Source organism: Nerophis lumbriciformis, linkage group LG01 (assembly GCF_033978685.3).
Source record: "Nerophis lumbriciformis linkage group LG01, RoL_Nlum_v2.1, whole genome shotgun sequence".
Taxonomy (NCBI): domain Eukaryota; kingdom Metazoa; phylum Chordata; class Actinopteri; order Syngnathiformes; family Syngnathidae; genus Nerophis; species Nerophis lumbriciformis.
The window spans coordinates 69,133,853-69,194,800 of record NC_084548.2 but is presented as its reverse complement, the minus strand read 5'-3'; the positions used below and the strand labels follow the sequence as shown (position 1 = coordinate 69,194,800).

The following is a 60,948-nucleotide window of genomic DNA, read 5'->3' as shown; positions in this document are numbered from 1 at the left end:
TCTGACCCTGTAGACCAATGGCAAGAACGTGCTGATCATTACCAAGTACTAGTTTACATTTTGTTAAAAAAAAAAAAAAAAAATTACTCCTGATTGTATTTTGGCAGAGGTTCTAGTTTTTTAAAGACGTTTGCTTCCTGGTGGCAGAAGGCGTGTTGACGCCTATTTAACATTCCAGCTGGCTTCAAAACAAAAGCAGTCGTGGCCGTCAGCCTCGGGGAAAGGTAACAAACTTTGCATCTTTTCTTACTGGCACGTCAAGTTTGTTTGTTTTAGTACTCTTTCATGCAGTCAGGATTGAGGCTCAATGTGATTTTAGGAAGTTCGGGGAGGTTCATGCCAGGTGAGGCAATGAAGCAATTAGTTTGTTTTACTTTAAATTCATATGTGCTAAAAAACAAAAACAAACAGAACGTCCAAAAAAATAACTCATCACCCTCATTTGGGCAAAAATCTTCATTAGTGACTTTTTGTATGAATTATGTCATTATTCTAACTCATCTTTCTTTTTTTGTTACATGCTAACTGAATACGTGTACTTTTGTGCTTATGTCCTCATATTTCTGCACAACTAAGATATGGTAACACTGGTGAGCAGTAGAAAATATATTTTGCTTTAGTCATAATTGACATTTCTTATGTTGTATATTTCTTATGAGATTTCTAGTTCAATTTCTCATCTATTATTACACCCAAAAAGTTGGTTTATTTTACTCTTTTCAAAGTCTGTTTAAGACTTGAACGCAACACCCGATATACGTCTAATAACTCCAGATCGGTGGTTCTCAATTATTTTCTGTCACGCCCCCCCTCTCGGAGACAACAAAAAAAAACCGTTCAAACAACCAGACAATATTTCCTCATTCATTTCCTCATTACCTGTAAACCTGTAGGGTTATGTACGAATATTTGGTCATATTTCCTGGTTGAGCCTGTTGGTTCATTTAGGAAGTACTGCCACCTAGAGAGAGTCTTGTGTATTGTTCAAGAATGAAAAAAAAAAGAATAATATTGGACGTCCCTCACCTCTTTAAACTCACTACAACTTCTCAGGGTTCTGCCTCGTATACAACCAACAGGCCTCCAATTTTAACTTTTTAAGGTCAAGGCAAGTGTTGCCTTAAAGGAGGCCTCATATAATAGGGCACCAAAGCATATATATATATATATATATATATATATATATATATATATATATATATACTAGGGATGTCCGATAATGGCTTTTTGTCGATATCCAATATTCCGGTATTGTCCAACTCTTTAATTACCGATACCGATATCAACCGATATATACAGTCGTGGAATTAATACATTATTATGCCTAATTTGGACAACCAGGTATGGTGAAGATAAGGTACGTTTAAAAAAAAAAATCTAATAAAATATAAATAATAATATATATAAATAAATTAAAAACATTTTCTTGAATAAAAAAGAAAGTAAAACAATATAAAAACAGTTACATAGAAACTAGTAATTAATGAAAATGAGTAAAATGAAGTGTTAAAGGTTAGTACTATTAGTGGACCAGCAGCACGCACAATCATGTGTGCTTACGGACTGTATCCCTTGCAGACTGTATTGATATATATTGATATATAATGTAGGAACCTACCACAATATTAATAACAGAAACAAACAACCCTTTTGTGTGAATGAGTGTAAATGGGGGAGGGAGGTTTTTTGGGTTGGTGCACTAAATTGTAAGTGTATCTTGTGTTTTCATGTTGTTTAATTAAAAAAAAGAAAAAAAAGAAAAAAAGAAACGATACCGATAAAAAAACAAAAACGATACCGATAATTTCCGATATTACATTTTAACGCATTTATCGGCCGATAATATCGGCAGGCCGATATTATCGGACATCTCTAATAAATAAATATATATATATATATATATATATATATATAGTGTTTGCATATATATATATATATATATATATATATATATATATATATATATATATATATATATATATATATATATATATATATATATATATATACATATATATATATAAATACATATATATATAAAAATACATGTGTATATATATATATATATATATATATATATATATATATATATATATATATATATATATATATATATATATATATATATATATATATATATATACATATATATATATAAATACATATATATATAAAAATACATGTGTATATATATATATATATATATATATATATATATATATATATATATATATATATATATATATATATATATATATATATATATATATATATATATATAAGTGTATTGTAAGTGTATTTTGTGTTTTTTATGTTGATTTATTTAAAAAAATAAAATAAAAAAACGATACCGATAATAAAATAAAACGATACCGATAATTTCCGATATTACATTTTAACGCATTTATCGGCCAATAATATTGGCAGGCCGATATTATCGGACATCTCTAATAAATAAATAAATATATATATATATATATATATATATATATATATATATATATATATATATATACTCCTCTCTGAGCTGCCACCTTAACGTGGTAGAGGAGTTTGCGTGTCCCAATGATCCTAGGAGCTATGTTGTCCGGGGGCTTCCATGCCCCCTGGTAGGGTCTCTCAAGACAAACAGGTCCTACGTGAGGGATCAGACAAAGAGCAGCTCGAAGACTTCTATGGAAATGCAAGAACCGAGACTCAGATTTCCCTCGCCCGGACGCGGGTCACCGGGGCCCCCCTCCGGAGCCAGGCCCGGAGTTGGGGCACGATGGCGAGCGCCTGGTGGCCGGGCCTGTCCCCATGGGGCCCGGCCGGGCACAGCCCGAAGAGGCAATGTGGGTCCCCCCTCCAATGGGCTCACCACCCATAGCAGGGGCCATAGAGGTCGGGTGCAATGTGAGCTGGGCGGTAGCCGAAGGCAGGGCACTTGGCGGTCCGATCCTCGGCTACAGAAGCTAGCTCTTGGGACGTGGAACGTCACCTCGCTGGGGGGGAAGGAGCCTGAGCTAGTGCGCGAGGTAGAGAAGTTCCGGTTGGATATAGTCGGACTCACCTCGACGCACAGCAAGGGCTCTGGAACCAGTTCTCTCGAGAGGGGCTGGACTCTCTTCCACTCTGGCGTTGCCGGCAGTGAGAGGCGACGGGCTGGGGTGGCAATTCTTGTTGCCCCTCGGCTCAGAGCCTGCATGTTGGAGTTCAACCCGGTGGACGAGAGGGTAGCTTCCCTGCGTCTTCGGGTGGGGGCACGGGTCCTGACTGTTGTTTGCGCTTACGCGCCAAGCGGCAGCTCAGAGTACCCACCCTTTTTGGATTCACTCGAGGGAGTACTGGAGAGTGCTCCCCCGGGTGATTCCCTCGTTCTACTGGGGGACTTCAACGCTCATATTGGCAACGACAGTGAAACCTGGAGAGGCGTGATTGGGAAGAATGGCCGCCCGGATCTGAACCCAAGTGGTGTTTTGTTATTTGACTTTTGTGCCCGTCACGGATTGTCCATAACGAACACCATGTTCAAGCATAAGGGTGTCCATATGTGCACTTGGCACCAGGACACCCTAGGCCGCAGTTCTATGATCGACTTTGTAGTTGTGTCATCGGATTTGCGGCCTCATGTTTTGGACACTCGGGTGAAGAGAGGGGCGGAGCTTTCTACCGATCACCACCTGGTGGTGAGTTAGCTGCGATGGTGGGGGAGGATGCCGGACAGACCTGGCAAGCCCAAACGCATTGTGAGGGTTTGCTGGGAACGCCTGGCAGAGTCTCCTGTCAGAGAGAGTTTCAATTCCCACCTCCGGAAGAACTTTGAACATGTCACGAGGGAGGTGCTGGACATTGAGTCCGAATGGACCATGTTCCGCGCCTCTATTGTCGAGGCGGCTGATTGGAGCTGTGGCCGCAAGGTAGTTGGTGCCTGTCGTGGCGGTAATCCTAGAACCCGTTGGTGGACACCGGCGGTGAGGGATGCCGTCAAGCTGAAGAAGGAGTCCTATCGGGTTCTTTTGGCTCATGGGACTCCTGAGGCAGCGGACAGGTAACGACGGGCCAAGCGGTGTGCGGCTTCAGCGGTCGCGGAGGCAAAAACTCGGACATGGGAGGAGTTCGGGGAAGCCATGGAAAACGACTTCCGGACGGCTTCGAAGCGATTCTGGACCACCATCCGCCGCCTCAGGAAGGGGAAGCAGTGCACTACCAACACCGTGTATGGTGCGGATGGTGTTCTGCTGACCTCGACTGCGGAAGTGGTGGATCGGTGGAGGGAATACTTCGAAGACCTCCTCAATCCCACCAACACGTCTTCCTATGAGGAAGCAGTGCCTGGGGAATCTGTGGTGGGCTCTCCTATTTCTGGGGCTGAGGTTGCTGAGGTAGTTAAAAAGCTCCTCGGTGGCAAGGCCCCGGGGGTGGATATATATATATATATATATATATATATATATATATATATATATATATATATATATATATATATATATATATATATATATATATATATACGTATATAAATATATATATATATATATATTGTGTTTGTATATATATATATATATACATATATATATATATATAAAAATACATGTATATATATATATATGTATATATATGTATGTATATATATATGTATATATATACATATATATACTTGTATTTTTATATATATATGTATTTATATATATGTATATATATGTATATATATATATATATATATATACATACATATATATAAATACATATATATATATATATATACAAATACATGTATATATATGTGTATATATATATATATATATATTTATGAATATATATATATATATATATATATATATATACATACATATATATACATATATATATATATATATATATATATATATATATATATATATATATATATATATATATATACATATATATATATATATATATATATATATATATATATATATATATATATATATATATATATATATATATATATATATATATATATATATATATATATATATACATATACATACATATATATATATATATATATATATATATATATACATATACATACATATATATATATATATATGTATGTGTGGGGGAAAAAAATCACAAGACTATTTCATCTCTACAGGCCTGTTTCATGAGGGGGGTACCCTCAATCGTCAGGAGATTTGCGCTCTACTACGGTATCGAGCACTATTTTTTGGATAACCTTATTAAGACATATATATATATATATATATATATATATACATATATATATATATATATATATATATATATATATATATATATATATATATATATATATATATATATATATATATATATATATATTTATATAAATATATATATATATATACATACATATATATACCCATATACTATATATACATATGAACTTTTTTTTATTCATTATTAATATCAACTTGTCAGCTTTTTGTCATTACATGATGCCTTTATCGCTATTTTTTCATTTTGACAGAGGGAGTTTAAAAAAAATAAATAAAATGTATTGATTTTTTTTAGGTAATGTCCATTTATGACATTAAACCAAGCGCTCGGCTCCGTTTCCTCTGAGAGGGAATCTCTGCAGCAAAGTCCGTGTAGTTAGTCCGCCATGATAATCAAGCCAAACGACGCTAGTGGGCATTCGCCTGACTTCGTGTTGCCTAAAATGCATTAATTAATGACGGGTTTCCGGTATTTTAAAAATTAGACTGCATTACTAACCGTCGGGAATTTTATCGCAAATAATCATTATACCGTTTATCGCTACGTCCCTCGTCCATTAACAAGTAAAAAGCCAAGGGCGGTCACGGCATGTTCTTGCCGCCGAATTTTTTAGGGCATTACGGCAAGTCACAAGGACGGAGTGTCGTGCACTTAAGACTGAAAAACTGATCTCAGATCTCGGACTTGATTTGATCAGGAAAAATGCAACTTTAGCCATCCTTACTGAGCAATATGGTAAACGGCACAGAAATGACATGCACAACACAGCTTAACGGACAAATATTAATACTTGTCGTTTTATTTTTGATGTTCTGCTTCACTTGCCTCACCTGACCGCACGCTCATTTGCAAATCCAAAATACAGCAAATAATACGTAACTACTTGTCTTTCATTGCACAGATGGCATTGGAGCTTTGTGTGTTGTCCCTCCTTTGTGGGATCAGTGGACTGTTTACTGGAGCAGCAAGTCAATCTACAGCGGTACAGGTATATTTACTAATCTTATACATATACAGCACAGGTATATTTACTAATCTTATACATATACAGCACAGGTATATTTACTAATCTAATACATATACAGCACAGGTATATTTACTGATATTATACAGCAGAGGGGTCAAAGTGGTTTCCATTGAGGGCTGTATCGCAGTTGTAGCTGCCCTTAACCCTTGGATGCACACGCATGTTAAAAAATGACGCCACATGTTATTCTTTCAAATGAAAAGTTGTATTATATTCGTATTCCAGGTAGTAATGTTTATTTCATCATTTATTTGAAGAAATTGCAGTTTTAGTATCGCGACCCCACTCTTCCACAAGTGGGGTCAAAAATGACCCCAGCAGTCCCTGTGGAATCTTCTATGAACTTTTAATTGTTAGCAACGCTGACTGTACCACTTACACATGTGATGTCATCTCGCACATCTAATGCAACTTTGACTGTCAATACTGTCCCACTTACACATGTGATGTCATCTCTCACATCTGATGCAACTTTGACTGTCAATACTGTCCCACTTACACATGTGATGTCATCTCTCACATCTGATGCAACTTTGACTGTCAATACTGTCCCACTTACACATCTGATGTCATCTCTCATATCTAATGCAACTTTGACTGTCAATACTGTCCCACTTACAAATGTGATGTCATCTCTCACATCTGATGCAACTTTGACTGTCAATACTGTCCCACTTACACATCTGATGTCATCTCGCACATCTGATGCAACTTTGACAGTCAATACTGTCCCACTTACACATCTGATGTCATCTCTCATATCTAATGCAACTTTGACTGTCAATACTGTCCCACTTACACATCTGATGTCATCTCTCACATCTGATGCAACTTTGACTGTCAATACTGTCCCACTTACACATCTGATGTCATGTCGCACATCTGGTGCAACTTTGACTGTCAATACCGTCAATACTCACACACCTGAAGTCATCCTGCACATCTGATGCAACTTTGACTGTCAATACTGTCCCACTTACACATCTGATGTCATCTCGCACATCTGGTGCAACTTTGACTGTCAATACCGTCAATACTCACACACCTGAAGTCATCCTGCACATCTGATGCAACTTTGACTGTCAATACTGTCCCACTTACACATCTGATGCAACTTTGACCGTCAATACTGTCCCACTTACACATCTGATGTCATCTCTCATATCTAATGCAACTTTGACTGTCAATACTGTCCCACTTACACATCTGATGTCATCTCTCACATCTGATGCAACTTTGACTGTCAATACTGTCCCACTTACACATCTGATGTCATCTCGCACATCTGGTGCAACTTTGACTGTCAATACCGTCAATGCTCACACACCTGAAGTCATCCTGCACATCTGATGCAACTTTGACTGTCAATACTGTCCCACTTACACATCTGATGTCATCTCGCACATCTGGTGCAACTTTGACTGTCAATACCGTCAATACTCACACACCTGAAGTCATCCTGCACATCTGATGCAACTTTGACTGTCAATACTGTCCCACTTACACATCTGATGCAACTTTGACTGTCAACACTGTCCCACTTACACAATTGGATGTCATCTCGCACATCTGATGCAACTTTGACTGTCAATACTGTCCCACTCACACAGCCGATGTCATCTCTCATATCTGATGCAATTTTGACTGTCAATACTGTCCCACTTGAACATCTGATGTCATCTCGCACATCTGGTGCAACTTTGACTGTCAATACTCACACATCTGATGTCATCCTGCACATCTGATGCAACTTTGACTGTCAATACTGTCCCACTTACACATCTGATGCAACTTTGACTGTCAATACTGTCCCACTTACACAATCAATGTCATCTCTCACATCTGATGCAACTTTGACTGTCAATATTGTCCCACTTGCACATCTGATGTCATCTCGCACATCCGATGCAACTTTGACTGTCAATACTGTCCCACTTACACATCTGATGTCATCTCGCACATCTGATGCAACTTTGACTGTCAGTACTGTCCCACTTACACATCTGATGTCATCTCGCACATCTGATGCAACTTTGACAGTCAATACTGTCCCACTTACACATCTGATGTCATCTCTCATATCTAATGCAACTTTGACTGTCAATACTGTCCCACTTACACATCTGATGTCATCTCTCACATCTGATTCAACTTTGACTGTCAATATTGTCCCACTTGCACATCTGATGTCATCTCGCACATCTGATGCAACGTTGACTGTCAATACTGTCCCACTTACACATCTGTCATCTAATGCAACTTTGACTGTCAATACTTTCCCACTCACACATCTGTCATCTCTCACATCTGATGCAACTTTGACCGTCAATACTTTCCCACTCACACATCTGTCATCTCTCACATCTGATGCAACTTTGACCGTCAATACTGTCCCACTTACACAGCTGTAATCTCTCACATCTGATGCAACTTTGACTGTCAATACTTTCCCACTTACACATCTGTCAAATCTCACATCTGATGCAACTTTGACTGTCAATACTGTCCCACTTACACATCTGATGTCATGTCGCACATCTGATGCAACTTTGACTGTCAGTACTGTCCCACTTACACATCTGATGTCATCTTGCACATCTGATGCAACTTTGACTGTCAATACTGTCCCACTTACACAATCGATGTCATCTCGCACATCTGATGCAACTTTGACTGTCAATACTGTCCCACTTACACAATTGGATGTCATCTCGCACATCTGATGCAACTTTGACTGTCAATACTGTCCCACTCACACAGCCGATGTCATCTCTCATATCTGATGCAATTTTGACTGTCAATACTGTCCCACTTGAACATCTGATGTCATCTCGCACATCTGGTGCAACTTTGACTGTCAATACTCACACATCTGATGTCATCCTGCACATCTGATGCAACTTTGACTGTCAATACTGTCCCACTTACACATCTGATGCAACTTTGACTGTCAATACTGTCCCACTTACACAATCAATGTCATCTCTCACATCTGATGCAACTTTGACTGTCAATATTGTCCCACTTGCACATCTGATGTCATCTCGCACATCCGATGCAACTTTGACTGTCAATACTGTCCCACTTACACATCTGATGTTATCTCGCACATCTGATGCAACGTTGACTGTCAATACTGTCCCACTTACACATCTGATGCAACTTTCACTGTCAATACTGTCCTACTTACACATCTGATGTCATCTCTCACATCTGATGCAACTTTGACTGTCAATACTGTCCCACTTACACATCTGATGTCATCTCGCACATCTGATTCAACTTTGAATGTCAATATTGTTCCACTTACACATCTGTCATCTCTCACATCTAATAAAACTTTGACTGTCAATACTGTCCCACTTACACATCTGTCATCTCTCACATCTGATGCAACTTTGACTGTCAATACTGTCCCACTTATACATCTGATGTCATCTCTCACATCTGATGCAACTTTGATCGTCAATACAGTTCCACTTATACATCTGTCATCTTTCACATTTGATGCAACTTTGACTGTCAATACTTTCCCACTCACACATCTGTCATCTCTCACATCTGATGCAACTTTGACTGTCAATAATGTACCACTTACACATCCGTCATCTAATGCAACTTTGACTGTCAATACTTTCCCACTCACACATCTGTCATCTCTCACATCTGATGCAACTTTGACTGTCAATACAGTTCCACTTATACATCTGTCATCTTTCACATTTGATGCAACTTTGACTGTCAATACTGTCCCACTTACACATCTGTCATCTAATGCAACTTTGACTGTCAATACTTTCCCACTCACACATCTGTCATCTCTCACATCTGATGCAACTTTGACTGTCAATACTGTACCACTTACACATCCGTCATCTAATGCAACTTTGACTGTCAATACTGTCCCACTTACACAACTGTCATCTAATGCAACTTTGACTGACAATACTTTCCCACTCACACATCTGTCATCTCTCACATCTGATGCAACTTTGACCGTCAATACTGCACCACTTACACATGTGATGTCATCTCTCACATCTGATGCAACTTTGACCGTCAATACAGTTCCACTTATACATCTGTCATCTTTCACATTTGATGCAACTTTGACTGTCAATACTGTCCCACTTACACATCCGTCATCTAATGCAACTTTGACTGTCAATACTTTCCCACTTACACATCTGTCATCTCTCACATTTGATGCAACTTTGACTGTCAATACTGTCCCACTTACACATCCGTCATCTAATGCAACTTTGACTGTCTATACTTTCCCACTTACACATCTGTCATCTCTCACATTTGATGCAACTTTGACTGTCAATACTGTCCCACTTACACATCCGTCATCTAATGCAACTTTGACTGCCAATACTGTCCCACTTACACATCTGTAATCTCTCACATCTGATGCAACTTTGACTGTCAATACTGTCCCCCTTACACATCTGTCAAATCTCACAGCTGATGCAACTTTGACTGTCAATAAGGTCCCACTTACACATCTGTCATCCAATGTAACTTTGACTGTCAATACTGTCCCACTTACACATCTGTCATCTCTCACACTTGATGCAACTTTGACTGTCAATACTGTCCTACTTACACAATCGGATGTCATCTCGCACATCTGATGCAACTTTGTGATTGCCTTGTCTCTGCTTTGTCTTATCTTTGTTGAGGTCCTTGTAGTTCTTGGCTGTTAACGGGCTAAAACAAAGATAACATCTGGAGCAGCATCTCCTCATCCGTGGCTCACTAGTGCAACAACAAGGCCGGAAATGTGTCCCGTGAAAAAACGTCCGACCGGAACTCTCTAATTACTAAAGTTCCTTGGGTGAATTATACAAACTCACTACACCGGTCATTTTTAGCGCTTCCATAGCGATATACACGTTAGAACGCTTGTTGACTACAATGGCGGATGGGCGCACATTTTCAAGACTTATGCAGATCCCGAATACACATCAGCAGGCACCAGAAGGTAAGAATAGTTGGTTTTGCATAATACTGCAAAACAAAACACCAGATAGTCTGCTAATGGGTGCCTGTGGAGGGGGCGTGGCCTGCGGGCCTGCAGCCAAGCAGGGTGTGCCAGGACCGGCTTCGAAATCAGCGACAGGTGCGTTGATGACCCACCTGGGCCTGGTTATCTAATCACCTGTCGCTCCGTTAAAAGGCAGCAGCCGGGAGGAGAGAGGTGTTGGAGTTGGAGTAAGAGTGAGAGCGAGCCTGAGACGGACACAAAAACAATTGCTGGAAAGCAAGAGACAGACTTTATTGAAAAATTAAACCGTATTGTGAACCTGAACCGGGCTGTCATGTCAGTGCTTGGTGGTCCGAAGAACCCCCTGGAGGGCAACTTCCACAGTGCCATTTTGCGGTCCTTATACACACACCATAATAATACTCGTATGTTGACAATCCATCAAGCGGTGCGGCTTCATAGCTTACCAAAGTCGTACCAAAACCTTTTGACGGATTTTTGAGCGCCGTGTGTAATGTTCTACATTCTCAATGGAACATTTAAAGTCGTGGTGTTGTTTACTGGCGTCATCCTGCAGTCTACACGTAGCTCTTATGTGTGACTGCCATTTACTGGTCACATTTATCATTTCACCATTTACCAAATAAAATGGCTTCGAGGTCGGTAAGCACGACCAGAATTATGCCGTACATTAGGCGCGCCGAGTTATAAGGCGCAATGTCGATTTTTGAGAAAATTAAAGGCTTTTAAGTGTGCCTTATATCCATCCATCCATCCATCTTCTTCCGCTTATCCGAGGTCGGGTCGCGGGGGCAGCAGCCTAAGCAGGGAAGCCCAGACTTCCCTCTCCCCAGCCACTTCGTCCAGCTCTTCCTGTGGGACCCCGAGGCGTTCCCAGGCCAGCCGGGAGACATAGTCTTCCCAACGTGTCCTGGGTCTTCCCCGCGGCCTCCTACCGGTCGGACGTGCCCTAAACACCTCCCTAGGGAGGCGTTCGGGTGGCATCCTGACCAGATGCCCGAACCACCTCATCTGGCTCCTCTCGATGTGGAGGAGCAGCGGCTTTACTTTGAGCTCCCCCCGGATGGCAGAGCTTCTCACCCTATCTCTAAGGGAGAGCCCCGCCACCCGGCGGAGGAAACTCATTTCGGCCGCTTGTACCCGTGATCTTGTCTTTTCGGTCATAACCCAAAGCTCATGACCATAGGTGAGGATGGGAACGTAGATCGACCGGTAAATTGAGAGCTTTGCCTTCCGGCTCAGCTCCTTCTTCACCACAACGGATCGATACAGCGTCCGCATTACTGAAGACGCCGCACCGATCCGCCTGTCGATCTCACGATCCACTCTTCAATCACTCGTGAACAAGACTCCGAGGTACTTGAACTCCTCCACTTGGGGCAAGATCTCCTTATAGTGCCTTGTTTTTGTTACAAGTCTCCACTTGATGTCATTCCTCTCCGACTGAAGCTTTACATAAAGAAACATGACAAGCACAACATGGCGCCATGGACACAAACACGAGATGCATTCACAGACATCGGATCTGTCCACAGACCAAATCCCCCGACCCACTGAAATCTGGTCCACGATCCACTTTTGGGTCGCAACTAACCAGTTGAGAATCCCCGTTTTAGGCCCCCTGCTCTGCTTCCTAACTGCAAAAAAAAGGGATTCAAGAATATTGTAACTCTCCGATTGTGTTACGGTTTTGGTAAATGGAGCAAGTTTGAATGCAATTCAAGAACTATTGCAAAGACGATTGAATTCTTCTGAAAGTCTGACTTTTCGTGACAAATTCGTGTTTTCTTCTTCTTCTTCTTCTTCACAGTCGTCTGAAGACGCTGGAGCCTCTATGAGAAGTAGGTGCCTACCCATTCCAAAAAAGAAAGTTGTTTAATGCCTGCTTCTTTTTCTACATCTCGACTCCTTGCTAACATAACATCCCTGATGCAGATAATCAGTGTCCTGGAGGCTGGACTCGGTTGGACAATCGTTGTTTCATCCTCATGAGGCAACAAATCAATTTTACTGCAGCAGAGGTATGTTCTTACCATTCCGATCACTTGGACTTTTGTATATTTTTCTGCCTAAACATCACCCCTTCATTCTTTTTGGGTGTCCTGACACAAAGTTTTCCTTTCTGATACAATACCGATATTCTAGCCTTACGTACTGGCCGGTACCAATATCAATCTGATATGTTAGCACAATACATACCTCCTTGTATTATTTATTTTGTAGTCAAAAACTCAGCAGGTTTCAATCCTCAGCCTTCCCGGTAAGGTCTATTCAGGTGTACTGGAGAGGAGGCTACGCCGGATAGTCGAACCTCGGATTCAGGAGGAACAGTGTGGTTTTCGTCCTGGTCGTGGAACTGTGGACCAGCTCTATACTCCCGGTAGGGTCCTTGAGGGTGCATGGGAGTTTGCTCCAACCAGTCTACATGTGCTTTGTGGACTTGGAGAAGGCATTCCACCGGAAGTCCTGTGGGGAGTGCTCAGAGAGTATGGGGTAACAGACTGATTGTGGCGGTCCGCTCCCTGTAGGATCAGTGTCAGAGCTTGGTCCGCATTGCCGGCAGTAAGTCGGACCCGTTTCCAGTGAGGGTTGGACTCCACCAAGGCTGCCCTTTGTCACCGATTATGTTCATAAATTTTATGGACAGAATTTCTAGGCGCAGTCAGGGAGTTGAGGGGATCTGGTTTGGTGGCTGCAGGATTAGGTCTCTGCTTTTTGCAGATGATGTGGTCCTGATGGCTTCATCTGGCCAAGATCTTCGGCTCTCACTGGATCGGTTCGCAGCAGAGTGTGAAGCGACTGGGATGGGAATCAGCACCTCCAAGTCCGAGTCCATGGTTCTCGCCCGGAAAAGGGTGGAGTGCCATCTCCGGGTTGGGGAGGAGATTTTGCCCCAAGTGGAGGAGTTCAAGTACCTCAGAGTCTTGTTCACGAGTGAGGGAAGAGTGGATCGTGAGATCGACAGGCGGATCGGTGCGGCGTCTTCAGTAATGCGGACGCTGTATCGTTTCGTTGTGGTGAAGAAGGAGCTGAGCCGGAAGGCAAAGCTCTCAATTTACCGGTCAATCTAAGTTCCCATCCTCACCTATGGTCATGAGCTTTGGGTTATGACCAAAAGGACAAGATCACGGGTACAAGCGGCCAAAATGAGCTTCCTCCGCCGGGTGGCGTGGCTCTCCCTTAGAGATAGGGTCAGAAGCTCTGTCATCCGGGAGGAGCTCAAAGTAAAGCCGCTGCTCCTCCACATCGAGAGGAGCCAGATGAGGTGGTTCGGGAATCTGGTCAGGATGCCACCCGAACGCCTCCCTAGGGAGGTGTTTTGGGCACGTCCGACCGGTAGGAGGCCACGGGGAAGACCCAGGACACGTTGGGAAACTATCTCTCTTGGTTGGCCTGGGAACGCCTCGGGACCCCCGGAAAGAGCTGGACGAAGTGTCTGGGGAGAGGAAAGTCTGGGCTTCCCTGTTTAGGCTGCTGCCCCCGCGACCCAACCTCGGATAAGCGGAAGAAGATTGATGGATGGATGGATGGTTTCAATCCAAGGAGGGCCAATATACTGTATTATAGATTACATTAGATTTAGATTTAGATTTATTGGCCCCCGTGGGGAAATTCGTTTTTTCAACAGTGGGGAATTCCTGGGGGAGATAGAAGGGATGGAGGGACAGGGTCAACAACTCCAGGTTGGGTGTGCACATTTTACGGTACACTTTGATGTTGTTACACCACCACCTGTTTTGCTGCCAATGGAACTGGTGCTTCACAGAGAGTAAATGGGACAATGAAAATGGAGGATTACCTCCAAATTCTTCAGGACAAGCTAAAATCATCAGCCCGGAGGTTGGGTCTTGGGTCTAGTTGGGTGTTCCAACAGGACAATGACCCCAAACACATGTCAAAAGTGGTAAAGGAATGGCTAAATCAGGCTAGAATGAAGGTTTTAGAATGGTCTTCCCAAAGTTCTGACTTAAACGTGTGGACAATGGAGGAGTTGTATAGTCTAATGGTGTGTGGGACAAAGGAGTTTTTTGGTCTATTAGTCCTGCACTTGGGATGAAGTAGTCTGGCCCTGAACAGGCTCCTCTGGCTACTGATAACGAACGGTATGTAGAGGATGACTGGCATCATCCATGATGCTTACTAGTTTTTCCACAGTCCTCTTCTCTGCCACCGCCACCAGTGAGTCCAGTTTTATTCCGATCGCCTGATCAGTTTCTCCGGTCTGGAGCTGTCCTTCTTAGATGTACTGTCCCCCCAGCACACTACGATGTAGTACAGAACACTGGCAACCACAGACTGGTAGTACATCCACAAGAGTTTCTTACAGGTGTTGAAGGAGCGCAGCCTCCTCAGTAAGTACAGCCTGCTCTGTCCTTTCCTGTACAAGTGGTCCGTGTTAACAGTCCAGTCCAGCTTATTGTCCACCCACCCACACCCCGAGGTACTTGAATGAGTCCACAGTCTGTACCTCAACTCCCTCGATCACAATAGGTTGTGGCCTTGGACTCGACCTCCCAAAGTCAATGACCAGCTCCTTGGTCTTTGACGGATTGAGCTGCAAGAGGTTCCTGTGGCACCAGACAGCAAAGTCCCTCACCATGCTGCGAAACTCCTCCTCTCTGCCCTACTGTGGCCTATCGGTGAGGCAATTTGAAATCCAGGCCACCAAGCAGGGGTCCACTTGTATTCTGTCCAGCTTGTCCTGGAGAAGGTGGGGCTGGACAGTATTAAAGGCACAATACCAGACAAACTGATCATCTCCGTCCTATCTTTGGCCGTATCACACTTAGCCAGTTTTCCATTAATTACAGAGCTTCGCTTTTACTTTGGTTATGACTTTTTGTTGTTGTTGTTGAAGCTTTAGCCAAAACCAAATCCCAGAATGCTCAGTGGTTAAAAAGTCACTTGTGCCTTTTGGAGACCTTGAATTCATTAATTTTACTCTCTTATCACGACTAGGCGACCTGCAACCTGTTTGGTGGGAATTTGGCATCCATCCACAACCAAGTGGAAGCATCAGTCATTAGTGGGTTCTTCATCAATCTAGAAATTTTGTCACCGTGGATTGGACTTCGAAATGAGGTGAAACAAAGTTGTCTTGTTCTCATAAGTATTTGTTGGTACTGTGTATAGAACATGAAAGATCCATCTTCTCATCCGCATACAAGGAAGGATGTGTGAGAAATGAGTGTTGCTACAGTGCACACCTACTTTATAAACACAGTGCAGGCCAAAAGTTTGGACACACCTTCTCATTCAATGAGCTTTCTTTATTTTATGACTATTGCCAGTGAAGGCATCACAACTATGAATGAACACATGCGGAGTTATGTGCTTAACAATAAAAGGTGAAATAACTGAAAACATGTTTTATATTCTACTTTCTTCAAAATAGCCACCCTTTGCTCTGATTACAGTTTTGCACACTCTTGGCATTCTCTCGATGGGCTTCGAGCGGTAGTCCCCTGAAATGGTTTTCACTTCACAGGCGTCATAGTTTTGATGCCTTTCAGTGACAATCTACAATGTAAATAGTCATGAAATTAAAGAAAACACATTGAAATGAGAAGGTGTGTCCAAACGTTTGGCCTGCACTGTATATTTTAAAACGGCTATCTCACAAGGGGGTCCTCACAAGTACAGAAAAACATACATCACTAAAGCTAAAGTTAGAGTTAAAGTTAAAGAACCAATGATTGTCACACACACATTAGGTGTGGTGAAATGTGTCCTCCGTATTGGACCCATCCTCTTGATCCCTCCTGGGAGGTGAGGGGAGCAGTGGGCAGCAGCGGTGCCACGCCCGGGAATTATTTTTGGTGATTAAACCCCCAATTCCAACCCTTGATGCTGAGTGCCAAGCAGGGAGGTAATGGCTCCCATTTTTATAGTCTTTGAACTCACGACCTACCAATCTCAGGGCGGAAACTCTAACCACAAGGCCACTGAGTAGGTATTATATATTAATATATCAATGCCATATTGCTAAAAATGAAAAGAACCATTAAACTATCACAGGATATCGCTCCATAATCCATCAAGTCAGTTATTTTACCCAGCCCGAGTCGCACCGCATCAACCAGCTCCAGCTCTAACAACGCTCCCCTTCTCCCTTCAACCACCATTGCTGCCCCGGGACGGGAAGCTAACAATCTTGACAGTAAACATTTTAAAAATGATGTGTTTTTTTGTGCTGTTCCTTGCAGAGTGGGGAGTCCGATTTGTTTTGGACTGACCAATCAGAAGTTGACTTTATTTTACGGTCGTTCAGCAATCGTGAAGGATGTGGAACACAGATTATTGACGGTATGAGTTACATTTCTTCATCTTGTATTGGGCTGCGCAGTATAGACAATATACAATATAAATGGCATACATTTGGCCGACGGTAGAGCTTTTAATACTATCGTTATATTGTAATAATGCAAAACCCAAAGCCAGTGAAGTTGGCACGTTGTGTAAATCGTTAATAAAAACAAAATACGATGAATTGCAAATCCTTTTCAACTTACATTTAATTGAATAGACTGCAAATACAATATAGTTAATGTTCAAACTGGAAAACTTTGCAAATATTAGCTAATTTGGAATTTGATGGCTGCAACATGTTTCAAAAAAGCTGGCACAAGTGTCAAAAAAGACTGATAAAGTTGAGGAATGCTCATCAAACACTTATTTGGAACATCCCACAGGTGTGCAGGCTAATTGGGAACAGGTGGGTGCCATGATTGGGTATAAAAGCAGCTTCCTTGAAATGCTCAGTCATTCACAAACAAGGATGGGGCGAGGCTCGCCACTTTGTCAACAAATGCGTGAGCAAATTGTCCACAGCCTTGCCGGCATGTGGGCGTGACGTGGCCAGCGCAAGCAGGGGCGTGTCTCGGCGTGTCTCGGTTCGAGAGCGCGCCGTGACAGTACCTCCCTCCTTATGGACAGTTTCCAGATGTCCTAGGACTGAAAGCAGAACAACGAGATCAAGAGACAAGGGAGGGCGGAAGGGGGAACTGGTGGTGGGTCGCTGGCTCAAGTGTTCCCCGAAACCATCGGGGACGAGTCTGGTGGTGGCGGCGAGTAGACCGCCGCTGCAGCCGGCGAGTCGAACGGCCAAGGAACGGCCACCTTCTAGGCCGTCGAGACGGCGAACGCGAGTGGCGCCATAACCACAGCAGCCCACGAGTACCACGCCCATGTCCTGGGCGTCGCTGCTGTTGGCGCAAAAAGCGTTCATGTACAGGGCAATGCAGGAGACGAGGAAGTTGGCGGCGCGGTGGAGATTTCTGCCAGAGACGAGGAGGACGACGTCGTCGAAGCCGTAGACGTGGAGGACGATGTCGTCGAAGCCGGAGACGTGGAGGACGATGTCGTCGAAGCCGGAGACGTGGAGGACGATGTCGTCAGAGCCGGAGACGTGGAGGACAATGTCGTCGGAGCCGGAGATGTGGAAGACGACTGAGAAGCTGAAGGCCAAGGTGCTGGTGCTGACGCGGAGGCAAGCCTGGGAGCTAGTGCTGACTCGGGGGCCAGCCTGGGAGCTGGTGCTGACTCGGGGGCCAGCCTGGGAGCTGGTGCTGACTCGGGGGCCAGCCTGGGAGCTGGTGTTGGTGCTGGTAGTGTGGTTGGTGGGTGCGGCCAGGCAAACTGGAAAAGGAAAAAGACATCTTGCGTGGCAAAAAAAAGAAAAGTCCCTGGGACGAAGCTAAAGTCACTGGGAGCGGGGCTAAGGAAAAACTGTGCCATCAGGTCCTTATATTTAATTTGGCCGGAACTTACTGTTATGTTTACAGGAGGGAGTTGTGACGGCACAGAACCACAAGGGGAAAGTATTTCTCTGTATTATATACAGTATATATATATATATATATATATATATATATATATATATATATATATATATATAAAACCAATATCATATAATAAATAAAGAACAATATAATTAATTAAACAAAGGAATGGTGTGTGACAAAACCCAAAGGGGTGTATGGTGTAAGACTAGGTGTAAGAATTAACTGCTGAGTGTTACCAGAGTTATGAGTGACGAGGAACAAGGCATGAAGGAAGTTCGTGAGGCAGCCATATAGTCAGGGCTTACGGAACACGACAGAAGATTAAATTCCGGCGAGGATCCTTGGGTCCACTGGTCCTTATACAGCTCGCCCTCATCAGTCCCAGGTGTGCAGATTGCTGATCGCCCACAGCCTTGCCGGCATGTGGGCGTGGCGCGGCCAGCGCGAGGAGGGTCGTGTCTCGGCGCGTTGTCAATGGAGGTGCTGGCAGACCCAGCTGCCGGAGAAAAGCAGGTTCGAGCCCGCGCCGTGACAGTACCCCCCTCCTTATGGGCAGATTCCAGATGTCCTAGGACTGAAAGCAGAGCAACGAGATCAAGAGACAAGGGAAGGCGGAGGGGGGAACTGGTCCAAGTGTGCCCGAAACCATCGGGGACGAGTCTGGTGGCGGCGGCGAGTAGACCGCCGCTGCAGCCGGCGAGTCGAACGGCCAAAGAGAAAAGCGTGTTCGAGCCCGCGCCGTGACATTTAGGCCATTTTTGCTTATTCCTCATATTTTGCTTTTATTCAGGACTCAATTGATGTACTGTAAGTTGACAAGGATTCGCAGATCATTGTATCCTGTTTTTATTTAGAATACAACAGGAACCCAACAGGTGGGCTCCCGGTTCGATCCCCACCTCCTACCAACCTCGTCACGTCCGTCGTGTCCTTGAGCAAGACACTTCACCCTTGCTCCTGATGGGTTGTCGGTTAGGGCCTTGCACGGCAGCTCCCGCCATCAGTGTGGGAATGTTTGTGTGAATGGGTGAATGTGGAAATAGTGTCAAAGATAGAAAAGCACTATACAAGTATAAGCCATTTACCATTTATCATCCCTTGTGACCGATGTTTGTACATTTAACAATAAGACCTTAAATGAAGTTTTTACTGTTTTGTGTTTTTTAGATGGCAGCGCCTTTTGGTCTCTCAGTTCTTGCGGTGATAGAAGACCATTTGTTTGTGCCAGAGACGTGTTCCAGTGTGTATCCATCTGCATGCAGGAGGTGGAGCCTTTGACTTCCCTGCAATAAAGATTTAGAGTACAACAGTAAAAAAAGAACTACCAAAAAACGAATAAATACTTCATACATGTATATGATTTTGTATCCATTTATTTTGGGTATTGGTGCATGGAGCGGTGATTCAGTGTTTGCAACCTCTGCGATGAGGTAGCGACTTGTCCAGGGTGTACACCGCCTTCCGCCCGATTGTAGCCGAGATAGGCTCCAGCGCCCCCCGCGACCCCAACAAAGGGAATAAGCGGTAAAAAAATGGATGGATGTTTGCAACCTGGCTGTGAAAATGATCTTTAAAAAAAAGTCCATAGTGGATCTAACATAATAGTGTGAGAGTCCAGTCCATAGTGGATCTAACATAATAGTGAGAGTCCAGTCCATAGTGGATCTAACATAATAGTGTGAGAGTCCAGTCCATAGTGGATCTAACATAATAGTGAGAGTCCAGTCCATAGTGGATCTAACAAAATAGTGAGAGTCCAGTCCATAGTGGATCTAACATAATAGTGAGAGTCCAGTCCATAGTGGATCTAACATAATAGTGAGAGTCCATTCCTTAGTGGATCTAACATAATAGTGTAAGTCCAGTCCATAGTGGATCTAACATAATAGTGAGAGTCCAGTCCATAGTGGATCTAACATAATAGTGAGAGTCCATTCCTTAGTGGATCTAACATAATAGTGTGAGTCCAGTCCATAGTGGATCTAACATAATAGTGTGAGAGTCCAGTCCATAGTGGATCTAACATAATAGTGTGAGAGTCCAGTCCATAGTGGATCTAGCATAATATTGTGAGAGTCCAATCCATAGTGGATCTAACATAATATTGTGAGAGTCCAGTCCATAGTGGATCTAACATAATAGTGAGAGTCCAGTCCATAGTGGATCTAACATAATAGTGTGAGAGTCCAGTCCATAGTGGATCTAACATAATAGTGTGAGAGTCCAGTCCATAGTGGATCTAACATAATACTGAGAGTCCAGTCCATAGTGGATCTAACATAATAGTGAGATTCCAGTCCATAGTGGATCTAACATAATATTGTGAGAGTCTAGTCCATAGTGGATCTAACATAATAGTGAGAGTCCAGTCCATAGTGGATCTAACAAAATAGTGAGAGTACATTCCATAGTGGATCTAACATAATAGTGTGAGAGCCCAGTCCATAGTGGATCTAAGATAATAGTGTGAGAGTCCAGTCCATAGTGGATCTAACACGATAGTGGGAGTCCAGTCCATAGTGGATCTAACATGTTAGTGGGAGTCCAGTCCATAGTGGATCTAATATAATATTGTGAGAGTCCAGTCCATAGTGGATCTAACATAATAGTGAGAGTCCAGTCCATAGTGGATCTAACATAATAGTGAGAGTCCAGTCCATAGTGGATCTAACATAATAGTGTGAGAGTCCAGTCCATAGTGGATCTAACATAATATTGTGAGAGTCCAGTCCATAGGGGATCTAACATAATAGTGAGAGTCCAGTCCATAGTGGATCTAACATAATAGTGTGAGAGTCCAGTCCATAGTGGATCTAACATAATAGTGAGAGTCCAGTCCATAGTGGATCTAGCATTATATTGTGAGAGTCCAGTCCATCGTGGATCCAACATAATAGTGAGAGTCCAGTCCATAGTGGATCTAACATAATATTGAGAGTCCAGTCCATAGTGGATCTAACATAATACGAGAGTCCAGTCCATAGTTGATCTAACATAATAGTGTGAAAGTCCAGTCCATACACGATCTAACATAATAGTGAGAGTCCAGTCCATAGTGGATCTAACATAATAGTGTGAGAGTCCAGTCCATAGTGGATCTAGCATAATATTGTGAGAGTCCAATCCATAGTGGATCTAACATAATATTGTGAGAGTCCAGTCCATAGTGGATCTAACATAATAGTGAGAGTCCAGTCCATAGTGGATCTAACATAATAGTGTGAGAGTCCAGTCCATAGTGGATCTAACATAATAGTGTGAGAGTCCAGTCCATAGTGGACCTAACATAATAGTGGGAAAGTCCAGTCCATAGTGGATCTAACATGATAGTGGGAGTCCAGTCCATAGTGGCTCTAACATAATAGTTGGAGAGTCCAGTCCATAGTGGATCTAACATAATATTGTGAGAGTCCAGTCCATAGTGGATCTAACATAATAGTGAGAGTCCATTCCTTAGTGGATCTAACATAATAGTGTGAGTCCAGTCCATAGTGGATCTAACATAATAGTGTGAGAGTCCAGTCCATAGTGGATCTAACATAATAGTGTGAGAGTCCAGTCCATAGTGGATCTAACATAATAGTATGAGAGTCCAGTCCATAGTGGACCTAACATAATAGTGGGAAAGTCCAGTCCATAGTGGATCTAACATGATAGTGGGAGCCCAGTCCATAGTGGCTCTAACATAATAGTTGGAGAGTCCAGTCCATAGTGGATCTAACATAATAGTGAGAGTCCAGTCCATAGTGGATCCAACATAATAGTGTGAGTCCAGTCCATAGTGGGGCCAGCATAATATTGTGAGAGTCCAGTCCATAGTGGATCTAACATAATAGTGAGAGTCCAGTCCATAGTGGATCCAACAAAATAGTGAGAGTCCATTCCATAGTGGATCCAACAAAATAGTGAGAGTCCAGTCCATAGTGGATCTAACATAATAGTGTGAGAGTCCAGTCCATAGTGGACCTAACATAATAGTGGGAAAGTCCAGTCCATAGTGGATCCAACAAAATAGTGAGAGTCCAGTCCATAGTGGATCTAACATAATAGTGTGAGAGTCCAGTCCATAGTAGATCTAACATAATAGTGTGAGAGTCCAGTCCATAGTGGACCTAACATAATAGTGGGAAAGTCCAGTCCATAGTGGATCTAACATGTTAGTGGGAGTCCAGTCCATAGTGGCTCTAACATAATAGTTGGAGAGTCCAGTCCATAGTGGATCTAACATAATATTGTGAGAGTCCAGTCCATAGTGGATCCAACATAATAGTATTAGAGTCCAGTCCATAGTGGACCTAACATAATAGTGGGAAAGTCCAGTCCATAGTGGATCTAACATAATAGTATGAGAGTCCAGTCCATAGTGGACCTAACATAATAGTGGGAAAGTCCAGTCCATAGTGGATCTAACATGATAGTGGGAGCCCAGTCCATAGTGTCTCTAACATAATAGTTGGAGAGTCCAGTCCATAGTGGATCTAACATAATAGTGAGAGTCCAGTCCATAGTGGATCCAACATAATAGTGTGAGTCCAGTCCATAGTGGGGCCAGCATAATATTGTGAGAGTCCAGTCCATAGTGGATCTAACATAATAGTGAGAGTCCAGTCCATAGTGGATCCAACAAAATAGTGAGAGTCCATTCCATAGTGGATCCAACAAAATAGTGAGAGTCCAGTCCATAGTGGATCTAACATAATAGTGTGAGAGTCCAGTCCATAGTGGACCTAACATAATAGTGGGAAAGTCCAGTCCATAGTGGATCCAACAAAATAGTGAGAGTCCAGTCCATAGTGGATCTAACATAATAGTGTGAGAGTCCAGTCCATAGTAGATCTAACATAATAGTGTGAGAGTCCAGTCCATAGTGGACCTAACATAATAGTGGGAAAGTCCAGTCCATAGTGGATCTAACATGTTAGTGGGAGTCCAGTCCATAGTGGCTCTAACATAATAGTTGGAGAGTCCAGTCCATAGTGGATCTAACATAATAGTGAGAGTACAGTCCATAGTGGATCCAACATAATAGTGTGAGTCCAGTCCATAGTGGGGCCAGCATAATATTGTGAGAGTCCAGTCCATAGTGGATCTAACATAATAGTGAGAGTCCAGTCCATAGTGGATCTAACATAATAGTGTGAGAGTCCAGTCCATAGTGGATCTAACATAATAGTGTGAGAGTCCAGTCCATAGTGGACCTAACATAATAGTGGGAAAGTCCAGTCCATAGTGGATCTAACATGATAGTGGGAGTCCAGTCCATAGTGGCTCTAACATAATAGTTGGAGAGTCCAGTCCATAGTGGATCTAACATAATATTGTGAGAGTCCAGTCCATAGTGGATCTAACATAATAGTGAGAGTCCATTCCTTAGTGGATCTAACATAATAGTGTGAGTCCAGTCCATAGTGGATCTAACATAATAGTGTGAGAGTCCAGTCCATAGTGGATCTAACATAATAGTGTGAGAGTCCAGTCCATAGTGGATCTAACATAATAGTATGAGAGTCCAGTCCATAGTGGACCTAACATAATAGTGGGAAAGTCCAGTCCATAGTGGATCTAACATGATAGTGGGAGCCCAGTCCATAGTGGCTCTAACATAATAGTTGGAGAGTCCAGTCCATAGTGGATCTAACATAATAGTGAGAGTCCAGTCCATAGTGGATCCAACATAATAGTGTGAGTCCAGTCCATAGTGGGGCCAGCATAATATTGTGAGAGTCCAGTCCATAGTGGATCTAACATAATAGTGAGAGTCCAGTCCATAGTGGATCCAACAAAATAGTGAGAGTCCATTCCATAGTGGATCCAACAAAATAGTGAGAGTCCAGTCCATAGTGGATCTAACATAATAGTGTGAGAGTCCAGTCCATAGTGGACCTAACATAATAGTGGGAAAGTCCAGTCCATAGTGGATCCAACAAAATAGTGAGAGTCCAGTCCATAGTGGATCTAACATAATAGTGTGAGAGTCCAGTCCATAGTAGATCTAACATAATAGTGTGAGAGTCCAGTCCATAGTGGACCTAACATAATAGTGGGAAAGTCCAGTCCATAGTGGATCTAACATGTTAGTGGGAGTCCAGTCCATAGTGGCTCTAACATAATAGTTGGAGAGTCCAGTCCATAGTGGATCTAACATAATATTGTGAGAGTCCAGTCCATAGTGGATCCAACATAATAGTATGAGAGTCCAGTCCATAGTGGACCTAACATAATAGTGGGAAAGTCCAGTCCATAGTGGATCTAACATAATAGTATGAGAGTCCAGTCCATAGTGGACCTAACATAATAGTGGGAAAGTCCAGTCCATAGTGGATCTAACATGATAGTGGGAGCCCAGTCCATAGTGTCTCTAACATAATAGTTGGAGAGTCCAGTCCATAGTGGATCTAACATAATAGTGAGAGTCCAGTCCATAGTGGATCCAACATAATAGTGTGAGTCCAGTCCATAGTGGGGCCAGCATAATATTGTGAGAGTCCAGTCCATAGTGGATCTAACATAATAGTGAGAGTCCAGTCCATAGTGGATCCAACAAAATAGTGAGAGTCCATTCCATAGTGGATCCAACAAAATAGTGAGAGTCCAGTCCATAGTGGATCTAACATAATAGTGTGAGAGTCCAGTCCATAGTGGACCTAACATAATAGTGGGAAAGTCCAGTCCATAGTGGATCCAACAAAATAGTGAGAGTCCAGTCCATAGTGGATCTAACATAATAGTGTGAGAGTCCAGTCCATAGTAGATCTAACATAATAGTGTGAGAGTCCAGTCCATAGTGGACCTAACATAATAGTGGGAAAGTCCAGTCCATAGTGGATCTAACATGTTAGTGGGAGTCCAGTCCATAGTGGCTCTAACATAATAGTTGGAGAGTCCAGTCCATAGTGGATCTAACATAATAGTGAGAGTACAGTCCATAGTGGATCCAACATAATAGTGTGAGTCCAGTCCATAGTGGGGCCAGCATAATATTGTGAGAGTCCAGTCCATAGTGGATCTAACATAATAGTGTGAGAGTCCAGTCCATAGTGGATCTAACATAATAGTGAGAGTCCAGTCCATACTGGATATAATATAATCGTGTGAGAGTCCAGTCCATAGTGGATCTAACATAATAGTGGGAGAGTCCAGTCCATAGTGGATCTAACACGATAGTGGGAGTCCAGTCCATAGTGGATCTAACATGATAGTGGGAGTCCAGTCCAAAGTGGATCTAACATAATAATGGGAGAGTCCAGTCCATAGTGGATCTAACATAATAGTGTGAGAGTCCAGTCCGTAGTGGATCTAACATAATAGTGTGAGAGTCCAGTCCATAGTGGATCTAACATAATAGTGAGAGTCCAGTCCATTGTGGATCTAACATAATAGTGAGAGTCCAGTCCATAGTGGATCTAACATAATAGTGAGAGTCCAGTCCATAGTGGATCTAACATGATAGTGAGAGTCCAGTCCATAGTGGATCAAACATAATAGTGAGAGTCCAGTCCATAGTGGATCTAACAAAATATTGTGAGAGTCCAGTCCATAGTGGATCTAACATAATAGTGTGAGAGTCCAGTCCATAGTGGATCTAACATAATAGTGTGAGAGTCCAGTCCATAGTGGATCTAGCATAATATTGTGAGAGTCCAGTCCATAGTGGATCTAACATAATAGTGAGAGTCCAGTCCATAGTGAATCTAACATAATAGTGTGAGAGTCCAGTCCATAGTGGATCTAACATAATAGTGAGAGTACAGTCCATAGTGGATCCAACATAATAGTGTGAGTCCAGTCCATAGTGGGGCCAGCATAATATTGTGAGAGTCCAGTCCATAGTGGATCTAACATAATAGTGAGAGTCCAGTCCATAGTGGATCTAACATAATAGTGTGAGAGTCCAGTCCATAGTGGATCTAACATAATAGTGAGAGTCCAGTCCATAGTGGATATAATGTAATCGTGTGAGAGTCCAGTCCATAGTGGATCTAACATAATAATGGGAGAGTCCAGTCCATAGTGGATCTAACATAATAGTGGGAGAGTCCAGTCCATAGTGGATCTAACACGATAGTGGGAGTCCAGTCCATAGTGGATCTAACATAATAATGGGAGAGTCCAGTCCGTAGTGGATCTAACATAATAGTGTGAGAGTCCAGTCCATAGTGGATCTAACATAATAGTGAGAGTCCAGTCCATGGTGGATCTAACATAATAGTGAGAGTCCAGTCCATAGTGGATCTAACATAATAGTGAGAGTCCAGTCCATAGTGGATCTAACATGATAGTGAGAGTCCAGTCCATAGTGGATCTAACATAATAGTGAGAGTCCAGTCCATAGTGGATCTAACAAAATATTGTGAGAGTCCAGTCCATAGTGGATCTAACATAATAGTGTGAGAGTCCAGTCCATAGTGGATCTAACATAATAGTGTGAGAGTCCAGTCCATAGTGGATCTAGCATAATATTGTGAGAGTCCAGTCCATAGTGGATCTAACATAATAGTGAGAGTCCAGTCCATAGTGGATCTAACATAATAGTGTGAGAGTCCAGTCCATAGTGGATCTAGCATAATATTGTGAGAGTCCAGTCCATAGTGGATCTAACATAATATTGTGAGAGTCCAGTCCATAGGGGATCTAACATAATAGTGAGAGTCCAGTCCATAGTGGATCTAACATAATAGTGAGAGTCGAGTCCATAGTGGATCTAACATAATAGTGTGAGAGTCCAGTCCATATAGTGGATATAACATAATAGTGTGAGAGTCCAGTCCATAGTGGATCTAACACGATAGTGGGAGTCCAGTCCATAGTGGATCTAACATGTTAGTGGGAGTCCAGTCCATAGTGGATCTAATATAATATTGTGAGAGTCCAGTCCATAGTGGATCTAACATAATAGTGAGAGTCCAGTCCATAGTGGATCTAACATAATAGTGTGAGAGTCCAGTCCATAGTGGATCTAACATAATATTGTGAGAGTCCAGTCCATAGTGGATCTAACATAATAGTGAAAGTCCAGTCCATAGTGGATCTAACATAATATTGTGAGAGTCCAGTCCATAGTGAATCTAACATAAGAGTAAAAGTCCAGTCCATAGTGGGTCTAACATAATAGCGAGAGTCCAGTCCATATTGGATCTAACATAATAGTGAGAGTCCAGTCCATAGTGGATATAACATAATAGTGAGAGTCCAGTCCATAGTGGATCTAACATAATAGTGAGAGAGTCCAGTCCATAGTCGATCTAACATAATAGTGTGAGAGTCCAGTCCATAGTGGATCTAACATAATAGTGAGAGTCCAGTCCATAGTGGATCTAACATAATAGTGAGAGTCCAGTCCATAGTGGATCTAACATAATAGTGGGAGAGTCCAGTTTATAGTGGATCTAACATGATAGTGAGAGTCCAGTCCATAGTGGATCTAACATAATAGTGTGAGAGTCCAGTCCATAGTGGATCTAACATAATATTGTGAGAGTCCAGTCCATAGTGGATCTAACATAATAGTGGGAGAGTCCAGTTTATAGTGGATCTAACATGATAGTGAGAGTCCAGTCCATAGTGGATCTAACATAATAGTGTGAGAGTCCAGTCCATAGTGGATCTAACATAATAGTGTGAGAGTCCAGTCCATAGTGGATCTAGCATAATATTGTGAGAGTCCAGTCCATAGTGGATCTAACATAATAGTGAGAGTCCAGTCCATAGTGGATCTAACATAATAGTGGGAGAGTCCAGTTTATAGTGGATCTAACATGATAGTGAGAGTCCAGTCCATAGTGGATCTAACATAATAGTGTGAGAGTCCAGTCCATAGTGGATCTAACATAATATTGTGAGAGTCCAGTCCATAGTGGATCTAACATAATAGTGAGAGTCCAGTCCATAGTGGATCTAACATAATAGTGAAAGTCCAGTCCATAGTGGATCTAACATAATATTGTGAGAGTCCAGTCCATAGTGGATCTAACATAATAGTGAAAGTCCAGTCCATAGTGGATCTAACATAATATTGTGAGAGTCCAGTCCATAGTGGATCTAACATAAGAGTAAAAGTCCAGTCCATAGTGGGTCTAACATAATAGCGAGAGTCCAGTCCATATTGGATCTAACATAATAGTGAGAGTCCAGTCCATAGTGGATATAACATAATAGTGAGAGTCCAGTCCATAGTGGATCTAACATAATAGTGAGAGAGTCCAGTCCATAGTCGATCTAACATAATAGTGTGAGAGTCCAGTCCATAGTGGATCTAACATAATAGTGAGAGTCCAGTCCATAGTGGATCCAACATAATAGTGAGAGTCCAGTCCATAGTGGATCTAACATAATAGTGAGAGTCCAGTCCATAGTGGATCTAACATAATAGTGGGAGAGTCCAGTTTATAGTGGATCTAACATGATAGTGAGAGTCCAGTCCATAGTGGATCTAACATAATAATGTGAGAGTCCAGTCCATAGTGGATCTAACATAATAGTGGGAGAGTCCAGTTTATAGTGGATCTAACATGATAGTGAGAGTCCAGTCCATAGCGGATCTAACATAATAGTGTGAGAGTCCAGTTCATAGTGGATCTAACATAATATTGTGAGAGTCCAGTCCATAGTGGATCTAGCATAATATTGTGAGAGTCCAGTCCATAGTGGATCTAACATAATAGTGAGAGTCCAGTCCATAGTGGGGCCAGCAGGAGACCATCATGAGCGGATACAGGTCAGCAGCGCAGAGATGTCCCCAACCGATGCACAGGCGAGCGGTCCACCCTGGGTCCCGACTTTTCCCCCCAGGGCGGCAGAGCAGAAATGAAACGGCAGATCAACTGGTCTAAAAGGGGGTTTAATTTTTATTCTACACATTTTTGCAACATTGGAAACCATTAGTAAAATGGAGGCTTCTCAGAGGGTGAGATAACTCCTGGAAATGACTGGCTGATAATGGCCAAAGGTATATAGATGTGTGTGTATTGCACAGTCTAGTCATGTACTGTTGCAGGCCTGAACTGTGGTCACATGCACGCTGTTTCACGGGTGCGCCACCAGATGGCAGCATACCTCCACATATTCTCCCATGTTATTTAATGACAGCAATACACATCAGTTGTATTTGTATATTTTATAAAGGCCAACACTGACCTCAACTCACATTTATTTCAAACTAACATTAATTTCATCAACACTGGCAGTTTCATGATAAAAAAAGTCAAAGAAAAAATGCATTTATGTGAAACTCGCAAACATAATGCGGATATTAATATGAATACCAGTGTATGAAGTCATAAAAAGTAAATGTTTGGGGTCCCACTTTTTTGTAAGCGTTTTGAACACAAATGATAAATGTATGCATTATCCTGTTGTATCTCACATTCTATATTGTGTTTTGGAAAAAGGTTGTCATAAACGTTACTTAAGTCATTTAAAAAAAAAATACAACATTTTAAGAAAATGATGCATATGTGAATGTATTCAGTTACAAAAAAAAAATACTTTCCTCTTTCCTTCATGGATCTAAACTTTACCGCTGCCGGTAGGTTTTTTTTTCTATATTTGTATTTAATAAGTTGTAGGTGTATTTATTTCAGTATAAAAGTATAAAAAAGTTTTTTGCTTGGGTCATGAAAATGATGATAATGCATTATTTATTCAAATCTCGAGAGTCTACATCATGGGTGTCAAACTCTGGCCCGCGGGCCACATTTTTTTGCATACTTGATCAACAACCATACAGGTCACACTGAGGGTGGCCGTATAAACAACTTTAACACTGTTACAAATATACGCCACACTTTGAACCCAAACCAAACAAAAATGACAAAACATATTTTGGGAGAACATCCGCACCGTAACACAACATAAACACAAAAGAAAAAATTCCCTGAACCTTTTGTAGCACTAACTCTTCCAGGACGCTACAAAATACCCCCGCCCCGCTACCGCACAGTTTCCACAATTCATCCCTGACACAATGCCGGCAGCACTTATCTATGTGAGCAACTTTTATCCTCTAATGAAGATGAGGAAAACGTCTCACAGGATACGTCCGACTGATGAACACTTTCGTTCGATAATGAAGGTTGCCTCAGCTCAAAGCCTGAGCCCCGACATTAATGAACTAGCATCCAAAAAAAATATGCCAGGTATCTGGCCTGGGCACATCAGATTAGATCAGTGTGTTGCAAACTGAGCAGTTTAAAGTCCTGAATGGTTGGTTTATTCATTGTTATTTTATTTTCAAATTTATTAGCCTGTGGAAAAAGTTCATGTTGATATTTACCTCTGAAGGCTGCAAATAGAAAATAGGCATTACATTTTTTATTTAAATTGTATTTGATATGCCATTGATATTTTTTTTAATTATTATTATTATTATTTGAAACTGGATTTTGCATGTCACTATAAAGTTATATAAGTCTTGCTTGTTCAATATTCAATGCAAAACTTGTTTGGGTCCCTATTAAAAGGTTCATTTGTTCAGTTTTACATTTTGGCCCACTCTGTATTTGAGTTTGACACCCCTGGTCTACATCAACTTCAGATCTATCCCTCAATTCTAAGTTTTTATTGTTTTTTTCTATGTTGTTTTTTTGTTTATTTGTTTTTTCTGCTCTTTTTGTCAAACAAAACTATGTTGTTTTTTTTATGGCAAACACACAAAATATGCAAAAGCTTCCACAAAAAATGTTTTTCAAAGTGGAATATTTGAGGTGACGTAATCGGAGCCTTGGATAGGTCAATAATTCATAATAACATTGATTTTGATTCAATATTATGTTTTGAGCAATGTCAGTTTGAAAGGGGGGAAAAAAACAGCTTTGTTTTATTAATCAACATTGCAACTTTTTCTAAATTACATTCCACCTGTAAGCTTTTTTTATTCCGCTTTTGTTATGTTCTTGTTTATTTTAACTCTAAAGGCTTAGTGGCCACATGCGTGGACAGCACTTTTTAGCTCTTATTTCCAAAATTGTGTACACTACTAAATTGGGGTCTTATGGCCACTTATGTGGACACTTATACTGCCATCTGGTGGTGTCAGAAGAGTATAACATACAATGGAATTTGGAAAAAAAAAAAGTGTAAAAATAAGAATTAGCATGTCACTAAACATGAAGTACACGTTTGTGTACTTATGGACTAAGTATATCATATCAAAAAAGGATTCTTAGTTTTTGTCATGTCTGTGTAATCATTACTGTCATGACTTGGTCCTGGGGTTTAGTTTTTCTGAGATGCAACGGAAAGTTGGCTCGGGTGAGACGGGAATGTAAGTACATTTTTTATTGAAACACTAGAACTACAAAAAAAAAGAAGTAAACAAAAGGCGCGCACAATGGCGGAGAACAAACTATGAAACCAAACACTTGCACAAAGGCAAAAACTATGACCAACAAAAAACACTAACTGTGGCAATAATAAACAAAACTTACTTGGCATGGACAAAAAGGAGCAGCGTGAACGATGGACATGAAACAAGAGTCAGAAATGTGCCGAGCATAAATGTGGGGATGTCACCAGAAAGACAAACTGAAAAACAATGAACTTAAATACTACAGACATGATTAACGAAAACAGGTGCGTGACTCAAAACGTGAAACAGGTGCGTGACTCAAGGTGCGTGACGTGACAGGTGAAAACTAATGGGTTGCTATGGTGACAAACAAGAGTGCACAATGAGTCCAAACGTGGAACAGGTGAAACTAATGGGTAATCATGGAAACAAGACAAGGGAGTGAAAAGCCAGAAACTAAAAAGTCCAATAACTAAACAAAACATGACTAAGACAAAACATGATTACACAGACATGACAGTTTTTATTCTAATTAAGGTCCAATAAGCCCAAATTGCAAAGAGAAAAAAACAAAACATGTAAACAAACAGCTTGGTCCCTAATAGGTTAAGTCATTTACAAACCCCGTTTCCATATGAGTTGGGAAATTGTGTTAGATGTAAATATAAATGGAATACAATGATTTGCAAATCCTTTTCAACCCATATTCAGTTGAATATGCTACAAAGACAACATATTTGATGTTCAAACTCATAAACATTTTGTTTTTGCAAATAATCATTGACTTTAGAATTTGATGCCAGCAACACGTGACAAAGAAGTTGGGAAAGGTGGCAATAAATACTGATAAAGTTGAGGAATGCTCATCAAACACTTATTTGGAACATCCCACAGGTGTGCAGGCTAATTGGGAACAGGTGGGTGCCATGATTGGGTATAAAAGTAGATTCCATGAAATGCTCAGTCATTCACAAACAAGGATGGGGCGAGGGTCACCACTTTGTCAACAAATGCGTGAGTAAATTGTTGAACAGTTTAAGAAAAAACTTTCTCAACCAGCTATTGCAAGGAATTTAGGGATTTCACCATCTACGGTCCGTGATATCATCAAAGGGTTCAGAGAATCTGGAGAAATCACTGCACGTAAGCAGCTAAGCCCGTGACCGTCGATCCCTCAGGCTGGACTGCATCAACAAGCGACATCAGTGTGTAAAGGATATCACCACATGGGCTCAGGAACACTTCAGAAACCCACTGTCAGTAACTACAGTTGGTCGCTACATCTGTAAGTGCAAGTTAAAACTCTCCTATGCAAGGCGAAAACCGTTTATCAACAACACCCAGAAACGCCGTCGGCTTCGCTGGGCCTGAGCTCATCTAAGATGGACGGATACGAAGTGGAAAAGTGTTCTGTGGTCTGACGAGTCCACATTAGAAATTGTTTTTGGAAACTGTGGACGTCGTGTCCTCCGGACCAAAGAGGAAAAGAACCATCCGGATTGTTCTAGGCGCAAAGTGTAAAAGCCAGCATGTGTGATGGTATGGGGGTGTATTAGTGCCCAAGACATGGGTAACTTACACATCTGTGAAGGCGCCATTAATGCTGAAAGGTACATACAGGTTTTGGAACAACATATGTTGCCATTCTGTCAGTCTACCCCAGGGCAGCTGTGGCTATGAAAGTAGCTTACCACCACCAGGTGTGAATGATTGATGGGTTCTACATGTAAAGCGACTTTGGGTACTTAGAAAAGCGCTATATAAATCCCAGTTATTATTATTATTATTATTATTCAAGCAACGTTACCATGGACGCCCCTGCTTATTTTAGCAAGACAATGCCAAATTCTAAAGTTAATGATTATTTGCAAAAAAAAAAAATAAAGTTTATGAGTTTGAACATCAAATATGTTGTCTTTGTAGCATATTCAACTGAATATGGGTTGAAAATGATTCGCAAATCATTGTATTCCGTTTATATTTACATCTAACACAATTTCCCAACTCATATGGAAACGGGGTTTGCACATGAACACATGACCGTCTGAGCGACTAAGATGTTCAAGGTTGCACGTTGAACCTACGAGTCGTGCTCTCTCGGAACAGCGTGGTTGTTCCCGACTCGAGACATATTTACGATGCGTTCAAGGACCACTGGACAGAGCAGGATGTCCCGTCCGCCAGGAACAATAAATAATAGATGATATTTGCTAGGCATTTTTCATTTGGATTCATCCTAAAGTGCTACAGTACAAACCAAACATTTAAAACAATAGAAGCGTAGACATCAAAGTACCAGTAGAGTGGAAAAACAAAATTGCCTCTATATTGAAGCTACTATCATATACACTACATTGCCAAAAGTATTTGGCCACCTGTCTTGACTCAAATATGAACTTGAAGTGCCATACCATTCCTAACCCATAGGGTTCAAAATGATGTGGGTCCACCTTTTGCAGCTATTACAGCTTCAACTCTTCTGGGAAGGCTGTCCACAAGGTGTGGACAAAGTGTGTTTATAGGAATTTTCCACCATTATTCCAAAAGCACATTGGTGAGGTCGAGAAGGCCTGGCTCTCAGTCTCTGTTCTAATTCATTCAGGTGTTATATCAGGTTCAGGTCAGGACTCTGTGCAGGCCAGTCAAGTTCATCCACACCAGACTCTGTCATCCATGCCTTTATGGACCTTGCTTTGTACACTGGTGCACAGTCATGTTGGAAGAGGAAGGAGCCGGCTCCAAACTGTCCCTACAAGGTTGGGAGCATGGAATTGTCCAAAAATGTTTTAGTATCCCGGAGCATTCAAAGTTCCTTTGACTGGAACTACAGGGCCAAACCCAACTCACCACATGGGCTCAGGAAAACCACTGTCAGTAACTACAGTTGGTCGCTACATCTGTAAATGCGAGTTAAAACTCTACTATGCAAAGCGAAAGCCATTTATCAACAACACCCAGAAACACCGTCGGCTTCGCTGGGCCCCGAGCTCATCTAAGATAAACTAATGCAGAGTGTAAAAGTTTTCTATGGTCTGACGAGTCCACATTTCAAATTGTTTTTGGAAACTGTGGACGTCGTGTCCTCCGGACCAAAGAGGAAAAGAACCATCCGGATTGTTATAGGCGCAAAGTTGAAAAGCCAGCATGTGTGATGGTATGGGGGTGTATTAGTGCCCAAGACGTGGGTAACTTACACATCTGGTTAGCTTAGCTATTTGCATGCTCCTGGCTTGATCTCGGTGTGTAACATGTTTTTGCCTCGTCCTCCAGTGATACTACTACTTAAGATCATGAGCAATATACTTTATTTGCCCCATTTAAGTTGAATATTGTTGTTGCTGAGCAACATATTCTCAAGTTTGTATTCCCCTTCATGCCATTCCTTTTAAAGGATTTGCAAATCATTGTATTCTGTTTTTATTTACAAACCCCGTTTCCATATGAGTTGGGAAATGGTGTTGGATGTAAATATAAACGGAATACAATGATTTGCAAATCCTTTTCAACCCATATTCAGTTGAATATGCTACAAAGACAACATTTGATGTTCAAACTCATAAACTTGCAAATAATAACTTAGAATTTCATGGCTGCAACACGTGCCAAAGTAGTTGGGAAAGGGCATGTTCACCACTGTGTTACATGGCCTTTCCTTTTAACAACACTCAGTAAACGTTTGGGAACTGAGGAGACACATTTTTGAAGCTTCTCAGGTGGAATTCTTTCCCATTCTTGCTTGATGTACAGCTTAAGTTGTTCAACAGTCCGGGGGTCTCCGTTGTGCTATTTTAGGCTTCACATTTTCAATGGGAGACAGGTCTGGACTGCAGGCGGGCCAGTCTAGTACCCGCACTCTTTTACTATGAAGCCACGCTGTTGTAACACGTGGCTTGGCATTGTCTTGCTGAAATAAGCAGGGGCGTCCATGGCAACGTTGCTTGGATGGCAACATATGTTGCTCCAAAACCCGTATGTACCATTCAGCATTAATGGTGCCTTCACAGATGTGTAAGTTACCCATGTCTTGGGCACTAATACACCCCCATACCATCACACATGCTGGCTTTTACACTTTGCGCCTATAACAATCCGGATGGTTCTTTTCCTCTTTGGTCCGGAGGACACGACGTCCACAGTTTCCAAAAACAATTTGAAATGTGGACTCGTCAGACCACAGAACACTTTTCCACTTTGTATCAGTCCATCTTAGATGAGCTCAGGCCCGGCGAAGCCGACGGCGTTTCTGGGTGTTGTTGATAAACGGTTTTCGCCTTGCATAGGAGAGTTTTAACTTGCACTTACAGATGTAGCGACCAACTGTAGTTACTGACAGTGGGTTTCTGAAGTGTTCCTGAGCCCATGTGGTGATATCCTTTACACACTGATGTCGCTTGTTGATGCAGTACAGCCTGAGGGATCGAAGGTCACGGGCTTAGTGATAGTGCAGTGATTTCTCCAGATTCTCTGAACCCTTTGATGATATTACGGAGCGTAGATGGCGAAATCCCTAAATTCCTTGCAATAGCTGGTTGAGAAAGGTTTTTCTTAAACTGTTCAACAATTTGCTCACGCATTTGTTGACAAAGTGGTGACCCTCGCCCCCATCCTTGTTTGTGAATGACTGAGCATTTCATGGAATCTACTTTTATACCCAATCATGGCACCCACCTGTTCCCAATTTGCCTGTTCACCTGTGGGATGTTCCAAATAAGTGTTTGATGAGCATTCCTCAACTTTATCAGTCTTTTTTGCCACCTTTCCCAACTTCTTTGTCACGTGTTGCTGGCATCAAATTCTAAAGTTAATGATTATTTGCAAAAAAAAGTTTGAACATCAAATATCTTGTCTTTGTAGTGCATTCAATTGAATATGGGTTGAAAAGGATTTGCAAATCATTGTATTCCGTTTATATTTACATCTAACATAATTTCCCAACTCATATGGCAACGGGGTTTGTACCATTTGCACCACGTGCCAACTTCACTGGTTTTGGGTTTTGTATATTTTATCTACTTATTGATTGTTCATTTAAAGTTAACTTAAAGTTGACTTCTAAAGTTACCATGAATTGATTAACGTGGACCCCGACTTAAACAAGTTGAAAAACTTATTGGGGTGTTACCATTTAGTGGTCAATTGTACGGAATATGTACTTCACTGTGCAATCTACTAATAAAAGTTTCAATCAATCAATCAATCAAAGACTAAGTGCTCAATTATTGCCGTTGTTTAAGGCTAGCTTCGTGGCTCGCTTTGCTATTTGCATGCGGCGTGTAACATGTTTTCGCCTCGTCCTCCAGTGATAATAATACTTAAAAAAAAAAAAATCGGTGGTCCCTAATAAATTGTCCAAAAAGCCAGGTATCAACACACAGCGACCACAACAGGAACAGGAAGATAGTAAAAAAGGAAGGTCATAAAAAGATCCGTGTTGGTACGGCGAGAAGAAGGTCGTGAAGGCCGGCGGCTGCGGTGTCGGCTCACATGAACGTTCAGACCGAGGCCACGTAAAAAGAAGATCCGGCACTTTGATGCGTTTAATACACCCAAGGCGCCAAATCACTTGACCTGTGTGAGCCCTCGCTGCTGGGAGGCTTTCTGGCTGACTGCACAGCGTGTCAGGCCAGGTGATAGTCATCGCCGGCTTAGCGGCACCCAGGCCCAGCCGGGCCCCTACATTCCTAAAAGAAGCCTCTCCAACCGGAATGTTCTACGTGGGACCTGTCCGGCCGACACGCGCTTTGTTCCCCAAAGCGCACCCACCAAGTTAGCAAGCAACGTTTTCCTTCGAAACATCACACGTCCCTTGTTGCTAGGCAGATTTCACAGGGCTCAACCAGTCCTGCCCCAAAGGCCAGTAGAAACTAATGGAGGATTTCAGCAAATCCTGTGAGACCGTAAAGCAGCTAAAGCAAGGCTGTCCAAAGTACTTCTCTGGGGCCATTTTGGACTCCAGCTCTTTTTTATTCCGTCCGTCCATCCATCACTGCAAAAAATCAGTGTTCAAAAACAAGACAAAATTAAGCATTGATGGACGGGACCAACTTTGAGGGCTCATAAAATCCAAACCAGAGCAGTAATTACAACTCTTTCATCAAATTTTAATCAGAAGGCTTCAATCTCTCTCCTGTGCTAATTTGAAGCCGACACGACAAACGCGCTCAGAGGAGATAATGTTTGAAAAAAAGGTGACTGTTTTTACACAACTTTTGTTTTGAAGGGGGAATTGCAAACTTCCTGTTGATTTTTGCTGGGGGTTGTCAGTGTATGGAATATAGGTCTAAGTGAGACCTACATAGGGTTTTTTGTTTCATGTCTCTACGACATTCCTACTGGGAGTTACAGGCAGTTTTGTCTGTGTTTTCTTCCTAGGGGGCGCTAGAGTGCAATTTTGAGTTTTGGGTTGTTTTTTTTATTAGATCGCAATTTTTGCCAGTCCTGATGTGTGTGTTCAATTTGGTGAGATTTGAAACATGTTAAGGGGGTCAAATTACAGCTCAAAGAGGCGGCGGTATAATATTAAAACGCTAGAAATACAATAGGGTCCTCTGTCCTAAAGGGACTCGGTCCCTAAAAAGAAAACAAATGGGGTATTTTATTTGATAATTATCTGCCAATAGAACAATAAATTTCAGCTTGTCAAGACTTTCCAAAACAAGTAAAATTAAAGCTGCAAGCAGCGATGGACGGGACCGACTTTGACGGCTCATGAAATCCAAACCAGAGCAGTAATTAAAACTCTTTCATCAACTTTTAGTCAGAAGGGTTCAATCTCTCTCCTGTGCTAATTTGAAGCCGACACGACAAACGCGCTCAGAGGAGATAATGTTTGAAAAAAGGTGACTGTTTTTCCCCAATTTTGTTTTGAAGGGGGAATTGCAAACTTCCTGTTAATTTTTGCTGGGGGTTATTAGTGTATGAAATATAGGTCTAAGTGAGACCTACATAGAGGTTTTTGTTTGATGTCTCTGCGACATTCCTACTGGGAGTTACAGGCAGTTGTGTCTGTGTTTTCTTCCTAGGGGGCGCTAGAGCGCAATTTTGAGTTTTGGGTTTTTTTTGTTTTTTTATTAGATCGCAATTTTTGCCCATCCTGATGTGTGTGTCCAATTTGGTGAGTTTTGAAGCATGTTAAGGGCGTCAAATTACAGCTCAAAGAGGCGGCGGTATAATAATAAAACGCTAGAAATACAATAGGGTCCTCTGTCCCAAAGGGACTTGGTCCCTAAAAAGAAAAAAATTGGGGGTATTTTATTTGAAAGTTATCTGCCAATAGAACAAGAAAATTCGGCTTGTCAAGACTTTCCAAAACAAGTAAAATTAAAGCTGCAAGCAGCGATGGACGGGACCGACTTTGACGGCTCATGAAATCCAAACCGGAGCAGTAATTAAAACTCTTTCATCAACTTTTAGTCAGAAGGGTTCAATCTCTCTCCTGTGCTAATTTGAAGCCGACACGACAAACGCGCTCAGAGGAGATAATGTTTGAAAAAAGGTGACTATTTTTCCCCAATTTTGTTTTGAAGGGGGAATTGCAAACTTCCTGTTAATTTTTGCTGGGGGTTATTAGTGTATGAAATATAGGTCTAAGTGAGACCTACATAGAGGTTTTTGTTTGATGTCTCTGCGACATTCCTACTGGGAGTTACAGGCAGTTGTGTCTGTGTTTTCTTCCTAGGGGGCGCTAGAGCGCAATTTTGAGTTTTGGGTTGTTTTTTTTGTTTTTTATTAGATCGCAATTTTTGCCCATCCTGATGTGTGTGTCCAATTTGGTGAGTTTTGAAGCATGTTAAGGGCGTCAAATTACAGCTCAAAGAGGCGGCGGTATAATAATAAAATACTAGAAATACAATAGGGTCCTCTGTCCCAAAGGGACTTGGTCCCTAAAAAGAAAAAAATTGGGGGTATTTTATTTGAAAGTTATCTGCCAATAGAACAAGAAAATTCGGCTTGTCAAGACTTTCCAAAACAAGTAAAATTAAAGCTGCAAGCAGCGATGGACGGGACCGACTTTGACGGCACATAAAACCCAAACCGGAGCAGTAATTAAAACTCTTTCATCAACTTTTAATCAGAAGGGTTCAATCTCTCTCCTGTGCTAATTTGAAGCCGACACGACAAATGCGCTCAGAGGAGATAATGTTTGAAAAAAGGCGACTGGTTTTACACAACTTTTGTTTTGAAGGGGGAATTGCAAACTTCCTGTTTATTTTTGCTGGGGGTAATTAGTGTATGAAATATAGGTCTAAGTGAGACCGACATAGAGGTTTTTGTTTCATGTCTCTGTGACATTCTTACTGGGAGTTACAGGTAGTTCTGTCTTTGTTTTCATCCTAGGGGGCGCTAGAGCGCAATTTTGAGTTTTGGGGTTTGGTATTTTTGATTAGATCGCAATTTTCGCCAGTCCTGATGTGTGTGTCCAATTTGGTGAGTTTTGAAGCATGTTAAGGGGGTCAAATTACAGCTCAAAGAGGCGGCGGTATAATAACAAAACACTAGAAATACAATAGGGTCCTCCGTCCCAAAGGGACTCGGTCCCTAAAAAGAAAAAAAATTGAGGTATTTTATTTGAAAATTATCTGCCAATAGAACAAGAAAATTCGGCTTGTCAAGACTTTCCAAATCAAGTAAAAGTAAAGCTGCAAGCAGCGATGGACGGGACCGACTCTGACGGCACATAAAACCCAAACCGGAGCAGTAATTAAAACTCTTTCATCAACTTTTAATCAAAAGGGTTCAATCTCTCTCCTGTGCTAATTTGAAGCCGACACGACAAACGCGCTCAGAGGAGATAATGTTTGAAAAAAAGGTGACTGTTTTTACACAACTTTTGTTTTGAAGGGGGAATTGCAAACTTCCTGTTGATTTTTGCTGGGGGTTGTCAGTGTATGAAATATAGGTCTAAGTGAGACCTACATAGAGGTTTTTGTTTCATGTCTCTACGACATTCATACGGGGAGATACAGGCAGTTTTGTCTGTGTTTTCCTTCTAGGGGGTGCTAGAGCGCAATTTTGAGTTTTGGGGTTTGGTTTTTCCGATTAGATCGCAATTTTTTACCAGTCCTGATGTGTGTGTCCAATTTGGTGAGTTTTGAAGCATGTTAAGGGGGTCAAATTACAGCTCAAAGAGGCGGCGGGATAATAATAAAACGCTAGAAATACAATATTGTCCTCCTTACTAAAGGGACTCGGTCCCTAAAAAGAAAAAAATTGGGGTATTTTATTTGATAATTATTTGCCAATAGAACAAGAAATTTCAGCTTGTCAAGACTTTCCAAAACAAGTAAAATTAAAGCTGCAAGCAGCGATGGACGGGACCGACTTTGACGGCACATAAAACCCAAACCGGAGCAGTAATTGAAACTCTTTCATCAACTTTTAATCAGAAGGGTTCAATCTCTCTCCTGTGCTAATTTGAAGCCGACACGACAAACGCGCTCAGAGGAGATAATGTTTGAAAAAAAGGTGACTGTTTTTACACAACTTTTGTTTTGAAGGGGGAATTGCAAACTTCCTGTTGATTTTTGCTGGGGGTTGTCAGTGTATGGAATATAGGTCTAAGTGAGACCTACATAGGGTTTTTTTGTTTCATGTCTCTACGACATTCCTACTGGGAGTTACAGGCAGTTTTGTCTGTGTTTTCTTCCTAGGGGGCGCTAGAGTGCAATTTTGAGTTTTGGGTTGTTTTTTTTATTAGATCGCAATTTTTGCCAGTCCTGATGTGTGTGTTCAATTTGGTGAGATTTGAAACATGTTAAGGGGGTCAAATTACAGCTCAAAGAGGCGGCGGTATAATATTAAAACGCTAGAAATACAATAGGGTCCTCTGTCCTAAAGGGACTCGGTCCCTAAAAAGAAAACAAATGGGGTATTTTATTTGATAATTATCTGCCAATAGAACAATAAATTTCAGCTTGTCAAGACTTTCCAAAACAAGTAAAATTAAAGCTGCAAGCAGCGATGGACGGGACCGACTTTGACGGCTCATGAAATCCAAACCGGAGCAGTAATTAAAACTCTTTCATCAACTTTTAGTCAGAAGGGTTCAATCTCTCTCCTGTGCTAATTTGAAGCCGACACGACAAACGCGCTCAGAGGAGATAATGTTTGAAAAAAGGTGACTGTTTTTCCCCAATTTTGTTTTGAACGGGGAATTGCAAACTTCCTGTTAATTTTTGCTGAAGGATGTCAGTGTATGAAATATAGGTCTAAGTGAGACCTACATAGAGGTTTTTGTTTGATGTCTCTGCGACATTCCTACTGGGAGTTACAGGCAGTTGTGTCTGTGTTTTCTTCCTAGGGGGCGCTAGAGCGCAATTTTGAGTTTTGGGTTGTTTTTTTTTTTTTTATTAGATCGCAATTTTTGCCCATCCTGATGTGTGTGTCCAATTTGGTGAGTTTTGAAGCATGTTAAGGGCGTCAAATTACAGCTCAAAGAGGCGGCGGTATAATAATAAAATACTAGAAATACAATAGGGTCCTCTGTCCCAAAGGTACTTGGTCCCTAAAAAGAAAAAAATTGGGGGTATTTTATTTGAAAGTTATCTGCCAATAGAACAAGAAAATTCGGCTTGTCAAGACTTTCCAAAACAAGTAAAATTAGAGCTGCAAGCAGCGATGGACGGGACCGACTTTGACGGCACATAAAACCCAAACCGGAGCAGTAATTAAAACTCTTTCATCAACTTTTAATCAGAAGGGTTCAATCTCTCTCCTGTGCTAATTTGAAGCCGACACGACAAATGCGCTCAGAGGAGATAATGTTTGAAAAAAAGGTGACTGTTTTTACACAACTTTTGTTTTGAAGGGGGAATTGCAAACTTCCTGTTGATTTTTGCTGGGGGTTGTCAGTGTATGAAATATAAGTCTAAGTGAGACCTACATAGAGGTTTTTGTTTCATGTCTCTACGACATTCCTACTGGGAGTTACAGGCAGTTTTGTCTGTGTTTTCCTTCTAGGGGGTGCTAGAGCGCAATTTTGAGTTTTGGGGTTTGGTTTTTCCGATTAGATCGCAATTTTTTACCAGTCCTGATGTGTGTGTCCAATTTGGTGAGTTTTGAAGCATGTTAAGGGGGTAAAATTACAGCTCAAAGAGGCGGCGGGATAATAATAAAACGCTAGAAATACAATAGGGTCCTCCTTACTAAAGGGACTCGGTCCCTAAAAAGAAAAAAATTGGGGTATTTTATTTGATAATTATTTGCCAATAGAACAAGAAATTTCAGCTTGTCAAGACTTTCCAAAACAAGTAAAATTAAAGCTGCAAGCAGCGATGGACGGGACCGACTTTGACGGCACATAAAACCCAAACCGGAGCAGTAATTGAAACTCTTTCATCAACTTTTAATCAGAAGGGTTCAATCTCTCTCCTGTGCTAATTTGAAGCCGACACGACAAACGCGCTCAGAGGAGATCATGTTTGAAAAAAGGTGACTGTTTTTACACAACTTTTGTTTTGAAGGGGGAATTTCAAACTTCCAGTTGATTTTTGCTGGGGGTTTTTAGTGTATGAAATATAGGTCTAAGTGAGACCTACTTAGAGGTTTTTGTTTCATGTCTCTACGACATTCATACGGGGAGATACAGGCAGTTTTGTCTGTGTTTTCCTTCTAGGGGGTGCTAGAGCGCAATTTTGAGTTTTGGGGTTTGGTTTTTCCGATTAGATCGCAATTTTTTTACCAGTCCTGATGTGTGTGTCCAATTTGGTGAGTTTTGAAGCATGTTAAGGGGGTCAAATTACAGCTCAAAGAGGCGGCGGGATAATAATAAAACGCTAGAAATACAATAGGGTCCTCCTTACTAAAGGGACTCGGTACCTAAAAAGAAAAAAATTGGGGTATTTTATTTGATAATTATTTGCCAATAGAACAAGAAATTTCAGCTTGTCAAGACTTTCCAAAACAAGTAAAATTAAAGCTGCAAGCAGCGATGGACGGGACCGACTTTGACGGCACATAAAATCCAAACCGGAGCAGTAATTGAAACTCTTTCATCAACTTTTAATCAGAAGGGTTCAATCTCTCTCCTGTGCTAATTTGAAGCCGACACGACAAACGCGCTCAGAGGAGATCATGTTTGAAAAAAGGTGACTGTTTTTACACAACTTTTGTTTTGAAGGGGGAATTTCAAACTTCCAGTTGATTTTTGCTGGGGGTTTTTAGTGTATGAAATATAGGTCTAAGTGAGACCTACTTAGGGGTTTTTGTTTCATGTCTCTACGATATTCCTACTGGGAGTTACAGGCAGTTTTGTCTGTGTTTTCTTCCTAGGGGGCGCTAGAACGCAATTTTGAGTTTTGGGGTTTGGTTTTTTTGATTAGATCGCAATTTTTTCCAGTCCTGATGTGTGTGTCCAATTTGGTGAGTTTTGAAGCATGTTAAGGGGGTCAAATTACAGCTCAAAGAGGCGGCGGTATAATAACAAAACACTAAAAATACAATAGGATCCTCTGTCCTAAAGGGACTCAGTCCTTAAAAAGAAAAAAAATTGGGGTATTTTATTTGAAAATTATCTGCCAATAGAACAAGAAATTTCAGCTTGTTAAGACTTTCCAAAACAAGTAAAATTAAAGCTGCAAGCAGCGATGGACGGGACCGACTCTGACGGCACATAAAACCCAAACCGGAGCAGTAATTAAAACTCTTTCATCAACTTTTAATCAAAAGGGTTCAATCTCTCTCCTGTGCTAATTTGAAGCCGACACGACAAACGCGCTCAGAGGAGATAATGTTTGAAAAAAAGGTGACTGTTTTTACACAACTTTTGTTTTGAAGGGGGAATTGCAAACTTCCTCTTGATTTTTGCTGGGGGTTGTCAGTGTATGAAATATAGGTCTAAGTGAGACCTACATAGAGGTTTTTGTTTCATGTCTCTACGACATTCATACGGGGAGATACAGGCAGTTTTGTCTGTGTTTTCCTTCTAGGGGGTGCTAGAGCGCAATTTTGAGTTTTGGGGTTTGGTTTTTCCGATTAGATCGCAATTTTTTACCAGTCCTGATGTGTGTGTCCAATTTGGTGAGTTTTGAAGCATGTTAAGGGGGTCAAATTACAGCTCAAAGAGGCGGCGGGATAATAATAAAACGCTAGAAATACAATAGGGTCCTCCTTACTAAAGGGACTCGGTCCCTAAAAAGAAAAAAATTGGGGTATTTTATTTGATAATTATTTGCCAATAGAACAAGAAATTTCAGCTTGTCAAGACTTTCCAAAACAAGTAAAATTAAAGCTGCAAGCAGCGATGGACGGGACCGACTTTGACGGCACATAAAACCCAAACCGGAGCAGTAATTGAAACTCTTTCATCAACTTTTAATCAGAAGGGTTCAATCTCTCTCCTGTGCTAATTTGAAGCCGACACGACAAACGAGCTCAGAGGAGATAATGTTTGAAAAAAAGTGACTGTTTTTACACAACTTTTGTTTTGAAGGGGGAATTTCAAACTTCCAGTTGATTTTTGCTGGGGGTTTTTAGTGTATGAAATATAGGTCTAAGTGAGACCTACTTAGGGGTTTTTGTTTCATGTCTCTACGACATTCCTACTGGGAGTTACAGGCAGTTTTGTCTGTGTTTTCTTCCTAGGGGGCGCTAGAACGCAATTTTGAGTTTTGGGGTTTGGTTTTTTTGATTAGATCGCAATTTTTTCCAGTCCTGATGTGTGTGTCCAATTTGGTGAGTTTTGAAGCATGTTAAGGGGGTCAAATTACAGCTCAAAGAGGCGGCGGTATAATAACAAAACACTAGAAATACAATAGGGTCCTCTGTCCTAAAGGGACTCGGTCCTTAAAAAGAAAAAAAATTGGGGTATTTTATTTGAAAATTATCTGCCATTAGAACAAGAAATTTCAGCTTGTCAAGACTTTCCAAAACAATCCCCACCTTCTACCATCCTAGTCACGTCCGTTGTGTCCTTGGGCAAGACACTTCACCCCTTGCTCCTGATGGCTGCTGGTTAGGGCCTTGCACGGCAGCTCCCGCCATCAGTGTGTGAATGTGTGTGTGAATGAGTGAATGTGGAAAAAGTGTCAAAGCGCTTTGAGTACCTTGAAGGTAGAAAAGCGATATACAAGTATAACCCATTTATTTATCATTTAAGTAAAATTAAACTTGCAAGCAGCGATGGAAGGGAACAACTTTGACGGCACATAAAACCCAAACCGGAGCAGTAATTAAAACTCTTTCATCAACTTTTAATCAGAAGGGTTCAATCCCTCTCCTGCGCTAGTTTGAAGCCGACACGACAAACGCGCTCAGAGATACAATAAATACACCTTTCCCAACTTCTTTGTCACGTGTTGCTGGCATCAAATTCTAAAGTTATTGTTTTTATCAGTTTGAACATCAAATTTGTTGTCTTTGTAGCATATTCAACTGAATATGGGTTGAAAATGATTTGCAAATCATTGTATTCCGTTTGTATTTACATCTAACACAATTTCTCAACTTATATGGAAACGGGGTTTGTGGAAACAGTCTCCATGCCTAAGTGCTATCTATAATATTAATTTAACATTAGACAATCGAAGTAAGGGAACATGTCACACTTAAAAACAAACTAAGAGGGCTCTGGAGCACTCGTGGATTTTGTTCTTACCTACGAACAAATGCCAGCTAAGAAAACATTGGTGAATACAAAAATCTCCTTAAAAACTTCGTAAGTGGGCCAAAGAACAACATTTGTTCTTAAGAACGGTTGCTGAATGGGGCTTTTATTTAAAAATTAAATAAATAAATTTAAAAAAATGTTCTTAAACTAAAAATAAATTAAAATAAATAGAAACTAGTAATTAATGAAAATGAGTAAAATTAAATGTTAAAGGTTAGTTAGGGAATGTATCCCTTGCAGACTGTATTGAAATATAGAATATTAATAACAGAAGGAAACAACCCTTTTGTGTGAATGAGTGAGAATGAGTGTGTTTTCTTTGTTGATTTAATAATACATAAAAAATGAATAAAAACTCATCCTGCGGGCCGTAAAAGAACCTGTTCGTGGGCCTGTTTTGGCCATACTTGCCAACCCTCCCGAATTTCCCGGGAGACTCGCGAAATTCAGCGCCTCTCCCGAAAACCTCCCGACACAAATATTCTCCCGAAAATCTCCCGATTTTCAGCCGGAGCTGGAGGCCACGCCCCCTCCAGCTCCATGCGGACCTGAGTGAGGACAGCCTTGACGGGAGGACAACAGGGTGACAAGAAATAAATCATCCAGACTAGAGATACATTGCATTATTATGTTTATCTTACCTAAAAATAAATATATATTTATTAATAAAAAAAATTAAAAAAAATAAATACATTTTTACTATATTTTGCTAAAAACATCAAAATTAACTGTATTTTTATTTGTATTTTTCTGACTCCTTATTACATCCAGCCATAGAATTTTACATTAAAATAAACACATTTGAAATAATTAATTTTAAATTATCATAATAATTCATTTAAAATGACCATATTTAATTATTAAAATAATTGCTTGTTTATCAACAACTTTAGCATTTTATTCATTACATTTTGAAGCTCTCAGAAGCCAAGTTATGTTATATTCCTTAAGATTTATTTATGCAAGTTTGAAGTATCAATTATCCAAACACAGTTTTGTTTGCATATTTTCAGGATGCTGATATATATATGTATATGTATATATATATATATATATATATATATATATATATATATATATATATATATATATATATGTATGAAATACTTGACTTGGTGAATTCTAGCTGTCAATATACTCCTCCCCTCTTAACCACGCCCCCAACCACGCCCCCCCCCCGACCACGCCCCCCCCACCTCCCGAAATCGGAGGTCTCAAGGTTGGCAAGTATGGTTTTGGCTGTACGTTGCCTCAAAACATTGCAACTTTTGCCTCAGCTTTTTAAAAATGCCATCGCAAAATTTGACATTTTTAGCCGCAAAAATCACAAAAAACAAAAAACATATTTGAAATAATTAATTTTAAATTATCATAATAATTCATTTAAAATGACCATATTTAATTATTAAAATAATTGCTTGTTTATCAACAACTTTAGCATTTTATTCACTACATTTTGAAGCTCTCAGAAGCCAAGTTATGTTTGATTCCTTAATATTTATTTATGCAAGTTTGAAGTATCAATTATCCAAACACAGTTTAGTTTGCATATTTTCAGGATGTATATATATATATATATATATATATATATATATATATATATATATATATATGAAATACTTGACTTGGTGAATTCTAGCTGTCAATATACTCCTCCCCTCTAAATCACGCCCCGCCCCACCCCCGACCACGCCCCCACCCCCCCACCTCCCGAAATCGGAGGTCTCAAGGTTGGCAAGTATGGTTTTGGCTGTAAGTTGCCTTAAAACATTGCAACTTTTGCCTCAGCTTTTTAAAAATGCCATCGCAAAATTTGACATTTTAAGGCGCAAAAATCACAACAAAAAAAAAGGCCCGGAAAATCCTGGATTATTGTGCAGTGGCTGACTGGCAGTCAAGAACGAGACTTAAAACATGGCCAGAACTAAACTGCGGTTGTGTAAACAAATCCTAAATCTGTCTTCTACACGCAGTCGCAGTCCGTCAATGACGCGATGACTGTGGCGTCTGATTTATTGTTGAGTTTTTATTGGCGCCGCGCGGTAATTACAGAGGGCGGCGAGCACTCATACTTTCACTAAACATGTCATCACTTTGTTGAAGAAATATGCAGCGTTTACATTGCAAGCCGGCGCTCGGCGCCAATCAACGACGGGGCGCAAAGCCAACGCATGACGAGCCTGAGCGATTAAAACGAGGCGTGAACCGAGCAGCTACAAACTGCAATGTTACTGATCGTGTCAATATGTGCATTTATGTGTCAAATTATGGAGACTGACAAATAAATCCATTTACAAACCCCGTTTCCATATGAGTTGGGAAATTGTGTTGGATAAAGAGCCGCATGTGGCTCTAGAGCCACGGGTTGCTAGCCGGTTGGACGAGAGATGGAAATTAGCCGCCAAATGTTCATTATAATGGATTGTACCATCTAAATAAACTAAATCCATTAGTACTCCAAGTCCATAACATCAACAAAGCTCACCTTTGTGCATTCACGCACAGCATAAGACGTTTGGTGGACAAAATGAGTTAAAGGAGTGGCATAAAACACGTCGTTCTGTGGCAGCGTCGGAGAAAGTTGCGCATGTAAACAAACTACGGCGAGTTCAAGGATCGCTGGAATTAGTAGGACAAAGTGGTGCTTGCCAAATACTCTCGCATGTATTACATAAACAGTTGGATTTCTAACAATTAGGAAGGTTTGTGTCATGCTTGTTCTCCTACAGAAAATATATCTATTTTTTTTAATTTTTACACATCTCTGAAAGAGGTCCAGGGAGCCACTAGGGCGGCGCTAAAGAGCCGCATGTGGCTCTAGAGCGACGGGTTGCTAGCCGGGGGACGAGAGATGGAAATTAGCCTCCAAATGTTCATTATAATGGATTGTACCTTGTAAATAAACTAAATCTATTAGCACTCCAAGTCCTTAACATCAACAAAGCTCACCTTTGTGCATTCACGCACAGCATAAGACGTTTGGTGGACAAAATGAGTTAAAGAAGGAGTGGCATAAAACACATCGTTCTGTGGCAGCGTCGGAGAAAGTTGCGCATGTAAACAAACTACGACGGGTTCATGGAACGCTGGAATTAGTAGGACAAAACGGTGCTTGTCGAATACTCTCGCATTTATGACATAAACAGTGGGATTTTTAACAATTAGGAAGGTTTGTGTCATGTTTGTTCTCCTACAGAAAATATATCTATTTTTTTTACATTTTCACACATCTCTGAAAGAGGTCCAGGGAGCCACTAGGGCGGCGCTAAAGAGCCGCATGTGGCTCTAGAGCCACGGGTTGCTAGCCCGGGGACGAGAGATGGAAATTAGCCTCCAAATGTTCATTATAATGGATTGTACCATCTAAATAAACTAAATCTATTAGCACTCCAAGTCCATAACATCAACAAAGCTCACTTTTGTGCATTCATGCACAGCATAAGACGTTTGGTGGACAAAATGAGTTAAAGGAGTGGCATAAAACACGTCGTTCTGTGGCAGCGTCGGAGAAAGTTTTGCATGTAAACAAACTATGACGAGTTCAAGGATCACTGGAATTAGTAGGACAAAGTGGTGCTTGCCAAATACTCTCGCATGTATAACATAAACAGTGGGATTTCTAACATTTAGGAAGGTTTGTGTCATGTTTGTTCTCCTACAGAAAATATATGTATTTTTTTCCATTTTCACACATCTCTGAAAGAGGTCCAGGGAGCCACTAGGGCGGCGCTAAAGAGCCGCATGTGGCTCTAGAGCCACGGGTTGCTAGCCGGGGGGACGAGAGATGGAAATTAGCCGCCAAATGTTCATTTTAATGGATTGTACCATCTAAATAAACTAAGTCTTTTAGCACTCCAAGTCCATAACATCAACAAAGCTCACTTTTGTGCATTCACGCACAGCATAAGACGTTTGGTGGACAAAACGAGACAAAGAAGGAGTGGCATAAAACACGTCGTTCTGTGGCAGCGTCGGAGAAAGTTGCACATATAAACAAACTACGACGAGTTCAAGGATTGCATGAATTAGTAGGACAAAGTGGTGCTTGCCAAATACTCTCGCATGTATAACATAAACAGTGGAATTTCTAACAATTAGGAAGGTTTGTGTCATGTTTGTTCTCCTACAGAAAATATATGTATTTTTTTCCATTTTCACACATCTCTGAAAGAGGTCCAGGGAGCCACTAGGGCGGCGCTAAAGAGCCTCATGTGGCTCTAGAGCCACGGGTTGCTAGCCGGGGTACGAGAGATGGAAATTAGCTGCCAAATGTTCATTATAATGGATTGTACCATCTAAATGAACTAAATCTATTAGCACTCCAAGTCCATAACATCAACAAAGCTCACCTTTGTGCATTCACGCACAGCATAAGACGTTTGGTGGACAAAATGAGTTAAAGGGGTGGCATAAAACATGTCGTTCTGGGGCAGCGTCGGAGAAAGTTGCGCATGTAAACAAACTACGGCGAGTTCAAGGATCGCTGGAATTAGTAGGACAAAACGGTGCTTGCCAAATACTCTCGCATGTATTACATAAACAGTGGGATTTCTAACGATTAGGAAGGTTTGTGTCATGTTTGTTCTCCGACAGAAAATACATCTATTTTTTTACATTTTCACACATCTCTGAAAGAGGTCCAGGGAGCCACTAGGGCGGCGCTAAAGAGCCCCATGTGGCTCTAGAGCCACGGGTTGCTAGCCGGGGGACAAGAGATGGAAATTAGCCGCCAAATGTTGATTTTAATGGATTGTACCATCTAAATAAACTAAATCTATTAGCACTCCAAGTCCTTAACATCAACAAAGCTCACCTTTGTGCATTCACGCACAGCATAAGACATTTGGTGGACAAAACGAGACAAAGAAGGCATGGGATTAAACACGTTGTTCTGTGGCAGCGTCGGAGAAAGTCGCACATGTAAACAAACTACAGCGAGTTCAAGGATCGCTGGAATTAGTAGGACAAAGTGGTGCTTGGCGAATACTCTCGCGTTTATAACATAAACAGTGGGATTTCTAACAATTAGGAAGGTTTGTGTCATGTTTGTTCTCCTACAGAAAATATATTTATTTTTTTCCATTTTCACACATCTCTGAAAGAGGTCCAGGGAGCCACTAGAGCGGCGCTAAAGAGCCGCATGTGGCTCTAGAGCCACGGGTTGCTAGCCAGGGGACGAGAGATGGAAATTAGCCGCCAAATGTTCATTATAATGGATTGTACCATCTAAATAAACTAAATCTATTAGCACTCCAAGTCCTTAACATCAACAAAGCTCACCTTTGTGCATTCATGCACAGCATAAAACGTTTGGTGGACAAAACGAGACAAAGAAGGCGTGGCATAAAACACGTCGTTCTGGGGCAGCATCGGAGAAAGTTGCGCATGTAAACAAACTACGACGAGTTCAAGGATCGCTGGAATTTGTAAGACAAAGCGGTGCTTGCCAAATACTCTCGCATGTATAACATAAACAGTGGGATTTCTAACGATTAGGAAGGTTTGTGTCATGTTTGTTCTCATACAGAAAATATATGCATTTTTTTCCATTTTCACACATCTCTGATAGAGGTCTAGGGAGCCACTAGGGCGGCGCTAAAGAGCCGCATGTGGCTCTAGAGCCACGGGTTGCTAGCCCGGGGACGAGAGATGGAAATTAGCCGCCAAATGTTCATTATAATGGATTGTACCTTGTAAATAAACTAAATCTATTAGCACTCCAAGTCCATAACATCAACAAAGCTCACCTTTGTGCATTCACGCACAGCATAAGACGTTTGGTGTACAAAATGAGACAAAGTAGGAGTGGCATAAAACACGTCATTCTGTGGCAGCGTCGGAGAAAGTCGCGCATGTAAACAAACTACGGCGAGTTCAAGGATCGTTGGAATTAGTAGGACAAAGTGGTGCTTGCCAAATACTCTCACATGTATAACATAAACAGTGGGATTTCTAACAATTAGGAAGGTTTGTGTCATGTTTGTTCTCCGACAGAAAATATATCTATTTTTTTACATTTTCACACATCTCTGAAAGAGGTCCAGGGAGCCACTAGGGTGGCGCTAAAGAGCCCCATGTGGCTCTAGAGCCACGGGTTGCTAGCCGGGGGACAAGAGATGGAAATTAGCCGCCAAATGTTGATTTTAATGGATTGTACCATCTAAATAAACTAAATCTATTAGCACTCCAAGTCCATAACATCAACAAAGCTCACCTTTGTGCATTCACGCACAGCATAAGACGTTTGGTGGACAAAATGAGACAAAGAAGGAGTGGCATAAAACACATCGTTCTGTGGCAGGGTCGGAGAAAGTTGCACATGTAAACAAACTACGACGAGTTCAAGGATTGCATGAATTAGTAGGACAAAGTGGTGCTTGCCAAATACTCTCGCATGTATAACATAAACAGTGGGATTTCTAACAATTAGGAAGGTTTGTGTCATGTTTGTTCTCATACAGAAAATATATCTATTTTTTTTCCATTTTCACACATCTCTGAAAGAGGTCCAGGGAGCCACTAGGGTGGCGCTAAAGAGCCGCATGTGGCTCTAGAGCCACGGGTTGCTAGCCGGGGGACGAGAGATGGAAATTAGCCGCCAAATGTTCATTATAATGGATTGAACCAGCTAAATAAACTAAATCTATTAGTACTCCAAGTCCATAACATCAACAAAGCTCGCCTTTGTGCATTCACGCACAGCATAAGACGTTTGGTGGACAAAATGAGTTAAAGAAGGAGTGGCATAAAACACGTCGTTCTGTGGCAGCGTCGGAGAAAGTTTTGCATGTAAACAAACTATGACGAGTTCAAGGATCACTGGAATTAGTAGGACAAAGTGGTGCTTGCCAAATACTCTCGCATTTATGACATAAACAGTGGGATTTCTAACTATTAGGAAGGTTTGTGTCATGTTTGTTCTCCTACAGAAAATATATTTATTTTTTCCATTTTCACACATCTCTGAAAGAGGTCCAGGGAGCCACTAGGGCGGCGCTAAAGAGCCGAATGTGGCTCTAGAGCCACGGGTTGCTAGCCGGGGTACGAGAGATGGAAATTAGCTGCCAAATGTTCATTATAATGGATTGTACCATCTAAATGAACTAAATCTATTAGTACTCCAAGTCTATAAAATCAACAAAGCTCACCTTTGTGCATTCACGCACAGCATAAGACGTTTGGTGGACAAAATGAGTTAAAGGAGTGGCATAAAACACGTCGTTCTGGGGCAGCGTCGGAGAAAGTCGCGCATGTAAACAAACTACGGCGAGTTCAAGGATCGTTGGAATTAGTAGGACAAAGTGGTGCTTGCCAAATACTCTCACATGTATAACATAAACAGTGGGATTTCTAACAATTAGGAAGGTTTGTGTCATGTTTGTTCTCCGACAGAAAATATATCTATTTTTTTACATTTTCACACATCTCTGAAAGAGGTCCAGGGAGCCACTAGGGTGGCGCTAAAGAGCCCCATGTGGCTCTAGAGCCACGGGTTGCTAGCCGGGGGACAAGAGATGGAAATTAGCCGCCAAATGTTGATTTTAATGGATTGTACCATCTAAATAAACTAAATCTATTAGTACTCCAAGTCCATAACATCAACAAAGCTCACCTTTGTGCATTCACGCACAGCATAAGACGTTTGGTGGACAACATGAGTTAAAGGAGTGGCATAAAACACGTCGTTCTGTGGCAGCGTCGGAGAAAGTTGCGCATGTAAACAAACTACGGCGAGTTCAAGGATCGCTGGAATTAGTAGGACAAAGTGGTGCTTGGCGAATACTCTCGCGTTTATAACATAAACAGTGGGATTTCTAACAATTAGGAAGGTTTGTGTCATGTTTGTTCTCCTACAGAAAATATATTAATTTTTTTCCATTTTCACACATCTCTGAAAGAGGTCCAGGGAGCCACTAGAGCGGCGCTAAAGAGCCGCATGTGGCTCTAGAGCCACGGGTTGCTAGCCAGGGGACGAGAGATGGAAATTAGCCGCCAAATGTTCATTATAATGGATTGTACCATCTAAATAAACTAAATCTATTAGCACTCCAAGTCCTTAACATCAACAAAGCTCACCTTTGTGCATTCATGCACAGCATAAAACGTTTGGTGGACAAAACGAGACAAAGAAGGCGTGGCATAAAACACGTCGTTCTGGGGCAGCATCGGAGAAAGTTGCGCATGTAAACAAACTACGACGAGTTCAAGGATCGCTGGAATTTGTAAGACAAAGCGGTGCTTGCCAAATACTCTCGCATGTATAACATAAACAGTGGGATTTCTAACGATTAGGAAGGTTTGTGTCATGTTTGTTCTCCTACAGAAAATATATTTATTTTTTTCCATTTTCACACATCTCTGAAAGAGGTCCAGGGAGCCACTAGGGCGGCGCTAAAGAGCCGCATGTGGCTCGAGAGCCACAGGTTGCTAGCCGGGGGACGAAAGATGGAAATTAGCCGCCAAATGTTCATTATAATGGATTGTACCATCTAAATAAACTAAATCTATTAGCACTCCAAGTCCATAACATCAACAAAGCTCACCTTTGTGCATTCACGCACAGCATAAGACGTTTGGTGGACAAAATGAGTTAAAGGAGTGGCATAAAACACGTCGTTCTGGGGCAGCGTCGAAGAAAGTTGCGCATGTAAACAAACTACGGCGAGTTCAAGGATCGCTGGAATTAGTAGGACAAAACGGTGCTTGCCAAATACTCTCGCATGTATTACATAAACAGTGGGATTTCTAACAATTAGGAAGGTTTGTGTCGTGTTTGTTCTCCTACAGAAAATATATTTATATTTTCCATTTGCACACATCTCTGAAAGAGGTCCAGGGAGCCACTAGGGCGGCGCTAAAGAGCCGCATGTGGCTCGAGAGCCACAGGTTGCTAGCCGGGGGACGAAAGATGGAAATTAGCCGCCAAATGTTCATTATAATGGATTGTACCATCTAAATAAACTAAATCTATTAGCACTCCAAGTCCATAACATCAACAAAGCTCACCTTTGTGCATTCACGCACAGCATAAGACGTTTGGTGGACAAAATGAGTTAAAGGAGTGGCATAAAACGCGTCGTTCTGGGGCAGCGTCGAAGAAAGTTGCGCATGTAAACAAACTACGGCGAGTTCAAGGATCGCTGGAATTAGTAGGACAAAGTGGTGCTTGCCAAATACTCTCGCATTTATGACATAAACAGTGGGATTTCTAACAATTAGGAAGATTTGTGTCATGTTTGTTCTCCTACAGAAAATATATTTATTTTTTCCATTTTCACACATCTCTGAAAGAGGTCCAGGGAGCCACTAGGGCGGCGCTAAAGAGCCGCATGTGGCTCTAGAGCCACGGGTTGCTAGCCGGGGTACGAGAGATGGAAATTAGCTGCCAAATGTTCATTATAATGGATTGTACCATCTAAATGAACTAAATCTATTAGTACTCCAAGTCTATAAAATCAACAAAGCTCACCTTTGTGCATTCACGCACAGCATAAGACGTTTGGTGGACAAAATGAGTTAAAGGAGTGGCATAAAACACGTCGTTCTGGGGCAGGGTCGGAGAAAGTTGCGCATGTAAACAAACTACGACGAGTTCATGGAACGCTGGAATTAGTAGGACAAAGTGGTGCTTGCCGAATACTCTCGCATGTATAACATAAACAGTGGGATTTCTAACGATTACGAAGGTTTGTGTCATGTTTGTTCTCCTAGAGAAAATATATATTTTTTTTTTCCATTTTCACACATCTCTGAAAGAGGTCCAGGGAGCCACTAGGGCGGCGCTAAAGAGCCGCATGTGGCTCTAGAGCCACGGGTTGCTAGCCAGGGGACGAGAGATGGAAATTAGCCGCCAAATGTTCATTATAATGGCTTGTACCATCTAAATAAACTAAATCTATTAGCACTCCAAGTCCATAACATCAACAAAGCTCACCTTTGTGCATTCACGCACAGCATAAGACGTTTGGTGGACAAAATGAGTTAAAGGAGTGGCATAAAACACGTCGTTCTGTGGCAGCGTCGGAGAAAGTTGCGCATGTAAACAAACTACGACGGGTTCATGGAACGCTGGAATTAGTAGGACAAAACGGTGCTTGCCGAATACTCTCGCATTTATAACATAAACAGTGGGATTTTTAACAATTAGGAAGGTTTGTGTCATGTTTGTTCTCCGACAGAAAATATATCTATTTTTTTACATTTTCACACATCTCTGAAAGAGGTCCAGGGAGCCACTAGGGTGGCGCTAAAGAGCCCCATGTGGCTCTAGAGCCACGGGTTGCTAGCCGGGGGACAAGAGATGGAAATTAGCCGCCAAATGTTGATTTTAATGGATTGTACCATCTAAATAAACTAAATTTATTAGCACTCCAAGTCCATAACATCAACAAAGCTCACCTTTGTGCATTCACGCACAGCATAAGACGTTTGGTTTTCAAAATGAGACAAAGAAGGAGTGGCATAAAACACGTCGTTCTGTGGCAGGGTCGGAGAAAGTCGCGCATGTAAACAAACTATGACGGGTTCATGGAACGCTGGAATTAGTAGGACTAAACGTTGCTTGCCAAATACTCTCACATGTATTACATAAACAGTGGGATTTCTAACAATTAGGAAGGTTTGTGTCATGTTTGTTCTCCTACAGAATTTTTTTTTTTTTTTCCATTTGCACACATCTCTGAAAGAGGTCCAGGGAGCCACTAGGGCGGCGCTAAAGAGCCGCATGTGGCTCTAGAGCCACGGGTTGCTAGCCGGGGGACGAGAGATGGAAATTAGCCGCCAAATGTTCATTATAATGGATTGTACCATCTAAATAAACAAAATCTATTAGCACTCCAAGTCCATAACATCAACAAAGCTCACCTTTGTGCATTCACGCACAGCATAAGACGTTTGGTGGACAAAATGAGTTAAAGGAGTGGCATAAAACGCGTCGTTCTGGGGCAGCGTCGAAGAAAGTTGCGCATGTAAACAAACTACGGCGAGTTCAAGGATCGCTGGAATTAGTAGGACAAAACGGTGCTTGCCAAATACTCTCGCATGTATTACATAAACAGTGGAATTTCTAACAATTAGGAAGGTTTGTGTCATGTTTGTTCTCCTACAGAAAATATTTTTTTTTTTTTCCATTTTCACACATCTCTGAAAGAGATCCAGGGAGCCACTAGGGCGGCGCTAAAGAGCCGCCAAATGTTCATTATAATGGATTGTACCATCAAAATAAACTAAATCTAAAGAGGGGATAACATTGTTTGAAAAAAGGGTGGGGGTCTCACAGTACGCACGTTTATGTTCACTTCGCACTGTGGCAAGGCGCCACGCTGCAGGCATGTCTGTGCCGTGAGTCACGGCGGGAGGCGAGCGCCACACCGAGGGGCGTGGGGTGGTAGCGGCGGGGCGGCGGCCCAAGCGTGACGCAGGGAGCGTGAGGCGACATGTCGGCCGCCGCGGAGCGTCTAATGAGAGCTTTGTGAGATAATGGTATGCACGGAAAGCGTGTTTGCTCACCCATGCACAACGCCGAATGCTGAAACATGTCAAATATGCGGCCGCCATATTCATCTCTCCGTCAGAAGTATCTGACGTTCCATCATAAAAATGACTTTTATGCTTAGCAAAACATTTTTTACAGATCCCTTCCCCATCAACAACAATGCTAAAATGCTAAAGTTAAAGTACCAATGATTGTCACACACACACTAGGTGTGGTGAAATGTGTCCTCTGTATTTGACCCATCCCCTTGTTCCACCCACTGGGAGATGAGGGGAGCAGTGAGCAGCAGCGGTGGGCCGCGCCCGGGAATAATTTTTGGTGATTTAATCCCCAATTCCAACCCTTATAAATAAATGATAAATGGGTTATACTTGTAAAGCACTTTTCTACCTTCAAGGTACTCAAAGTGCTTTGACACTATTTCCACATTCACCCATTCACACAAGGCCCTAACCACGACCCATCAGGAGCAAGGGTGAAGTGTCTTGCTCAAGGACACAACGGACGTGACGAGGTTGATAGGAGGTGGGGATCGAACCAGGAGTCCACCTGTTGGGTTCCTGTTGCATTCTAAATAAAAACAGGATACAATGATCTGCAAATCCTTGTCAACTTACAGTACATCAATTAAGTCCTGAATAAAAGCAAAATATGAGGAATAAGCAAGGGTGAAGTGTCTTGCTCAAGGACACAACGGACGTGACGAGGTTGATAGGAGGTGGGGATCGAACCAGGAGCCCACCTGTTGGGTTCCTGTTGTATTCTAAATAAAAACAGGATACAATGATCTGCGAATCCTTGTCAACTTACAGTACATCAATTGAGTCCTGAATAAAAGCAAAATATGAGGAATAAGCAAGGGTGAAGTGTCTTGCTCAAGGACACAACGGACGTGACGAGGTTGGTAGGAGGTGGGGATCGAACCAGGAGTCCACCTGTTGGGTTCCTGTTGTATTCTAAATAAAAACAGGATACAATGATCTGCGAATCCTTGTCAACTTACAGTACATCAATTGAGTCCTGAATAAAAGCAAAATATGAGGAATAAGCAAGGGTGAAGTGTCTTGCTCAAGGACACAACGGAAATGACGAGGTTGATAGGAGGTGGGGATCGAACCAGGAGTCCACCTGTTGGGTTCCTGTTGTATTCTAAATAAAAACAGGATACAATGATTTGCGAATCCTTGTCAACTTACAGTACATCAATTGAGTCCTGAATAAAAGCAAAATATGAGGAATAAGCAAGGGTGAAGTGTCTTGCTCAAGGACACAACGGACGTGACGAGGTTGGTAGGAGGTGGGGATCGAACCAGGAGCCCACCTGTTGGGTTCCTGTTGTATTCTAAATAAAAACAGGATACAATGATCTGCGAATCCTTGTCAACTTACAGTACATCAATTGAGTCCTGAATAAAAGCAAAATATGAGGAATAAGCAAGGGTGAAGTGTCTTGCTCAAGGACACAACGGACGTGACGAGGTTGGTAGGAGGTGGGGATCGAACGAGGAGCCCACTTGTTGGGTTCCTGTTGTATTCTAAATAAAAACAGGATACAATGATCTGCGAATCCTTGTCAACTTACAGTACATCAATTGAGTCCTGAATAAAAGCAAAATATGAGGAATAAGCAAGGGTGAAGTGTCTTGCTCAAGGACACAACGGACATGATGAGGTTGATAGGAGGTGGGGATCGAACCAGGAACCCACCTGTTGGGTTCCTGTTGTATTGTAAATAAAAACAGGATACAATGATCTGCGAATCCTTGTCAACTTACAGTACATCAATTAAGTCCTGAATAAAAGCAAAATATGAGGAATAAGCAAGGGTGAAGTGTCTTGCTCAAGGACACAACGGACATGACGAGGTTGGTAGGAGGTGGGGATCGAACCAGGAGCCCACTTGTTGGATTCCTGTTGTATTCTAAATAAAAACAGGATACAATGATCTGCGAATCCTTGTCAACTTACAGTACATCAATTAAGTCCTGAATAAAAGCAAAATATGAGGAATAAGCAAGGGTGAAGTGTCTTGCTCAAGGACACAACGGACGTGACGAGGTTGGTAGGAGGTGGGGATCGAACCAGGAGCCCACTTGTTGGGTTCCTGTTGTATTCTAAATAAAAACAGGATACAATGATCTGCGAATCCTTGTCAACTTACAGTACATCAATTGAGTCCTGAATAAAAGCAAAATATGAGGAATAAGCAAGGGTGAAGTGTCTTGCTCAAGGACACAACGGACGTGACGAGGTTGGTAGGAGGTAGGGATCGAACCAGGAGCCCACTTGTTGTGTTCCTGTTGTATTCTAAATAAAAACAGGATACAATGATCTGCGAATCCTTGTCAACTTACAGTACATCAATTGAGTCCTGAATAAAAGCAAAATATGAGGAATAAGCAAGGGTGAAGTGTCTTGCTCAAGGACACAACGGACGTGACGAGGTTGGTAGGAGGTGGGGATCGAACCAGGAGCCCACTTGTTGGGTTCCTGTTGCATTCTAAATAAAAACA

At 41.6% G+C, this 60,948-nt stretch overlaps 1 protein-coding gene across 1 annotated transcript; it reads left to right on the top strand.

The window, feature by feature from the left end:
- The first annotated feature begins 213 nt into the window (after positions 1–213).
- Positions 214–20,217, top strand: LOC133572336 (snaclec 4-like). Its single transcript, XM_061925267.1, has 7 exons — positions 214–224; positions 6,128–6,208; positions 13,078–13,108; positions 13,203–13,288; positions 16,227–16,349; positions 17,474–17,573; positions 19,906–20,217. The coding sequence occupies exons 2-7, from the start codon at positions 6,128–6,130 to the stop codon at positions 20,010–20,012; spliced, it is 528 nt and encodes a 175-aa protein (XP_061781251.1). The 5' UTR covers positions 214–224; the 3' UTR covers positions 20,013–20,217.
- The last annotated feature ends 40,731 nt before the right edge of the window (positions 20,218–60,948 follow it).

Coding starts and splice junctions, on each gene's coding strand:
- LOC133572336 (XM_061925267.1), top strand. CDS start 6,128: ATGGCATTGGAGCTTTGTGTGTTGTCCCTCCTTTGTGGGATCAGTGGA. Junction 13,109..13,202: donor CGCTGGAGCCTCTATGAGAA/GTAGGTGCCTAC, acceptor TCCCTGATGCAG/ATAATCAGTGTCCTGGAGGC. Junction 13,289..16,226: donor TCAATTTTACTGCAGCAGAG/GTATGTTCTTAC, acceptor TATCACGACTAG/GCGACCTGCAACCTGTTTGG.